The following is a 72,089-nucleotide window of genomic DNA, read 5'->3' as shown; positions in this document are numbered from 1 at the left end:
TCCCTGGGGTTCAAACCAATCTCTCTTGTCTCCAGCCAGTCGCTCTGCTTCAACCTGCAACAGCCATCAAAGCCATTAATCCATCCGCCGAAGATGACTATGACTGATTTGGCCGCCAAACAATCAATTTGTATCTCTTTCAGTCTCTGGATGTACAAAATATCATGAAAAAGTGTCAGTGGTAATAGTTCCACCAGAGTGAAATAATAGAGTAATAAGGCAATCAGCGTTTGACCTTGGAGGACAGCTAATTCATCTGCCCATCTGTCTTAATTATTTCCTCTGAAATGGATACAAAAGACAAACTGAACATTTCATTTGTTCTCAGATGACAATTTCATTTTTTATCTGCTGGTAAATGCCTCCATTTTTGACATGATGCAGCATTTCTTTGCAAAGAATTCTGTGCAGACATTTCAAGGCCAGGACCTGAATACAGTGGAAAATGGATTCTGATTTAACTTGTGTGTGCAGGCATACAATGGTCGGACGAAAAAACGTGTTTTTTTAAATAAAATTGTAAAGCTAAACAAGCTTAAAATCTTGAGCAACTTCTCTTAATCAATCTTCCATTTGTGAGATCTCCCATTTTTCATAGAGTTTTGATTTTTCTGCAAAAAAGCTCAAATTAAAAGAATCCCTTTGTGATCTTAAATAGTTTTAGCCATTCCAATTCAATTGAAGTCAATTGTATTTATAAAATACAAATCACGCATCTCTTAAATCTCACATTTTGCCTCAAAGGTATATACAAAAAATGTGTGTTCAACAATGCAACGGTACTCTTAAAACTACATTCAGGGGGATTAATGTTTTACGGCCTACAACTTCCTGGTTAGTTGGCTGCACAGGCTAGCAGCGCTGACATCGTCCTAACCAAACTTCTAACTCACGTGTTCACTAATGTCTGTAAGTTTGCTGGCACTACATTGCAGCCAATAGGAAGCACGAAGGAGCCCTTAAAGACTAGGCTTTCATTTTTAAGACTAGCTAGCTGCAGGCTTGCAGTTAGCAATATAAACGGCTATTCTGAGATTTTTAAACTGTAAAATAAGTCCAAATATATACTTTTGGTCTAAGTTTGTCCGAAAAGACCATCATCAATCCAAACATTTTGAGACAATCACAATTAAGAATTGACTCATTTAGTGATGAGGGATGTTTGCTCTTTTCTGGATTTATTTTATCCAAGTACTTTTTTATTTTTTAACAAATACCCTTTTATTCTGCACATTAAAATATGTGAAATAAAAATAAAAGTTTGTGAAAAGTTGGAATCGTTACTGTTTTCCATTATTTCCATCTACCTTCTTTGACATTTTTACTTCAAGTGGAAAAACTTCAGAGACTGGGGTGTCCTGCTTTTAACTTTAATGACAACTTTTATAACAACTCTGGCTCAGCCCGTCCTTCACCACTGAATCACTCAAGGCTAAAAACTGTCTGCTGTCAGCTACAAAGTGCTGGTGAGCAGCAGTTGGAGGCACTTGTAGCTTGTCAGTCTCAGTCGGTCTCCGTCGGCGGGAGTTTTTTGAGAGTCTGACAGATGATTCAACATGTAGGTTCAGCGCTGGCTGTCGGTCAGCTGAGGGCAGTCGGTGTGTGACAGCTCTAAATGATGCTGTGGACGGAGAGAGAACAAAGCTTTTCTAGTAAATGACTGATTTGCCTTTATATGTTCCACATCCTCCTATTCATCTCTTGACATGCATGATTCTCTCCTAGTTTTTGAGATACCAATAACTACACGCTGTCTCTCTTGGTGATGGTATTTGATTAGTCAGTTTGTTTCCCCCTCAATGTTGTTATCCACTCACTCGGGAACATGCGATGTAGCCAACTATGGCCTTTACACGATGTTATTGTCTCTCCGATTACTTGCGACAGACTGCAGCCAAGTTGTTGATTCTCAAAGGATAGAACATGTTTTCTCATATTTTAAATTGAATTGACGACAATATTCTTTCTGACTCATGAGAAAACCCAGCTAGACATTTTCTCAAATGCTTTCTTATAATAATGTATTATCAAGGGTTAGATTTATTCCACATCAATATGATTTAAATTACTAAAATAAACATGATGGGAAACAAAAATGGTGCTTAGGTAAATGCCTTTGTTTTTTATGAAAAGAAAATGATATCAGTTGACTTATTTTTCTTTTGTTTGTTCTGCAAATTTTTGTTAAATTTTCCAATTGTTGTTTATTTTTCAGTGTGGAACCCAAGAAGACGAACAAACACTGGAAGTGGAAGACAATGGGGACCCAAATAAACTATACAAAATGAAAGAGAAGACTAACAAACAAGTCATATTTATCAAAATCACAAATTGATTATCTGACAATTTTCTTTGAAAGGATTTTATCAAATGACCCATGTTTGATCAACTTGCATTTGCAATTGGACAAAATTAAGTAGAAGGTAAACAACAACAAATCAATAGAATCAAGTAATCATAGCATGCATTACTGTAATAAGTATGAAATTGATGGAAGTTATATCGATTGCAATGCATTTTTCTCCCTTTCACATTTTCTTCACTCATAGGAAGCCTAATGGCTGAAGTGAGAAAGCAGTAAGCTTTTGCATAATTATTACAGCTGAAAGCCAAAAAGAAAAAAGAAAAAAAGCATTTTGCAGTGTGGATACAGACCATAACTGTGATATAACCCTGTCTAATGCTGAGCTTCCAGCAGCCGAGGAGATAAAGCAGCTCACAGTGAGCCATGCGAGAATGCAAAGCAGGCCATCTGATAGCACCGAGCAGAAGGTAGGAAGGAGGCATGTGTCTGGGAGAGGCAGCCGAGGAGCATTTGTCAGGAGACAGTGACAAAAGGGGGTTGAAGGGGCCTTGCTCGACGCTATTCAGAGACAATTTGTAAGCCCGGCTGTTGAAGCCAGGCCAAAGACTCGCGAACAGCTGGAGCCCTGCCGTGATTGATAAATGTGGGCCTCCAAGAACTTCATTTTGATATGAATGAAGACAAAAGCGTGACAACATTCTGTGAGTGTTTAATATTACCGTCATTAAGTGGCAGCAGTGGACGAACACCCTGTCCTCAGCTGGGGATACACAACGCCAAAAGGGAGGTCAGCACCCCCTGGTAATTAACATTTTTATGACAAAACACACTTTTTGTAGCAGATTTGTAATTAATTCAGGTTTCAAGCCGAGTGATTAAAAGAACATTTAATCAGGATTTGAAGGTTCTGAATTTCACCAAGGGAATAATTAACGAAAAACTCAATCTCATCCCTTTGTAGATAAAACACTATTGTGGGCTGAGATAGTGTCTTAACTTTCTGTTATATGTGTCCAGAATGACAATATAAAGGGAAAGCGTCATATTTTACTATCCAACAACAACAACAAAATTCTTTCTACATCTTTAGAAAGTAAGATAATTTTGGGATGCTCGCAACCCCCAAAATAAAGAAAGGCCTCTCTTTTCTCTTATATGTATGAACACTAATCTAATAAGCAGTTTGTCATGCTAATCAGGCAATAACCAAATTTCAGCACGTATTGACAGCGCGCCATGAAAAGAGTTTCGCTGCTTCTCTGTCACAGGCTTTTGCAGATGTTGTGACCTATGCTGACATGGGTCATTAAGAGCGAGGGTGACCAGCTATGATCCGTTCGCTTACGGGGTTCACTGACTTTTAAACCTACAAGAAACATCTTCATCAACAGCCGATTTTTATTTCTCCATATTGCTGATGAGACTTTTCATTTAAAGTGAAGTTTCAAAACAGAAGATGCAGGCAGGCGAGGTGAAACTCAGCGAGGTAATCCGTTTCTCTTATTGATTATGCTTTTTAAAATAAGCTGTTTTATCAACACAACACAGGATTTCCCATCTCTTTTTTAGAATTGAGAGTAAACTATGCACATTCATCCCTGACCTATTTAATGGCTGGATTGTGCCAAAGACCTAGGCAGGAAAATTGAAAAGTTTTCCATCATTAAGTGATATATATGGCTGTGACCGGAGTCCATAAAAATTGGGAATTGTTCTATTCTAATTTAAAATTCCATTTCAGACACTCCTCGCGGTGACAAAGGAGAACATCCATCCAGTAATACAGTCGAGAATTTGCTGCCAGGATTCACGATGAATGAGTGAATATTGATGAAGTTGAAAACTCCGCCGGGTCCCTTTTTCTATATCACTCCAGCGGAGGATGGGATGGGGGGGGGGGGGGCTTGAACTGGGTTTCCATGGAGAGAGAGCCACCTTTCTCAATATTCAGAATCCCAGTGTTCTGCGCCGAGTCTCAAAAGGAGATCAATCTCACTTTGAAGCACTGGAGGCTTCATTTGTTTGTGAAGGATGTGAGGTGCTGCCTAAATGACTATGCCAATTCTTCAAAACCCACTTGCAGTTGACACTCGGTGCCTCTGCATTCATTGTTTTTTGGGGGGCTCAAGTTCACAGACACATGATTGAATCCGGCCCATTTTGGAAAGGATTTCTCAGGATAAGCATCTGAGCACTTGGAAGTCGTATTTGTTACTCAACCGAATCCCCAATACTACTGAAAGACACTGAACAAAGAGTAGAGGGGAACAAAATCTCCATTATTATAAACTTTTTTGGAGTTGAATCAAATACAAAATGAATGGACAATGTAACAAGTATATTGGCTATATTGACCTGAATAGGATTTTTCGATAGCATTTTATAGCAGCAAAGACTTATTACTGATATAAACTTCTTCAGAGTTTAAAAAAGCTTTAACATTATATTATCTCATTTATTGCTTGTGGAGTATCTGGATGTATACAGCTATCCAAATAGAATAAATAAGCATGTGTGCAAGTGTTTTTGACCCCTGCAACTGTGGAAATAATTAGTGACTTTGAACTCAAGTTTAAGTCCTCCGAATACATCAAATACCTTAAAAATATTTGCAAAGGAGATCAAAGGAAAGCGTTGTCTACTCTGTGCACTTTTAAACGTGTGGGATGAAACTAAGCATCATTTGTTTATGCAGTTTATCCTGCCTGCAAAACGATCCTTGGATAAAAAATACAAAAAGACTTTGACCTTGACCTTGATGTACAATACATCTTTGACATAAATTCATAATATACATTTTATTTTATTTTTCCAGTGGGATCAGCACATTGTCTGCTGCTAGGTTTTTGGGTAAATGTTGCAACAATGTGAGTGTGCCAGTGGAGCCCCACATAAATAAGTCCTCCCTCTGTCGCCGGTGCTTAAGTAGCAGCACGTCAAGCCATTCTTCTCACAGTTTTAGCAGTGCAATGGCCCATGCGGTTCCCTCACAGTGTGTTTAGAAGAGGACCCTCCATGTCTGCTCAGTTGTGCCTGGTTTACCAACACTATTGATTGCAGGTGATGTTCTGGACAGAGTCCATCTGACCTCTGGAGGGGCTTAAATACATCATTGTCCAGAGAGGGACCTCCTGAGACTCTGGTTATACGGTATGTGCAGCCTTGTGCCTCACTCCCAGACACACTGATAAAGTGGCAACAAAAAAAGTCAACAGGACACATGGATAAGCACTTCTTACTCCTTTACAGTACTCTGCAAAATCTAAAAATACAGCTGGACGACAGATAATAAGTTCTCCTCAATGACGCAGTTAACACGTCTTGCATTTGTCCGCAACCTTTCGACGTTAGAAATGTGATATGAGACGCTCTACGGCCAAGCCGGTTTAAGTATGTTGCGATTCTTCAGTCAGTGCACTTCAGACAATCCTGCTTGCTCTTGTCATAATAATGCTGATCTGCTCTTCTCGTTGCTTTGCTGTGAACCCTAATTGGCGTTATTAATCAGCAATCATGTTAACACTCTCCCTAATCTGTGTGGCAAGCTTTTGTTCCATACACACCTCAGAGCCATTGATGGAAATCCAATGAGACATAGGTTTACCTGCCATGAAAGTACCTCAGTAGCAGTCATCAACGCATTGTGGGGAGTGAGGGGGGAAGTACACTTTAAATTAATTAACATCAGACCTCTTGTAGCACTCCATTTCTGTAAACAAACATCGTAATATGCTGTAATTAATTAGATATGCCAAGCTTCCTTTCTCTTCCTCTTGTTGGTCTTTCTTCTCGTAGTTCATTTTATTTTGGTCACATTTTAGGGTTTATCTCTGGTTGTGATGGGAAACTAAACAACATGTTGGTCCTCACAAAGGAGATAATCCTTATTCTCATTTTTAGCTTAACTAATAGTCAAATATACTGTACCAGAGGACATGCAGAGCTCCTCCTCACTTGTCAATTCTAATATAGATATTACATGATATATTATAAAAAATACCAGTCCAACATAAACATTTGAAATTTGGAAATAAACATCAAAATATCATTATTATATTTTTTTATTGAAGATATTAGATTAGAAAGCTATTAAAGGCCTACTCCTTTTTAAAAAAGATATACAAACACACACACTTAAGTTCAGTTCATACACAGTAAAATACAACTTTGTCCAAATAATAATGAAAAAAAACATTTTATTTGTTTTCTGTTGATCATACATTATTAAATAATTTACATTTATGTAAATGTGTTAAACAAACCTTTAAAATCATCGCAAAGCATGAATCATTTATAATGTATTATGTTTAATTAGTTTTGTTGTGGTAGGCCCTTATTTGAATATTAATACCCCTTTTATTTAGTGTCATATCATAGATTCCATACTTTTTGTGCAGAACAAAACTTATTTGAGAGTTTATTTCTCAGTGACACCTTGAATAGGGGCCCCACTTTCTGTTTTTCCTGATTTCCATTTCATATCTGCAACACTCACGCGCCCAGCTCTGCATGAGAGACGCTCATGGCTGATGATTTTCGAATCGATTTGCCATTCTCACAAACGAAGGGCACAAAAGGCTGAGCAATCAGTCCAAGGCTGGCTGCTTTTGGCCCAGAGAGAGGAGAGATACTCTGTGAGCGGAGGGCAAGCATGGCTGATCTGAATCATGAAGAATAATGTTTAGCCTGGCAGATGATTAGGGATGTTAATTTTTTTGGAGAGGGGTGGGGGCAAAGGGGGCTGGCACTTGGTGATGTCACTTTGGCTATCTGAACAATCTGGCAGGGCCGATGCTGGCGAAACGCTGCTCAATTTGCTGGGGCTCCTGCTCCATTTGCCTGTTAATGAGCACTGTTGTTGGAGGTACCCATGTGTACCATGTCATGAGGCTAGCAGGCAGCACCTTCACCTGACGCTCTGACCACAGAGGAAAATGGCAGCCGCTGTGACAGATGTTTTCACAGTGCTGGGGAGAGAGCCATGGGAGACCTGTACAGTCAGAGGGCCCGGATATATCGACGGCAACAACTGCTACAACATGTGTCTACCTCAGAGTACATCGAGTATGCACCGAAAACAGGTAGTCAGCTCTTTTCTTTAAAAACAACATAAAAATGACAAGAGCGGGTCCCTCCGCATGCCTAAATAAAGACAGCAGTCAAAAAATCTTCATAGGAGGTACAAAAGCTCATTTTTCTGCTTAATACAGGAGTGAAAAGGCAGTGTCGGCACAAATATTTAGATGTTTATGTGTATCTGTTTGAATAGATAATTTGCTGTTTCCTGGTGAGTGATTCAGTGGGAGGAGCCCTCAGTGTCACAGGATGGATGACCGGGGTAAACTCATCACGTCACAGCATGGCAACAGCACTTAATTACTAGTGAAAGGGTGAGCTCTCCACAGTCCACTCGTGTTGAATGAATCCAGGATTAAAGGAGCATACCAGTGACATTAATGTTTTTTTGCCATTTTACTTCCATTCATGAATGGTTGGACTATTTTCAAAACAGTATTTTCTGTAAATGTTTTGAAGCCTTGAGTTTGGCAATTTGGCTTTAACCATCTTGGTTTTTAGCAACCAGAAGTGACATGAGAGAGTGAAGCCAAGTACAACCGAACGCTGAATACGATATTTTCAGGCGAACAAAAATGTACTATTAACTTCCATTAACTGAAAACACACTGTGAAAGGGTTAAAGTTGAAAAATAAAAAACACAGACAACTCCCAGACTGGACAATCCCTGGTCAATCAAGGTAGCCTGCCTGCCATACCCTGCTCTATGTTCAATTTCATTCTAAATAGGACCATAATTGAAGAAATGAACATCATGCTGTATTGAAGAAGACTTGAAACTAGCAATTGAGACCATAAAGTCATGTTTACAATGTTTACTGAGGTAATAGATCAAGACTTCTGTGCAATCTGACTTCTTTTTGCAAAGAAGTCAAGAAGAATGCAAGGCTAAGGCATTGGCTTCACTTTTCAGAGCCAGAAATAAGTGTCATCTTGTGACCTCTCAGACTTGGACCGTCTTGACCCCCAGGTTGGGACCCACTGCTGTAGACAGCCATTGGTTTCCATTCATTTCCATATGGCATGAAAATCAATTGGTAGACTCTTGAAACTAGCTTGTACTTGATTTGCGTAATTCATCACTGTGAACACTGGCAAGTCTAATATAATGCAACGAAAGATTCAAAAAACCTGCCGAATGATTTTCATACAATTTAGAAATTAATGGAAATCAATGGTCGTCTGGAAAGGAAAACAAATAAAAACGTTCAGATTTTACATACAAAACACATGATCTTCTTCTAAAGCATAAGACATTGTTATAGTTCAAACTACCCAACGATATATATAACAGAGATAACATTTTGCCACGAATAAAGCGGCTAGAATAAAATGTGGTTTGAAAGTAATCAGTAATAATCAAAAATATAATATCATAATATACATATTGATATAACAGTATGACTGGGACCATTCTGCATAACGAGTACTTTTGAACTTTTTGTACCGTTTGTACGGATAGGTGCAGTCAGTACTTTTACAAACTCTGGATATAGGACTTCCACTTGTAATGGATAGTTACACATTTACTCTAGTAAAGGAGCTGAGTGCTTCTTTCAACATGAATAAAGTGCAGAATTTGTCAGCGGTGAGCTAAAACTTGCAAACTGCAGGCAGACAGACTCAACAAAGACACCGAGGATTGTGGGATACATGAAGCCTCTGAGTTGAGATGAAAGTTGAAGGCTGCTGTGCTTTTTTATTGATGCCGCTGAGTGAAACGTGCCAATAGCCGGGCTATACATTGCAACACTATTACACAGTGCATCATTAAACAGATCCATAAAACAGACCACATTTTAATGACAAATGCGCTGATCTGAGATAAGTATAAATACTGTGTAATTCAGCTAGGTTTCATGCCTGGTTAAGCATGTACATCTTTTGGCGGCCCACTAACTGATAGTACTTTGGTGCAATATTTCAGAGCACATCAACATTCCAGTGAAATTAACTCTGATGTGTGAGCAGACCCGGGTCCAGCACTCCAAACTGTCTCATGATTATATCGAGATAGATAGAGCGAGTCGTGCACAAAACTCCCCACAATCTACAAGCTGTCCTGGCAAATTTAAATACGCCTGGGCACGGAAAAAAAAGGGGGAATCATTCTCTAATGTTTGTGCGGCTGGAAAAAAGGTAATAGATGCAACGTGCCGAGTGTTTTTGGAGGCAGTTGGTGTTTCCTCTGTCTGATTACTAAATCCAGGCTTGATATACAGATGTAAATATGCTGCTTAGAAGCCCCCTCCTCTTGCTCTACAACGCCTCCCTCCCTCTTCTCTTCCATCTGGCAGACAATAGTTTAAAATTCTTAATCCATGAGCAACCATTGAACATTAGTGAATTGCAAATTACAGATGTTTTACTGTCTCTCCCTCTTCTTTTTTTCTGTTTTGATCTGTGCATCCCACTGTCACTCAGTGTCGCGTACGCATCCCTCGCTCCTCTGCATTCATTAGACACCCTGTGCCATCATGGCACCATATGACACTGTCATCATTTGGTAATTAAACCTTTGCTCGTTTAAATATGAAAAGCTGGCAAGGGTGTGATCATAAACAATGTTGCTCAAACCAAATTTTCCAGACTAAATGAGAATTCGAGCAACATTATGCCAGAGATGAATTATTTTTCTTTCTATCTTCACTTGGAGCAAAACAGAAATGAAAAACAAACATTGGAAAAAAAAAAAAAGTTGCTCTCGTGCCAAACATATCAGACTGTCACACATTCACATTCATAGAAGCAGATACTTTATTTAAAGCACAAAACAATGCACTTTAGAAAACAAACTCCAGCTTTGTGTCTAATGTGACACCAAAAAAGTATGTATTTTTACGGTCATGGTCACAGATTACAGCTCTCTTCTTTCAGTCCAGAAGTAAACAATGAAAACCAGAAGCTGACAACTTCCAACAGCATATAACATCATGGTGGCAGAGGGATCTTTAAATTCTACATTTAAATGATGAGCACAGGACATAACATCAGCACTCTTCTATCCCCTAAACACATATGTGCTTGATCATGTTGGACCACCGGACAATAAAATCTCGCTTGAGGACAAGCGTCAACATCTCCCAGATTCTCATCTAAATTCACACAGGCCTCCATCACTGGAGATTTAGCCAAATGGCTGTGGAGAGGAGGAATGCCCGAACCATTACAAGCCAAACTACTGGCTTTTTATTGCCACTAAACAATCTTCCTTGGAGCCGTCCTTTAGCATATACCTCTGAGAACGAAGCTGGGGAGAAAGTGCGTGGGAGGAGGCCATTCAGTCACATTATGGCTTTCCATAGATCAAGGTCACAATTTTCATGATCATTACACCACTGAAGGTGACAGGAAGCATTTACAGAAGTGATCAGGAGCTTATGTGGGAGTTGCTCATCCGTAGATTTCTGGGGAGAGGAATATATGTGCACACACTCAGCCTCAAACACCCGCACACACACACACACACACACACACACACACACAAACTAATCAGCAAATGTGCAGCTGACATTGCTCATATTATCATATCATCATTAAAATGAAGACAACCAGCAAAGACAAAGAGGGGAAATTAAAGAAATCAACTTGTGTGTAGAAAAAAGACAACAACGCCACATTTGTGAGTTCAAAGCCTGCCACCAGGAGGTGACTGCTACATTATGCATTCACATGCCATAGGCTAACACATGTCAGCGGCCCACTGGACAGAAGCTCTGTTTCCCATATTGCTGACATGTGATTGGAAGCTGTTGGCTGTCTGGTTGGGACAGAGGCAGCTGGCGGGACACCTCCGAGCCGCCTCGGGCTGCGCGCACACACACACACACACGCACACACACACACACACACTGGAGGATCCAGACGTGGGATCAGCTTCTCCCACGGTGATGAACCCAGGGCCTTAAGGGAGGACTGGTGTGTGCTGCCTTTATCCACTGGAGGAGAGGCTTCTCTGGTGGTTGTTGTAAATTGATTTTTGTTTGTTTAGTGACTTGTTTTATTAATTATTAATATAGAAAAATGAAGGAAATGTCATAGTTGGATATCAGGATGAACTTTTGTGGAAAAAGTGAAGATATACCTCTCATAATATTCCTGACTTTAGTTTCCAATGCCCTAAAAATGTTTTACTGTAACGCCTCTCCAGCCTTTGTTAAGTTCCAACCAGAGGGGAACACATTTAACTATTCATGTGGAAAGTTTGATGGGGGAAGAGAAGGGATTTAGCCCTTGTTCCCAGTACAATAAATGCAACACGGAGAATACTTTTGAAAATGACAGGAAACAGTCCTATTTTTAATCCAGCACTGCAGGGCATATTTAACAATTACATGGAAATCTGCATAATGAATGAGGAGCAAGTGTGTATTGTAGGTCTTTGGGTCTTTATTCCCCAACTTAGTGTGTTAAAGCATGGGAGGTGGAAAGACAACGTGTGTGAAATATTCTGAATATTTATGGTAATTTTGATTTTTTTTTTTTGTTGGCTATAAAGAAAAAGAGAAAATAAGATGCTGAAAATAGCTTTCGTACAGTAGATATAACAGCTCTTAATCATGATAATAATAACAATGATTACAATATTAATATGTGATGTTACTTTGTTTAAATTTTGCCTTTCTTTCACGTTTAAATGCAAATGAGATGTTAATTTTTCTTAATGATTTGCTGTACCTGAGGCATGGAAAAGCTCAGAAACTCAACTGTCTGACTGCTTTTGTGCTCAGGGTATGAAAAGTAATTTAACAAAGTGTTTTCTAATCAAAGTAATGTAACCTGATCTCACTTGCTTTTGGATCTTTAATACAATACAAAATCACTGAAACCACTCAGTACACGTGTGTGTGTGTGTGTGTGTGGGCGCGTGCGTGCGTGTGTGTGTTGAGGACTAATGACGGGACAGATCATCAGCTGAACAGCCAACCTGCCAACATGCAGATATCAGAAGAATTGAATTGGAGTTACCAGTTTTAAAGGGTGCGAGCAGCTCAAAGTCCTTCCTGTGTGTGTTTTATCATCTGAAATGCGACCCTGACTACTGTGAACTTCCGCATCGACGTTTCCGTCTATTCTTAATTTTTGATGATTCCCCATCAAAGACAGTAAACGGTTAAATTGGCTGCATTAAACTGACATGTTTATTTATAAGTGCACTTCAAAAATAGTTTTAAATATCTGGTGGCAGCAAATTGGCAATCGAACCACCGATAGAAACGAAAATGTGACTTTTGTTTTATATTGTTTGAATTCACCCTTTAAAAATGTATGTCAGCTTTTACAAACAAAAAACAACATTTTCAGATAAAAGTAATTGGGTTTACTCACCAACACATTCATGAGCTCAGATAATACGACTAAAATAAATAAATAAATGTGTTGTTATTGTGTGGGATGAACTGGTCGATCATCTCAATTGTGATCAATCCTGCCTGTCACGTGAACTATACGTGAAAGTTGAAAATGTATGTGTGGACTTATCTGACGAGTTAAAGTCGACAAAAGCACGGTTTTGACAAAATGCATGATTCATTAATTTACAGAAAATATGTTTGTTTGAAAAATGTTTAGATGTATCGCAGCCTGACGACTGATGACAAAATATCGATTGATTACAAAAATCATCATAATAATCCTAAAATCAGAATTTGTATATATTACTGGAAAATTACAGGGACATTCAATTATAGCATGCAACTAGAAAAATACAGAAGAGTGATGTTTCGTTCTGAGATGCTGAAAAGGACCAGAATGTGTTTGAATCAATAGGCCACATTCTGGGGTTATAATAAGTTTATACCTCTGCAAAATTAACATACAATCTGTTTTTACTGCATTGTACAGGAAACAGACGCTCAAATCACTGACGATAAACAATGGAAAATATTTTTAAGAAGAGCATTTTCTTGCTGTAGCTCTACAGAACAAATACACATATAAATACATAAATAAAACTAATGATAAGAAACATAGATCACGTTCTAATTTTACATTTAAACGAGGGGATCAATGGAAAACAGTTGTAATGATCCAATTAATTATGGGCAAAATTAAAAGCAAGTGCAAAATCAATCTTTCACGGTGTCGAGGATGGAATCAAATTGATGCTCCATCTGTTCACGCCAGCAAAGATTTGCAGCCCGGGAGTATTTGTAGCTGCTTGCTGCTGGAGCACATGGACACAGAGAGGAAATCCAATATACAGTAACAGTGTCGAGAGATATGTTTGTTAGTGTTACAGGATTAAATGTATGTGGAGGCTGCAGATGGACTTCTGACTCCTCCTGTTTCATTCAAAAATAAAAGACCTAAAAATAATATAATTATTACTCATTTGCATGCATTTTAGGAGCAGTAGATGATATTTAATGTAGATTTTTTTTGACACATTTAAGTCAAATAAAGAGCCTGAAAAGACTTGAGATATATTGTTTATTTCAGCATGCAGAATTCTTTACATTTTTGACATTATTCTCAGATTTACCGAATGTGCAAATAGTCCAAAATCGGCCTTGATGTCGCCGCAAATCACAATAACTCTCCTGACAAGACCCCTCCCTTCAATCGAAAAGGATTAATATTCAACTTACAACCAGTAGTGTCAGCTCCCCTCTGCAGGGAAACTCAGATCGATTGGTGACGTTGGAATAACGCGAGACAACCGGCAGAGTCTAAACGGGAGGAGGAAAAAAACAACAACCCATAAATGAGACCTAGCCTCTCCCACCTCTAGAAATAAAAGTTCTTTACCACCATCACCACACAGACGCCTCCGTCATGCTCCCCACAGTTGCCTGAAAGTGTGATCTGATGTTCGGCGGGTGGAGCTGGACCCTCGGTGCTGCTTCTTCCCTCTCCTCCCTCCTCCTCCTCCTCCTCCTCCTCCATGCCACCTCTCCTCTCTCCTCTCTGCACAGGCCATTAGGAAGCGGGGCAAAAGATAAATTGCTCTCTGTCAATACATTACACCTCTCCTAATGGGTGCAGCCGGGCTCCAAAAACATTTTCCAAACTCTTGACATGCAGTGGAATCGTCTTAAATACAGCAGTTGTGTGTCACAGAGGAAATGAGTCAATCATTTATTCAAATTCTTTCAAATTTCATTTTTATTATGAAACTGGTAAATTTGGGCTGTTTTCTGGCTTCAGTGGTAAGATGAATAAAGGTAGATCGTCAATGTTTAATTATTAAAGGTAAAACTGCATTGCTGCATTGTTTAAATGGCTTTTAGGGGTCTCTGACCCCGTGTTAGCAGCTGAATGGAGCGGGCCCCTTCCTAAAGAGAGAGGGGTTATAAGCCATCTGACCACATAGTCAAACACCCCACACCGCACGTGCTGCTCAAACACAAACCAAACAAAATAAAAACGAGAAAAGTGTGTTTTCGTTTGGATATGGGGTTAAAAAAACAACAAAAAAACAATTTCAGCATTTTGTTTTCCACCCCCCTCAAATTGTGGGGAGCAGGAGGGCACCAGAGAGAAAACTGAGGGAGGGGGTGATGGTGGTGGTGGTGGGGGTCTTATGGGGGGGAGAGAAAAAAAATGTAGCTTTAAGGGAAATGTGCAGCCGGGTGTGAAATTACAGCCTATAGTGCTACATATTGTACCAGAAGCTCACTCCAAAAACAGTAACAAAAAGAGAAATCATCCCCTAACCTGACCAGGAGGCAGAGCGCGAGATGTGGCCGTCTGCCCCTAAGAGATGCCCCCCCCCCCCCCCAACAACACCCACAACCCGATAAAATGGTCAAATATGTGGCATGAGCGCGTGCTAATAGCAAGGAAATCTAGACAGTCAGCTGAAATCACGAATTTCTATTTTTAAATGAGTTGCCTATTACTGTGGTTTGATTAGGGTTTATAATTATAATATAATTTCTTAAATGATCACTATCATTGTCCCTTCAGGTATGCAGAACAATTCAGTGACTATTTGACTGAAATGTTGATCCAGATTTGAAGTTATTACTTATTCATTTTGATGTATTTGTATTTTTACAAAAATATTTGAATGTGTCTTTGCTTGTATTGCTTCCTTTTTTGCTTCCTCTTTAAAAAACACTGTAACTTTACTGTTAAAATTGCTTCACAAATTTAATTTATTGATATTTAAATGTATTCTATAATTTAGTATCTATAGTTATATTTACACGGTGAATTAAAATTGTCATTTGAGATATTACAAAATGCTTGTGTAAAATAGGATATTAATAGGATCCAAAACGAAGCATCTTGACTTTCACATGCCTCCATCATGCTTTGTTTAGTTTAAAGTCCCAGTCAGATGACTTCATCCTGCAGGTGTAGACCGAGTCTTATCTGCTGTTTAGCTCTTTGAAACACCTTACATGGATCTATGGCTCGTGGATTATTGTTCCAGAACAATATTTCGTCTTCTCAGTTTGATCACAAGCACTCAAGTGCAGCCCAAGTTTTACTTTATTGGACTACTTTTGGCAGCGCCTTTACATTTGAGAAACTATACAGCGCCATCTACAGAAGCTAAGCTGCACTGCTGCGTGCAGATCAGTTTCACCTCCAACCTCGAACCACCACCACTGCTTCTAGTTTGGACCACTGCAATCATCGCGCCATCAACCGACTGTAAAAAGGTCAATACGTCTCCATTTAACAAACACGAGCCAACATTTTTAACATTTCATATCGAATTAGAGCCAGAAATAAAGCTAGACACACATTAGTTTAGGCCCACTTGGGTTCCAGAGCGAAATAAAGAGAGATGAGCAAAACAATTAAATTAAACGATTAAATTAAAAACAAGATTAAGAAGAAGGATGGAGCTAAATCCGGATTGTGAGGACACATAGAGATCCCGTATATTCCCAGTTAGTCCGTGCAATAAAGGGAAAAAGATCAGAAAGAAACACAAATAAAAAAAAAAGCTTCTTTCATTGATTCAAAATTTCCAGTAAACGAGCATATAATTCACAGCTGTTTTAATGTCTAATAAACTGTTATTTCTAACTCCGAATCCATTCCTTATTTATCGCCCTCCCCTTCCTGCCGGAGTGTCAGACCCAGAGACCTCCTCATTTGGACCCCCGATTTTTTTTTTCCTTTTTTTTTTTGCGTTAGCGAATCACAAAGTGTTGGCATCTATTGCCTTTGTCTGACAAGTCATCCATATAAGCAAAAGGGGGGTCTGCAGAGGGGAGGGAGGGGGGTGCGGGGGGAGGAGGGGAGGGTTGCAGCTTTTAGAACCACAGACACAGAGAGAGGCTTCATTCCCAGCCCAAAGATCCAGCCTAACGCATCCAGCGCTGAGGAGAAACCCGATGTGTGTGCGCGCATGTGTCCTCCGCCGGTTTGACGCGTGAAATCAAGGCCACCAGGATTGAGGAGATACCGGGCCCTGCACGCTGGACCTCAAAACGTTTCGTTTTCAAGAAACTGCTCGCCGGCACGCCGTGAGACTTACCTCTGCTCGCCCAAGGCTTTTGAAAAACAATACCGATAAACTAACCACAGGTCGTGTTACTGAAACAACCCTTCGGTCATGCTGCGCACCTGCCAGACCTCCGCTCCCGGACCGGACTGTTGAAGAAAAAAGACAAGGCAACTTTTGGGGGAAGAAGTTGCCATCAGATCGGTCGTCGAAGCGAGGGTGGAGGGGCAAACTAAGTCCCTCCATCGAGTAGATCCACCTTTTTTTCTTCACATCTTCACCCTTGACAGGAAGGCGAAACGGCGACTTCAGTTGATTATCACTCTTTCCTTTGCTATCCAATGGATATTCACTGCAAAGCAGACCCCTTCACGGCGATGCACTGTAAGTAGCACAAGCCGAGTTTCTCTGCAGCTTTGACACGTTCATGCGGATATAAATAATATTAGGAATGTGTCATTTTTGCATGTTACAAAGGCTTGCAGCAGAAAGCATTGGGACTTGTATGCGCTAACAACATTTTGAAACATAAAAGCAGTATATTAAACTGAGAAACATGAGGATACTAGTGGATTAAATAGTCCTATGTGAGCAAATGTCAGCCAATATTCTGCACAAATCTTTAAAAATATAATACATGACAACAATACTTCTGTACACAGAGCAGCGTTGTGCAGAAATTAAACTTGTCATAGTAAACAAAGAACATGCGTTGGCAGGTACTCTGTAATTTACACGTGTATCACTCTCCAGCTTCCCGCGCAGTATGTGTATGTGTGTGTGTGTGTGTGTAGGTGTGTGTGTGTGTGTGTGTGTGTATGTGTGTGTGTGTAGTCCTGATAAGTCAGTTACACATCTATTATTCAAATTATTCAAATAATTCCCAGCGAGGTCTTTGAGTCCAACACAAGTCCGCATACAGTACCTGTAATTTGGTGAATGTGTGTGAATAATTGATGACCTCTTCGTTTACTAAATAATATGTAATGTGAGTAATCAAACTCGTTCAATTATTTAAAATTACCGTGCTGGGAAAATGAGGGAGCTTGTAACGTAATAGCCATGACATGAGCCGTGGAGCTGCTGAGAAAATATTAGGTATTTTAGAAACTTTAAAGTACTGGAGACTCAAATATATTAATATTTAAAAAAACAGAATTAAAATAGCAGTTATGACACAGACCTACATAATAGTGGGTCAATGCAGGTTGGATTTATTGTAACTAGATGTACAATCTGCACGATAACAGTGTGACTGATGAAAAATAATATGCTGATTGAGTCGGTGTTCAGCACTTGCATGTAATTTTGTGTTTTATTTTATTTTAAAAACATTATTATAAAGACACTATTATAATTAATCGTAATTTTAAATGTCAGATAAATTGGTTCAACACAAAATAAGGTACAAATTCATACCAACAAGCATGGACAAACACGTACAGATAAATAGGTCACATTTTCAGCTGCATTGTTCATAATTGCTTCATTCAAAAAAAATGAAAACATGTACATTCATTATGGACACTTTGTTTACAGTGCTGTGACCATCTACTCTAAAATCACCAACACATCCGAATCAAGTTTTTACCATTCATTATGTATAATTATTAAGAATAATGGCTGATGAATAACAACGTATGTGGTCATTGTGCTGTATTTATAAAACGTTTCAAACAGAAAGATAAGGCACCTGCATGATGGCTGCAAACAACTTTCTGATTCCATACTAATTAAAAATAATAATAATGTCTGTTTTTTTTAAAAGTGCAGCATTTCGTGCATCCTTAAAGGCTTCTTAATAATACCACAAATACACGTAAATCCACCTGCTCCATAAAGGACACTGGCCTTCAGTTTAGATTGGTAACCTATCCCCTGCTATAATTACAAAACAAACTCACCATGCGCCTTCCTCTCCGAAACGACTTTATGTAATGTTACGGTTGTGTGCGTGCTGCTGTTGTATCCCACGTAGGGCATGGAGGTGTGAACCAGCTCGGCGGGGTGTTTGTGAACGGCAGACCCCTCCCGGACGTCGTGAGGCAGCGGATAGTGGAGCTGGCCCACCAAGGCGTCCGGCCCTGCGACATCTCCAGACAGCTGCGGGTCAGCCACGGCTGCGTCAGCAAGATCCTGGGCAGGTGGGTGAACACTCTCCGGACAAGCCCTGCAGCCAGGTACACTCTGCTGGGTGCGGGGAGGTGGATGAATATGCACGATGTACAAGTGGTGGAGGTGGAGGAGAGAGCTCAACCTACAAAACTCAGCTCAGTTCTTTTTTAATTCTTAAATGCATTCAATTATATTTTAGTCGTCCTAAATTTATAGAAGATCTCAGTAGAAGGTTAGTAGAGTTCAGGTGGGCTTCTCCTCCATTTTGGTGTTTATACTGAAAAGATTCAATAATTTTACAGACATACATCCTTGCCGTGTATTCATGCATGCATGCGCTCATGCGTTTTTCTTGCATTTTTAAGCAAATATGTGTTTGTTTTGAGACGTCATGGACATTTGAAAACGCATATTAGACTCATAAAACCACCAAATTTGATGTTTTGTTGAAGAAAAAGTTGACTTTTGGAGACTTTCTTGTAAAAAAAAAAAAAAAGGTAGTTCTCAGAATCAATAACTCTCCAGCTTATGTGTGTATCAATGCGTTTACAATGATATTATACGCCTATCTTAGGAGGGCATAGGTACAATTGCGTCTCAAAAATGGTAAGCTATCATTGGAGAATGTTATCATTATTATTATTGCAGATACTACGAGACTGGCAGCATCAAACCAGGGGTGATTGGTGGGTCTAAACCTAAAGTGGCCACGCCAAAGGTGGTGGACAAAATCGCAGACTACAAGAGACAAAACCCAACCATGTTTGCTTGGGAGATCAGAGACAGACTTCTGGCAGAGGGCGTCTGCGACAACGACACTGTTCCCAGCGTCTCATCCATTAACAGGTAGGACGCGACAATTCAAATATAACCTAAACAAATACATGCAACATTTCTTTTTTTTTTGTTGCTTTTTACACATTTAGTTGGTTTAAACACCGGGCTGTTTGGAAACACGTTCATGAATAAATCAGTTATAACAGTGTATCCGTGCTAAACGCACCACCCACAACAGAATATTGTTTGACCAACTTTGTGCTGGCCGGCACGCCGATCGTGCACGAGGCTGCCTGCGGTCTCAGAGGTGCAATTCAATCTTTCAGACCAAACTCCCTCAACAATCAGCAGTACATCCAGGACTGAGTGAATCTGTCGAGATGAAAACCGATCAATATTCGGTGACCAGATCCCGTGGCGCTATAAAGCAGGCCAATTTTCTTTAGCACATCTAATGTGCTGGAGCTGCTACACAGAGAGAGAGAGAGAGAGAGCAACACCAATGCATTCTCTGCAGGATTTTATTTTGAAGAAAACGGAATTAAGGGGAAACAGATTGGCCGCAATTTCGTGAAATATTGCATCATGTGAAAATAAAGTGATAAATAAAAATAAAAACATATTGTAGCAGGAATAAAAAAAAACACTTCCAGTTTATAAATAAAGCTCCTAATTTAAATCCTTGCATTAAAACCAGAGGTGGTATCTTGCTGTAAATAATATTGATGTAACATTTTGATGAAGCATGAAAGTGTAGCATCAATTTTGCTTTGATTGAGGTAAAATATATATATTTAACATCTCAAGAATCATTATTTATGCTACAATTCTTGAGTTTTCTTAAAAGGAATTTGTAAACAGCGCCATAGTGGCAGCTACAGGAGGACCCAGGACACCCTCACCCCTCCTCACCCCCCCATCATTCCCCCCCCCCCCCCCCCCCCCACACCAGAGATCCCTGGTGATGAACTTTGGTTAAGAGGCACTGTTCCATAGAGCCAGCATCAGCATTACATTTTAATGAGCTGATGGGAGAGCATGGACAGCTCCACACAAGACATCTTTTAAATAGAGAAAAGGCTGAAGAAAATTCATTTCATGCTTCGTGGCTGCTTAAAAAGCCCTATTTAAGGAGGCTCAGACACATGTATGTGATAAATTCAAAATGTACATTAATATCATTAAAAGAGCCCTATAAAGTTTTTTTTTTTCAATTCCAATTAAAGCTTTCTATTTTGAACCCGTGGTGGTGGTGGGAGGGGGAGGGGGCTTATGTGTCTTTGTTTATGTGGGAAATTAAATTCTGAATACAAAGAACTGTAATTCTATCAGCCAAATATGAGAGCTACTTTGAATTTCTATTACGGCTTAATGCTGAATATTTTCTCTTTTTTTTAAGCAGAAGATTTCAATGTGTTACTCTGTGCCACACACACACACACGAACACACACAATGGAGCACACACTCAAATGAGACGCATTTGTTTAGATTTATCCGGAGGTTAATATTTCGATAAATTTCAATGAATTTCTAAAGGAGCAGTCTGCAAAGAAGAAGAAAAAATCAATGAAAACGTCGTCAGTGCTTCAATCACTATAGACTGCTCCAGATCAACTGATGCTACTAAAAGTTGTTTGGAAATCACACAAAAAGGCGTCTTCAAATAAATGGCGAGAAGTTTTTACTCCAAGTGTTAAATTGTGGGTTTCCCCCAGTTAAGACAATACAGAGAGAAAAAAGGAAGGACTGGAGCCAAAGTCTTTTCCAGTTGGATGATTCTGACTGGGGCCAGTCGTGGGTTTCTGTGGCAGACAGTCTGACCTCAGGACTGTTGACAAAAGAGGATGCTCAATTTAAACACCTTTCGGCTGCATGCATTATTAAATGCTACAGAGATAGTGTTGTACTACGAGTCAGGGCTACCACAACCAACAAGTAACGCTACCCTGTTGGTAGACATAAAAAAAAAAAAGGCCCTCAATGGCGCTCGATATTATTGATTTAGAAGGAAAGCAATTTTAATATTTCTTCAGGGGATTTTCAGCAACAGCCAGGTCATTAATTCATTCTCCCAAATTGCTTATTCAATATCAAGAACATGGATACCAAATAAAGCCTTTGAATTTATGTAGCACACACAAGTCAAGGGGTCGAATAACTGTTATGGAGAGAAGTGAAAAAAATTAAAACGTCAATATGCGTTCTCTGAAAAAGGCTTGTTGTTAGGTAGCTTTGTCTCGAAGGGGAGTTTTCTTTCTTTTCTCTTTTTTGCTATTTGTGACAGTGTTGGATTTCTTTTCCTCTGAAGCCTCCTGGCACCTACAGTTACATCAATAACCAAATCATCGGATGCATTTCCGGATAATATGTAGAAAATATACAAGGAGTATTTCGTTTCAAAAATATATTGTCTGAGCGGGTGAATATTTTCCTTCCACTGAAATAAGACATGCAAAGAAATAAGAACAAAGAAACTAAATCTAAATTGTGCAAAGAAATCCCCCCGAAAAAGGCTCCACAGTTCTCATCCCAACTCTTTGTGCTCTAAAATAGCTCTCGTGGCATACATGATGAATAGTTTTAAAGTTTACAAATTATCGTGACAGCTCCCTTTCTTCCCAAGTGCCATTCAGATTAAAGGAATCTAATGCTGGCGTAAGCTTGTGCAAGGCAATAAGGAACTATTGCTTTCCTGTCACATATAATTTATAGCTTTCTATTTGCATCTGTTTGCCCGTGTGACTAATCCCCAACTTTTTCTCCCCAAGCCCCGATCAATACAACCTCATCCGCATTGGCACATGGGGGCCGCTGGCTCTACAGAGATGTTTGATCTGGGAAGCAAAGGGCTACTATAGGGCTGCGATCGGCCCCAGTGAAACTCCCTCCTCAGTGGGGGAGAGAGAGAGAGAGAGATGGAGAGAGTGGGGGGGGGAGAGCTGATTAGTGTGGGCCAGGTAGAGTCAGTGAAGCTGATCATTGAGGTGAATTGATGTGATTTCATGCTTTGTTTGCAAGATCACTCAGACCAAAAGTGCAATGAAGACTTTTCTCCAGACCTCACCTTTAAAAAGGTAGAACCACTGATCCCTTCTTGCGTCGGAGTAACAGCTGATATCTTAATCACACAATATCTCCATAGTTAGGGGCAGTTTGGAATCTCCAGGAAGGAGAGTTGGTCGCGGAAAAGCAGCAGTGACATCTACCTTTCCTTTGTTCCCCAGGATCATCCGAACTAAAGTCCAGCAGCCTTTCCATCCGTCTCCTGATGGGTCGTCCCTGTCGACACCAGGCCATACTATAGGTACTAATGCAGCTCAGCAGGAGCATCTTATGGTATCACAGCACAAACTGTACATGCATGTTTTTCATTGGGAATTCAACCTCATTTTTGTCTTTTTTCCAACCCCCCAGTACCAAATGCAATATCTCCGCCTGTAACCAGCGCTTCCAACGACCCTGCAGGATCCTACTCCATCAATGGGATTCTGGGTATTCCCCGATCCAATGGTGAAAAGAGGAAAAGAGATGAAGGTAAGATAAATCTTCTGTCTTGAGGAGAAAAATATCACTTAAGCTCAGCTCAGGATTAGCATGCAGAAACTAAACTAAAATCCTACAACAAAAAAACAACCTAAAAAAAGGAGTAGAATTCTGTGCAGCTTTATGCTATAAAATCCACTTTGCTGAACGTGCAATTACTGCATTAAAACCTGCTTCAGTTCCAGTAGATGACCCTTATAAAACACCTAAGTCTGAACCCTCTTACACCGCTGTGTCAATCTGCCAAGGAGTCTTTTGATTTGAAGACACGACCTCCGCTGTTGTCTCCTGCAATTAATCTTTATGGAAGTGATTAAAGGGCTTTAGATAATTACATGTCAAGATGATGTAGCCAACCACCCAGGTCAGTCAAGAAAGCCGATGTAGCTCTGTGAAGGGCTTTTTCTTTTTCTCCCTTTAACAAAAGTGGCTCCACTTCTGCTGCTGAAGTAGTAGGTTAGTGGATATGAGGGGGCCTGAGGCGATATAGATTATTGGTTCTGTAAGCAATAGGCTTTCTTAATGTCACTACATAAGTCTGATGAGAATAGCTAAACAGATGCACTCATGTTACAAAGCATGCATGTGCAGAAGGGATGATGTGGCTGCTGAAAAGGGGCAGTTATCTCAAACAGGGTGGGGAATGAGTGCCTTATTTCTGCAGTGCTCTGGAATGAGAGCTAATCAGAGCACGGCAGCAGTTTACATAGCGTCTCCTTTGTTATGGCGTTTGTTGAGAAGCACAGGGGTTTGCGGGATATTGGGTGGAATTGATGTTTTATGTGCGTGCAGGGAGGGAGGGATGACTAATGGCCTGTCAGAGGTAGATTTCCTGGCAAAGATATAAAAACCAGCATGACGTGGACATGGCAAATGACATAATCAAGTCTTCCCCTGTAAGAGATGCAATCGCGGAGGCATAATGCAAACGTCTGGTATTTTCAAGGGTTCATTTTCAGTCGTTCGAGGACCTCTCATATTAACCAGGGTGTAATGTCTAGTCCCTGAATGATAGAATGCACACATTTCTATGCAGATTGCTACTGAAGGGCAAAGAGGTATTAAAGGGCATGGGGAGGAATAAGGTATGTGTGTGTGAGGAGGAGAGCCGGCCTGTTTTGTGGAGGTCTTCCAGGTGACAGCGCCATGTTTCTATGGCTATTCAGTCTCAAATGATTCCCCTGATGTGCTGCCATTTCTGTGATTTAGGTGCTCGGCAAGCATTACGATGAAAGAGAAGAAAGCTGTGTGTGTGTGTGTGCGCTTGTGTGTGCGTGTATGCATCAGGGTAGGACTTGCACTGAGGGTGACGGAGGGTGCTGTGGTTCTTATATACTCTCTCAACGGCCAGCTGGTGCCTACCTGGAACCACGAGGTCAGGGATACTTTATCTTTCCAAAACATAAACCCCGGGCCTTGGCTGCACACACACGGTTGCAAAAGCAATGTCTCGCCCCGAGCCACAGTTTGTAAAAATAGTATATTACGTACGATGTTACCCTGTAGACACTATTGTCCTGTTGCTGTCTTCTCTTAAAGTGCACCTTACCCCCCCCCCCCCCCACACCAAAAAAAAAGACTAGGAGACCAACTGAATTCAAGATTTTGCAGCTGGTAGACCGAAGTGTCCTCAGAAAAAGGCCCGTAGTCATTTAGGACAGATTATGTCAGTATTTTAGATGTTGGGTTTTCACAACCAGTATCTTCCAATTTTGAGTGTTCATGAGATATATTGTTGAAAGAAAATATGCCATCTACTGTTTTAAGGATCCTTCTTTCTTTGCTTCCATCCATGCATGCATTTTTAGTCACTTTTAAAGATATATGTCTGGATATGATCAAATGCTGTATAGTGTGCTGGCTAGTCTTTTTTTCTAACAAGCAAGGAAAACATTTAAAAAAATCAGATATAATATTAAGTATGCCTTAATATTTTGATAATCCTGGCAGTAAAATCAGACAAATAGAAGTCAGAAGCAGGTTTGTGCCGCTTTCAAGGTGTTTCATGGTCATTGTGGGGTTAAAGCAGTGTTTTTTTTTAGCTGAGGTCTGTGTTTACGTGTTGCCTTGTTTGCTATTCAGATGTATTTTGCTTCCCTCAGACAGAAGTCTATAGTCAGTTAATGCTTGGATTAAATTTCCTCACAGCACAGTAGCTTGCCTGAGCCCTATTTAACTTGGTAAGCCTCATGATGATTGTGGCACAAGCAGTCATTATCAAGGGTTGGAAACATGAACAAAAATGAGCGTAGGAGAGGAGGGGAAGGGTTGCAGAGGGGAGGGCGGTGTGCAACACAAGCCCCGCTGAAATGGATTGGCTGTGTAGCCCAGAGTATTTGTTTTAGGCTGTAGCTGTGGCTCTCTGCCAAGCAGGCAGACAGCTCCTAAGTTTCCAAGTCAGCAGTGCCCTTAAAAAAAGGTCCCCCATTACAGGAGGGATGTAGAGATAATGTAGTGTGACACACGTTATGTACACTGGGTCTCGGCAAGAGGAGCTTCAGGGACACAGGTGTCATAAGAGCCATTAATCTGCTATTGTCACGTGTTATTGCAAATTAAAAGTAGCATGTTACACTTGGCAGCCATTGTTGCGGACGGATTGAGTGGGGGAGAGCGAGAGGGGGGAGAGACCCCTGGAGATGGTGTCTTTGGTGACCACGGCTGTCCGCACCTTTTACAAAGTGACATATATTAGAATTTGCAATTCTGCAGAGAAAAGCTATTACCTCACAGATTAACATCCCAGCTCCTCCACCCACCCCCACTGCTTCTGACACTGTAGGCTCCAGAAAAGACAAAGGAGAAGCTGCTTCTCTCAGGGTCAAATACAAAACCTGTCATACAGTATCCGATGTTTAAGTACAAATCTGCCTTCATGGATGTTTTTGTCCTCTGTCTTGTTAAGAGTGAGCTGAATTGACCCGGGCAGATAGCTCGGAGGTCTGTTGAGAACATGTAGCGTCCATGAAGTGCGTCCGGTCTTTCAAAGTCACATCACACGTCCTTTCAGAGCCGACCCACAATTTGCACAATCAGACCTGTAGATGATTCTTAATTTCAGCCATTCTGGTCGCTTTCTTGCTTTGTGTCGGGCTTTCTTCTTGATTTATGAGAGAAATGCCGAGAGAGAAATTTCATGATAAGATGATCATCATATCTTTCAAAAGCCAACAACAATAGCCAGTGGCAGTCAGAATGGATGTGATTCTGTGCTTCAGTAGCTGTTGAATTAATTATTTCTCATCTGTGAGCGTCATGAGGACTGAACCCATGTGTGTGGATGTAGATGAGTGATGGAGCGGGCCGCCGTCACACCCTGCTCTGTGTATCAGCATCTGTTATGGGGGGAGAGGGAGAATCAACACAGGAACTCAGAGCGCAGCAAAATGTCAGCACCTAAGTGCAACCTCCAAATTAGATTAATGAAGCCTTTAAAAGCTCAGGAACATCACGGCAAATTGATGGCCGACAGTAAGTAAGGCCTCCAAAATGCTCCCGTCTGAATATCAGACCTGCAAATAAGGAATATCTTAATTATGTTAATTCAGAGTTTGGCTTTTTGAAAATACTGAAAAATGCCCATCGCAGTTTCCCAGAGTCCAAAGTGGTGTCTTTCAATTTCCTTGTTTAGTTTGATCAACAGCCTCAAACCCCGAAAATTTTAATTTACAATGATATACATCTGAAAAAATGCAGCACATTGTCACATTTGAGAAACTGCAAACAGAGACTGTTTGGGCAACTTGCAATTAATCGATTATCAAATTATTTTGTTGATTGATTTTCCATCAATTTATCGTCGAGCTCCTATCAAACACTAATAACAGACCTTTTGTGATGCAGAACAAACATATCACAGTATTTCATTGATGTTTACATAATCAAAACATTCAATTAGACAAAACAAAATGCAGCTGAGTTCATCCAATTTGTTTTAATTTAATTAAGCAGAGAACTGAGTCAGGCGGGAAATTATAGAGGTGTATTATTGTGAAATACATAACAATGTGTTAAGGGAATGAGAGAGTATGTATGTTGACATGTTATTTAAACAAGGAGCAGACTCAGAAGGGGGGGGTAAGCTCATTTATCTGAGGGGGTGCTTTCATGACCTCAAGGTGCCAGCTCACCTCTCTGTGCCTCTGACAGGAGCTTACAAATGATTTTCATCAGGTGAAAAAGTTTAAAACTTTGATTGTGAAATCATTCTTTTCCTCTATTAGAGTCAGACTTCTTATTAAAACTACTATTCATACTCGACCAGCACTTCATTCATGGGCAATTGTTCTGTTTCTGTCTGGCGGGGCAGTCACTCAGACTCACCCCGAGTCCCACAGTTGCCTTGGCTAAAGCCTCCTGCTAGGGGCCGTGACCTCTGGGTGCCAAACCCGCAGAGAGGAGTCTGCTTTATAGAGCCGGTTATCTGATCTGATGGAGGCTGCTCCCTCGTTACCAGAGTGTTAATACAGACTGATGTCAAGATGAATACACTCAACACCAGCGATGATCAATAAAGGACCACAGAGCGGGACAAGCGTGTAACGCACCGACAAAGCCACTGTGGTCAAAGATTAGTATCACTGCCGCATAATGGGCAGATTTGGAAATGTCCAAATAAAGGATCTGATTTCTTGTAGTGACGATAAGTGCTTGAAGATACTTAGAAGGCACTTAAAAATGTTTACAAAGTGTAAATATTTATTTTTAACATTCATTATGTGTGACCCCAAAACTCCATCCTATCCTGATTTGTGCAATGGCGTCACATTTGTTTCCTAGTTTGAGCACAGACAAAACAGAAGTACAGAAATCTCTGATGTGAAATATTCTTCTGACTTTGGAAAGAAAAGTATTGTTTTCGTGTATTTTTGTAAGAAAAGAGGTCCTTCAAATTAAACACAAAAGACATTGTTTGTAATTTCCCCTCAGGCCGACTCAGAAGCGTTCTCAGGAGACAAGTATAAAAAACAGATTTTGTAAGATTTAGGCACAAAAACGACTTGGTTAAGGTTAGGGGACCTTCATTGTCATTGTTGCAACAATAACCACATGGTTAAAGCTGTAAAGAACGATCGTGTTCATGTTTGAAAGACACCACCGTTGACGGACGGTAGGAAACAGAGACTTGTGTTGTTGACACTTTGCAGCTCTATAACAACATCCCACTACTTCCTCCGTTACTCCAGACGGACAAGAGTCATCATTTCTACGACCGCTAGAGGGCTTCGTCACTTGAACTGAAACGAATGGCGTTTTTTCGATGCTATAGTTTTTTTCCTGGGGAGGACAGTATCGAAAATGATTAAGGATGCATAAACTTGATTTACGCTTGAGGATGCTTAATTGCGGGCTACACAACCAGTCTGAATGTCACCAGAATCATCTTCATCACGGAAACACAGTCGTCGCCGATTTGTCAAATGGGATCTGCAGTAGCTGGGAGGGCACATGGGACTGTCCTCAGTCTGAGTGGGAGGAAGAGTATGTAGGTTGACCCAGGATGGTTTGTCTTGTGTGTGGGAAGTGTATTCCACGGTGGTGAATGACAAATATAGAGTGTGGGGGGGTGTATTGATCAGGTGTTGTGGCTCGGGCCGGCTGATAGAAAGTAATTAATGACTCTATTTGCTATGGCAGCAAAGAGAACAATCAAGTTTGATAAAGTGACAAGCAGTAGCTTTAGTTGGTGAGGGCCTTCACTGAGTCTGTGCAGAAAACATGCTGAATATTCACCGAAATGGATCCTAAAGTTCAGATGAGCAACAGATCAGAAAGAAAATCAGAGCTGTTTTATTTATCCTCATGAGGCAGTTGTAATAACCTCTTAAAGGAATAATTCAACCTGTTCTTCTGAATAGCTGGATGACTCATATGTGCATTAAATGTGAACAGTACAGTCAGGAGAGGGTTAGCTTAGCTTAGCATAAAGACTGGAAGCAGTGGGGGGGGAAGGAAGATTGTGTTACCTTTGCACAGCGCCAGGCTAGCTGTTTCGCCTTGTTGCTAGTCTTTATGCTAAGCTAAGCTAATCATCTCCTGACTGTAGCTCAATGTTTAACAGACAAACATGAGAGTGGGATTGATCTTCTCATCAAACTCTCGCCAAGAAAACAAATAAGTGTCAAACTATTTGTTTACATTCAACTGCGCCCACAAGTGTCCATTTAAAAAAAAAAAAAAAATGTGTTAAAGCGAGATGACAAAGTGTTTTTTAGATATTAGGGTGATTTTAATTGGGAACACCAAAAAGTCAAAACATTTGGAGTTACATGTTTTTCACTGTAGTGTGACATACTGTCATACAGTGTAGAAAATGTTTTTGACCCCTATGTTTAGGGAGGAGGAAATTCTGGGGTAAAACCAAACTAAACAAGATAACAGATGATACTGTGAGGGATAAATTATTGTGATGCACCAATGCAACTTTTTACCGATACCTCAACTGAGGGTATCTGCTGATACAGAGTGCCAGTTATCTCTTTTTCCTGTATTTCAAATCTGTGTACCTCAGCTGTTTATCTTACCTCTACCCTTATGCAAGGTACCATGAGGACAGGGATTACTGTGCCACTAAAAACTGATTTGGTGACCGGCTTCGACTGAATGAACCGATAGCAAAAGCCTTTAAAGTGTATAACGACAGTGACAAAGTTACGAAATCTGTCACATCATGGCCGACATCTGCACGGATAACGATCCAACATATCGGATCGGTGCTTCGCTTGTAAATAAGTCCTGTATTCATTACCGCAGCAAAAATAGAACAAATAGTTAACCAGAAATTGTTAGCAAACGCGTGATATTTATTGCTTGACATTTTCGCAGCTATCAGCACAATTTCAGGCTGCACACACCCGCACGTGCTCAGACACACACACACACACTCACTCACTCACTCACTCACACACTCACTCTCTCTTTTATAGCTCCTTCATGGGAGAGTCGGGTTCATCCTCTGGCCTCAGCCGGTGAAAAAAGGTCAAGCAGCAGAATAGAATGGCAATAACCCTCCCAAATGGTACTATCACACAGACATGATTGATCAATTGAATTCCATGGCAGAGAAAAATGTGGGATTAAGTAGAGTATTATACGCACAATGAGTTGAGGCATGATGTTCATTTCAAGTTCATTTCAGCTCCCTCTTGCCACCAGATCAGGCAATCAATAGGGGCCTTGCATATCATATATCACCACTCTCCCGCTGAGGGGAGAACATAATCTGCCGCAAATTTAGAATGACAGATTTGTAAGGGAGCTGAAGCTTTCGGGGATCCGGGGAGGAGACCTACACAGACACAGCCACTGCAGAGGAGAAGGGGAAGGGAGGGAGGTGTGGTAGGATGGTCTGTAAAGGCTTTAAAAGCGTTGCACGCAAGTGACAACGGGAGAAGCGAAGGCATCCTTCTCCCAACAGTCGGGTAATCAGGTCAGGAGTCAGGAGAAAATGCCTGTGTTTGGAGAGCAGGATGATTGAACCAGACTGTACAATTTTATTCAGCCTCTTGTCCTCCGCCGCTGTTTCCAAATAGAACCACCGCACTCACAGAGAATGAAGGCAGTATTGGATTGTGAAAGGGAAATTGTGCTTGAAAAGAAAAAAGAGAAAAAACTGCTCTTGATATCAACGAGCACCGAGAGGGTTTTGGGGAGGAAAGAAGGAGGAAAAAAAGGTACTATAGCTTCATTACTATACATGCTTGTGTATTATATATATATATATATATATATATATATTTGCAAGTGATGGTAATCCATCAATTACCAGAGGGCTTTCAGATCATGATGGTGTTACTACTGGGGGGCGGGGGGGTTGCAGGGGAAAAATCTGTGTGATGTAGCCAGTGGCTCACTACAGCCATTAAGGAGTGGAAAAAGCTGCACTCCATCCCTTTCTGTCCTCCTCAAATCCCCCACAGAGGTGGTGCAGAAAACACATGAGGAGAATATAAAGTGCATAGCTTGAAGTAAAGGCCAGCTTTCCGGGGTCAGTATCTCGATTGTTGCTCTTTCTTCTTGTAGATGGTTCAGATGGTTCTGGCCCAAACAGTGATTCTCAGGGTAGTGTGGAGAGTTTACGGAAACACCTTAGGGCAGATGCCTTCACCCAGCAGCAGCTGGAAGCGCTGGACCGGGTGTTTGAACGCCCCTCGTACCCTGACGTCTTCCCTACATCGGAGCACATCAAACCTGAACAGGTTAGTAGCGCTGCAACTCACCACTCTCTTCTGTCTTCACATACAAGTAAATACACCCACAAATGTGCATGTGATGCCGAGTCAAGCATAAAAAAAACAAACGTTGTCACAAATATTCCCAAACCATACCCAGAAAGCTAATTAAACAAACGTCCGAGATGTCCAAGCACTGGATTACAACCAGAAATGTATAATACTAGAGGGATCACCAGAAAAACTCCCACACATTATTGATTTTGTGATGAGAAACACATTTCTTGTATCCCCTATAATTGAGAATAACAGTAAGGCAACATTAAATGAATCAATACCTAGATTTTTCTCCATTTTTGCTGTGTTATTCAACTGCTGCTTCTTGCCTTTTGTTGTTTATTTTCCAATTCTGTGTCACATCTTGATGTTTAATGGCTGACGCGGTCTCAAAGGCTGCCTTCATTTCCATGCATCCACTTCATGTATTCATGAAGTGGATGTATGAAAGCATGTATTCCTTCTCATATTAAAACCACGCTCGCCATCCATCCTCATTTCAAAAATTAAGAGGCATTTGGGGACCAGCCACCCCCCACGCCAAAACGACAGCCAGGAACCACCGCTTATTAAAAGCTCTGGGCTTATTACAATGGATAACCTTTATTTACTTTCATTATACTATTAAACAACAAGAGGCTATTAATTTCTCCCACCGAACTACAAGTCGGACCCATAAAGCAAAAGCAGTCGCCTAATTGAGTTCATTTTAATTTCTCTCCAATCGGGGCGAATTACGCAGGTGATAAATCAGTGGGACAGGCCTCACCTCCAGAAGAGGGCCTAATTTGCAGCTAATTACAAAACTGATTTCTACTGGAAGATCAATACCAAAACGAATTGGAAATGACTTGCAATCACAAAGAGCGTCAGGGAGAGTATTAAAAGGCAGAGTGAAAAGGGTTGGACTAAAAAAGAGGGCAAGTAATGGGGGGGGGGAGAAAAAAGAAGGCCGGGAACAGTCTAGAAAAATCAGGTTTAATTTAATGCAATATTAATCAGAGCACTTTCCCCTTCATGGGTGCCTCACAGTTTTTTTTTTTCTGGCCCTATTAGCCAGTGTCTGGGTTCTGTAGCGAGGCATTAAAAACCCATTCTGGAGATGCAAAACTCAATGGATTCACCCCTCCCACACTTCTGCTAGCCATTTGGTCATCCCTTTCAGACCCATCTTTTCAGTTTTCCCCCTTCTGCCCTTTATCTGCATGATAAAACGTCTGTTTGGCGTCTGAAGCCTCCGAGAATAGAGGAAAACATCCGACATTGTGCCAGTGAACAGTTGTAGCAGACAATTAGAGTTTATCGGTGATAGTGGCAGACAAGAGCGGGGTCACGGGCGTCCCCCTGTGGGAGCGCGGCCCACTGAGCCACTCAGGCTCACACTGGGCTTTGGACAAACATCGTCAACACTCAGACTCCGGAAGTCTCATCTCATTAAAAAAAAAAAAAAAAAAAAATACTGCTAACATCTGCCACGAGTGTCTTTTAGTGGATTTAAAAACAAAAAGAAACATGACATAAGAGACAAGCTGGGAAGAGATTCGTTTTAGATTGAGTAAAATATGTACGTTTGTTTATTTATTAAAAGGGTCACTTCACCCAAATTACAAAAAAAAAAAATCTATTTCTTTTATTTATAAGACTTGGCTGTTAATGTTTTTTTCTGTATTAAAACTGATTTTTGTTGATTACCCAGAGGAACATAGGACATTGATTCTGGAAAGACTTTTTGGCACAAACTGGCCAAAGATATCCGAAATCTAAACTCCTGAAAGCCGGCATCAAATGCCTGGTCTGATTCATAGTTCTGTTTACGTATTTGTCAATCAGATATCTTCTGATTTAAATCCTAATTTTGCAGATTTTCGACCATTTAGGGTTTCAGCTGTGTTTAGAAAATCACACATTTGAGATGTTTAACTTCATTTGTTAAATGCAAAAGAAGGGTTCAAACATTTTTTAAGTATTGTTTAGGCATTGGTAATTGTGTGATTTGGGTATCATATTGGCACTAGTATAGAACATTTTCATATGATACAAAGCAGCACAAACACACTTATCCCACTCACCAACCTTAAGGAGGGGTTGAGATGGATGTTTCAGAGAAGGACATCTCAAAACCTGAGCACATAAAATCATTTGCATCGCTAGATACTGCTCGCGTTACAAATCTTGTTTTGGAGTGATTTGGGTGAAGTAGCTGAATGCACACAAGGAGAAAAATCTCAAACAGCTAAATGTAACAAAAAGGGCAAGTTGTACAAGTGATTCCATTCAGAGATAAGAGGTAATGAAATTTAAAGGTGGTTTAGACTCCAAATAAAAAGCAAAAAGCAAAAAAAAAAAAAAAAAAAGGTGAATGGTGTCTCTCAAGCAGGGCCACATGGTGAGCCTGTAACAAAGCAGAACTGCTTTCTCCCTTGGCTGATCAGGAGTAGGACTGCAGTCAAGCACAAAGGGCCAGCTGACGCCTTGGCTTTTCACTCATCTCAAAATCCCACTTCCTCTCAGACAATACCAAAATACATTCATGATATGCTTGAACTGCCACCCTGCAGCTTGAACACACACACACACACACACTCACACACACACACACAATGCTCTCATACAAATTTATACTCGCACAGGCCTGTGTGGAGCGCTTAATGGAGGAGGAGAGGGAGGATTTCCATCTTGGTATTGTTTGGTTGTGTAATGATTCAACTGTCCTTTTCCCAGGCTAATGAGTACTCGCTCCCTGCCCTGAATTCCAGCCTGGACGAAGTCAAGCCCAGTTTATCCTCTAGCGTCAACCCAGACCTGGGCCCCAGCGTGTCGCAAAGCTACCCTGTAGGTAAGATCATACAGTATGCCTTTATGCTGCCGAGCCACAGCTTCAGCTGAGGGGGTTTGAACAATGTAAAAGAACGAGTACAACAACTAAGAATGCTTGTGCAATTGACGAAAAAAAGAAAAAAAATGAAATGTGTGAAAATAAAAGCCAACCAAAAAGTTAAGTGTGAAGACTTTTTTAATACCATTTCACTCTGAGCTGAAAAGGTGGTACAGCGATGCGATAAAAGCTTAGCAGCTGTCCTCCGTCTGGGTCTTTGCTGAGCAAGCAGGGTGATAAGAGAGATTGTGGGTGAGGGCGGAGTGTGTGTGTGTGTGTGGGGGGGGGGGGGGGAGCTGTTCAGTCACCGCTGGACAAGGACCTTTGGGTGTCAGCACATCAGAACTATGACTGTGTATCAGGGCAAGGTCTCGCTAAAAAAAAAAAAAAGAAAAAGAAAGGCCACCATGCAGGACTGACTGCTTGTTGGCTGCTGCTGTGTTGCTCCTGTGATTTGTTCGCCGAGAGACAGTTTGTGTGTCTCAAAGCACGAGTAATGTGCCTCGGTAAATACGCTCTGGCATTTCTGCCGCCTAACTCTAACACCATGATCATTTATTTCACCCTCCTATCTCTCTCTCTCTCTCTCTCTCTCTTTCTCTCCCCCCTCATCGTCTCCTCTCCTTGTCACAGTTAATGACTGCCTGGCTAATTGAAATATTGTTTCGTTGTTGCCGTGTTATTACCAAGAAGAAGGTTAAGTTTACTGAAAGTTTACGAGGACTGTCGGGGGCCTGAGATTAATACACAGAGCTTTTATTAAAATTCATATAATTATGCAGCAGCCATCAAAGGCAGCGAGTTCTGCGTGGGGGAGGACAGGGTGATTGAAAATTGCTGCAGCCCCCCCTTTTCTCAAGTGATAGCCAAGCAGTCTTATGAGAAAAGAAAGGGCCCTTTTCTCATTAATATGTGGGAGGTAGATTTCCCCTGTAAGGCAGGCCTCCTGAGAAGAAAGGTGTGTGTTTGTCCTTTGTGCACTGATGGCCCCGTAGAATGCAGGCGGCTTTGTTTGCACCTGGGATATTTTAGATGGTCTCTGCAGAGAGGGTCTCCTTACTGCTTTACAGGTGCAAAGAGACATGTAGGGGAAGAAAGATGGGATTGTATGCAGTGTGTATGTGTGTGTCTGCATGTGTGTGTGTCTGTATATGAAAAAAAAAAGCACATTACTTGTATTTGTGTTAGTAAATAAGTTTATTTCATGCCCTTTGCTGGTGGCAGATCTCACTGGAGGCAGAGAAATAAAGCACTCAGAGGTCAAACTAATGGAACAAACATCACTCTGACTTCCACTTTGTAATTAGTATTTGGTTAGTGGCTCCTCTGCTTGGTTTTCCCTCAGTGGCTGCCTGTGTGCATATTAGGTGATATTCAGGTGTGTGGTCTCTCTAATGGCTGAGTATTACAGTTTACTTGCCAGCGATAAGCCTACCAGAGGAATTTTAAGCCATGCAAAAAGTAGTAAATTATCTGCAGCATTTAGGCTCAGATCCAATTTGAAATTAATTGTGTCTTTACGGGGGAAAGAACTGGAGATTATGTTCATCCTTAAAATGTTTTCCAACACCAATTAAAGCGCCTGCAGTTATTGATCTTGTTGATTTTATGTCCTGGAATTTGCATAATCTATTAAAAATGAATGATTCATGAAGTGCTCATTGCCAGAGATCGGGATTCTCAGTGAAGTGAGAGACTTGAGAGATAGAAATCTTTTGTGTCCTCTGCTTATCCTATTAAGGCTCAAAAGTACCTGCAAAGCAGGCTCAAATAAGAAAGGGATTTAAGGGCATTGTGCACATCATCGAAATTGAGAGGCAAGAAGCCACTTCCATTAAAACAGTTTTTCTCTCTCTCCCTCTCCTCCACATTAATGCTGCATTACCTGCTAAATAGTCCCTCTTACCCCATAAAAACACCAAAGGGTCCCATGAATATGTGGATAGGACAATTGCATATTGTGAGGTAATTTCTATTGTTGATATGGGAAGTAATTTCTTTGATGAATTCCCTCCGAGAGATGGATTTCATCTCAAGTGATTCTTATTCTTGTTCATTCCAACTGCTTAAAATTCAAATGGTGTGAGCCATGAGTGGATTTGTGAATAGCAGAAGGAGGAGCTCTGAACTTTTTTTTGTGTATTTTGAGAAATAAATGGGGAGATGGCCTTGATACGGCCAATTGTCCACTATTTCTATAGAGAATTTCTGTATTTCCTGAAATTAGTCGGAGCCCACCTGTTTTCTTGATGGAGCTTTAGGCTAAAGTGCCATCTTCGAGCGCTCGGCGGATTCCCTTGAGGACTCAGTGGGAGTTTTACACATCTCCACTCAGTGACTGCATACTGAAGACTCTTTAAAGATATTCCCTGCTGGGCCTGTTAATGGAGGCTCCAAAGCTCCCGTGTCAATGACACTTCTCCTCCTCGAGCAGCTGCCTCTGCACACCCCTGTTAATTCTCTAAACAAAACTTCCTCCAGCAAACATAACCGTCCACACTTTACGTTCAATTAGGGTGAGTGAGTGCTCTCAGGGTGAACTACACAGAAAGTATCAGGACCTGCCGTTGCCCAGTGAGCAGCGAGCAAAGATCAGACAGCGAACCTGCCGTAAGTGATGTGTGGCCTCGTGACAAAGCGCTCGCCCGTCTCCCCACAGGGGGAAACGCAGGCCCGAGCTCCGGAATTAATGCTTATTTCGTCTTCACAAAAGCAAACTAACCTTTGAGCACACATTTGATAATGAATGACTTTCAGTCGGTGTTTGGGGAATTAAAGCAATTTGGCTCTCCAAACATTCTTTACTTAGTTGTAATTAATTAGGGTGCTGCGATTTTTTGGCTTGTGATAAATTGCCCCATTCTGCATATAGCCTAGAAAAACGGAGGTCAAAGATTTTTGGTTGTTGTTGTAGCAAACATGAAGGTGTCCCTGTCATGCTAAATTTAATACTCTTGCAAGCAAAAGAGTCATTCTCAAATGACTTTGTTCCCGTGCCAAATAAAGAGAAGGTTATCTTGCTTTCCCATTTGAAGACACCGAGTTAATTTGAAGGCAAAAAAAAAAAACAACGCGCATAATAGTTTCTTGTCACGTTGTTTTGGGTTGAGAACAACTCACAAATCTTTGTCTTCTCACAGTATCAAGTATTGACAAAATAGTTTAGACTGTATACTCTGTGTAGTTTGAATTAATGAAATAACCAGCAGTGCTGTCAGTATGCTGTCATTTGTTCTCCGTTTTTCAAATAACTTCAAAATACTCAATCTTGTCTGTAAAAATCTGATATTTCAAGGCCCACTAAAAGCAAGAAATACTCATATTACGTATTCCCAGCTCAGCAGCGACTACTACAAGCCACTTCTCAAATTAAGACAGGAATCAACAAGATGTTGTAACAGCAAACCAAAAGAAATCTTTGAATTGATTTTCGCAGGGAAGGAAAAAGAGGGCAGAGGAAAAATAAATAGCTTGATTTGCTGGCATTCAATCTAAGGGGACTGTCAGAGGAAGCAGACAATATACAGAAACCTGTCTTTTAATGAGAATCTGCACACACATCTCTGTTGTAAAAACAACAAAGGCTAGGAAGCAGCTAATGAGGCTATCATTGCTGTACAGAGAGTTCTCCGAACTGGCGCCTCTCAGAAAGAGGGCTTTAAAGGGGACATAAAGCAACAGTCACAGAGCTGCTGGCAGCCACTGCCAACTGTATCCTGGAATACACAAAAACAGGATTCAACAGAGGCTGCGATGATTATTATTATTATCGTCAACAGAGTCAATATGTGATGGGAAAAGACTGGAGTTGATGGCAATAGACTGACATTCACTGATTTCTTATTAGGAAATATAAACCTTTGACATACTCTTCACATCTCCAATCTTTTGTATATTTGCAAATTCAAATATTAACTCATGCTTTCACCGAAATACAAGCTGATGTTCAACTTGTCTCCAAAATTGAAACAAAAAAACCTAACAAAATGTGTGTTTTATTGTTGCAATTTAAGGCTAGAATGAAAATTGAAGCCTCCAATGAGGGTAAAGTTAAAGTATTGATGCCCTGATCAGATACACTGGATCGGTATCAGGGGTCATATTGATCAGGTATCGGCTAGAAGTGACCGACCCACACTAAGTACAATTCCTTTGCCATTAACTGATGTTACAAAAAGGTAAAAAAGCAATTTTATGAACCAATCTAGAACAATATTGTGGAATTTGGATGTATGGGAGTCTCAGAATCAATATCTGAAATGGGAAAAGTTGAGTAAAAAAACCGATTGGCATCTCTAGTAACAAGAAAAGAAACTTTCCATTGCAGTTCAGCCATTTTTTTAAAGAGATTAAACTTGGCAGAGATCCGTTTCTCATTATGTATTTCTTCTCTTTGACGCGAGGTAATGAAGAGATAGCCGTATTTATTTTCATTAAAACATGTACGACTGCTGTAGCTGCTGCAATAGTAATGAAGAAAAGATTGGCTCGGTGTTTGCCGAGACAGTTAGACAATAGTTACCAATGTCTACACGCACACACAATGGCCTCACCCCTGCTGGACCCCCCACCTACAGTACTCCCACGGCTCCCTTTGACTTATGTGCACTGGCTTGTGGCTAACTAATTCTTATTATAAATGAAAAGTCCAGCATGACCTCACTCTTCTCTGCAAAGCTCTTTAACTCCGCAGCCCTCCAGTCTCTCCGCTTTAACCAAAAGTCACATCTCAGCAGGCCTCATACAATACAGCGATGCTGAGATTTGCAAATAATAGAGAGCAGTAAGACCGAATCGTTTCTTTATCGTTTGTGTTTATATATACATATATATATATATATATATATATATATATATATATATATATATATATATATATATATATATATATATATCTGCAGCAGCCTTATGAGCCTTCGAATGTCACCCATGATGCAGAGTATATTATTATATTATATATACAAGGTATAGATTGTTATTGGTGTGAATTCCAGCAGCTTTTTAATAAAGTTGCATGCAAGGGTGGAGCTCATTTTAAACACTTTAAATACTGTTTAGTAGTGTAATCTACAGCAAAGCGTTACATTCTACTAGCAGATCATATATGTCAAATCTTTATCTGCAAAGTAACAAGTAACTGTATCTGTAACATAGAGTAAAAAGTGCAATTTCTCAGAAATGTATTGGAAAAGGCATTACAAGTAAAAACTAGTACTGTACTTGAATAAATGCACTTCATTGCTTTCTGCCACGAAATGTCTAAAGATAACTGCTAAAAGTGTTCAACAGTCATGTTGCTAACAATGCGAGTATTTTAGCACACATTTTTAGATCATTTTATCGTCCAAGATTAGCCATACAAGGCTTTTATGGTTCCTTCCATCCCCCCTCTCCTCCTCCTCCTCCTCCTTATCCTCAGCAGGCCTGAGTCTGTTGGACCTCCAGGCCTGCAACCCCGCCTCTTCACCAGCCGTTTCACTCCTCTAGCCCCCCGTCAGCACCCACTGTAGCCAGTATGCCTGCCAGCCTGTAGTAGCAGGTACTTCAATACCCAGAGGGCCCGTTCGCTCAGCCTCAATTAAACAAATAAGTTGCTCATGATATTGCACATGAATGAATTGGATTTATTTGTGGATCATTTTTGCAGATTTATTTTGTTGTATCATGCATTATCTTTCTTTGCACTGAGTAAAACCTTTCAGTTGTGGTGCAGTGTCCAAAACCAAACAACTTGGGGTTCTCTGCCAGATGCATAAATGTACATCTCCATTTTTTATTCAACTAGGTCAAATGTAAAATTAAATTAAAATGTAATTTTCAAGAGATACTTGGCCGATAAGACAGCATAAAAGCGTTACACAAAATAATATACACAATGTCCATGATTTTCCAATGCTATCTAAAATAAAGTAGCAATCATGACTTAGTGACGCACTTTTCCATAAAGAACAAGAGAAATGCAAAATGAATTTGGATTATCAAAATAAAAAGTTTTCCTTTAGATCGTCAAACATTTGTAAACAACATGGAGAACATTTTTCTTGTGGTGCTCTCGTATACTAGTTCCTCATTAAAGCTCCATTTGGAGATGATTGTTTTTTTTTCCCCCCTTTGAGTCCAAGTGGCCCTCACAGCTGACAATATAACGGGGGCCTCTCCTTCCCTGGCCCCAGTGCAGATTGGGGTTACGTGCTACGTTTTGTCCAAATGTCCCCGTGGCCAGTGAGGACAACCCAACCGTCACTCTCAATTACGGAGCTGAATATCTGCAGCCGGACGGGTGACGCTCTGCAGAGGGGCCACTGTGCTCGGACTCACAGAGGAAGAGAGGGGCTGCCATATTTAGACGAGTTAGAACTGTGTAATGAGGACACATATTTATGTGACCAGTATTCAGTTGGCTCGAAACAGCAGCTGCTGTCTTGTTTTTAGTTCTACTGTTAGGGAGGTGGACCGATGCTATTAAAACAGGTTTAATAAATGACACTACGCTCTTTGAAAGTATCTCTAAACCAAAAGGGAAAATGGAGTTGTTGTGCTGACTGACTTGCGGTGGTTGATGAGTCATGATGTCTAAAGTAACGTGTTAGCCGCTGTGTCACGTAACTGCAGTATCTGGTTTCCATTTTGAAATTGAACACTAAAAAGCAGAGATAAAAAAGTGACGAAGCACATTTACTCAAGTAGTGTATTTAAGTACAGTTTTCAGGGAGTTGTACTTATTCTTCATCTCCATGACATTTCAGAGGCAAACATTGTACTTGACTACAGCCATTTTAAATATAAAATCAGTAAAATATAACAAATGTATATGGATTAAACTAACCAACAGTGTATATGTAGGTACAATTAGTTCCATCTCTGCATGCTACATCATTAAATGTATCAGTAATAATATCCCAGTATATTTAATATATCTAATAATACTCTCAAAGGGGCAAATCAGAGGGATGAATAATTTTGCCTGTACATTTTCATGATGATACTTAACTTTTACAATATCATGTCGCTGATCTGAAGTCTTCTTCCACTTTTTTAATGCTAGTCACAGGTTAAAACTAGAAAGCTCTGATGAAGTGTTGTTTTGTTTTGTTGTGTTTCCTTTTGTCTCTTCAGGTCGGGACATGGCCAACACAACTTTACCTGGATACCCCCCACACGTTCCCCCCACAGGTCAGGGCAGCTACCCAACTTCAACGCTCGCTGGAATGGTTCCTGGTAAGTGAGAGACCACGTCAGCGCTTCATATTGTCTTTAAGGGGTCTATTTAACCGGTTACACTGACCTCAAAAAGGAGAGTGAAGAGAGTTTAGTGCCAAGTTACGCAGCGGAGATACATATTGACCTGCAGAGCAAGACGCACATTCTCATATTAGCTCTGTGTGTATGATTGGATAAGAATACGTGATCAGAGACAGGGGAGAGGACAGTCGCTCTCCCTTCCTTCAGATTTCCTCTCAGCCTTTTTAGCTCATTATCTTCCCGCGTTGCCATTCGCACCGGCCGTCGATAAACAGCACTACCGGCCCTCCCCAGCCTCTGTGCTCCAGAGCATATCCCTTTCCCCCTCCTCTACTTAACCTGCAGTTCAGGTTCACAGCAAACAGTTAAGGGTCAAAAGGCAGAGGCATGGGAGCCCAGTAAATATTTAAAACGCTCTCTCTCTCTCTCTGAGGAGGTCAGGCTTGTGTTTCACTGCCAGGGATGCAGTTTTGGTGCTGAGCTTCTATGCTTATTCAGCTCCAGCATCACCACACACATTTCAGCCAAACCACAGCCGGCATTTTGCTTTGATGTGATTAAACCACATGGATGGGGAAACCAGTGGAGTGTGTCCTGTGTTTGCATATCATTTAGCAATCACACAGCCCATCACAGGCTCTGGCTGTTCCTCTGTTCTCTTTTATGAAGGGCTGCGGTGACGAGTTTGGTTATCACCTCTGCCAGGAGGGTTTTAACAACTGTGCCATTTGTTTTAGTCTGTTAGTTAGCAGGTAATCTTCACAAAACTTTATTTTACATCATGGAAACTTGAAAATTAGGTCATGGAGCAAGGATTTCTTTGTGTCAGTTAACCAAAATTACAAAGAAATATATTTCTTTTTACCTCTGGTGGCATCTTCCAGGACAGGTTATATATATATATTTTGAATGATAGCTTGTTTTCCTGCCACTTCAATACAAAAAGGTGAATGGAATTTTGTTTCTGGTGTTCAAAGCATTTAAAAAACTAAATAATCTGCCACATGTATCCCATGATGCTTTATTCCTAGGTGTATTTTGATGCAGATATGTTTTCTAGATATTTTGTATTACTACATTATTCATTTAGATTGGCCTTTCAGTTTAAATAAACTGTGGCACACAATAGGCTTGTGCTCTTTGAGTGCTCTCTAGTTTTGTTTTCTGCCTCTGTTATGAAAGGCTATTTTAAAAATAGAGACTTTACATTCTTTGAAATGCTTCTGTAAACAGTTGAGTCCATTTAACAGCTTCCAGTAAAAACACAGAGGGAGACGTGGTAGCACCCTGTGGCAGTGCAGTCTGAATTCACTTTTGACTAATAAAACTGTTAAATCATGTCGGTTTGAAAAGTGTGAAGTCAAACATACTTTTACTTTCCATTTGTTGTTATGTGGCCCAAAGCAAAAGATGAGGAACTCCATCCCATGGCTTGTGGTTTTGTGTTACTACCCATTCATCCTATACACAACCACTAAGATTTAGTGACAGGCACAAAACACTGTTAAAGTAAAGCCATTTCTCACCAGCTTCATATAAAATCTAGCCTTTATTGTCTCGTAAAAGAAAGAAACATGTTGAACCAACAGCAGTGCTCACTGACATGCTCCAAGTTAGTTCCCCTGCAATGAAATTCTGTCGCACCAAACACCAGAGCTCAGACTGGAGGGGGTTCAGATTGGAGATGTTAAAAAATCCTCCAAGAAAGGCTGCAGGATTTATTGCAGCATATCAAAAATGTATGCATGAAACTGTTTATTACCACTCTGTATTTATTGGACTGGTTTGGAATATAGTGGAGGAAGAAGAATGGGTAGATATCCATAAATGGGACAGGGAAAGCCGCCTTCAGTGTCGCATCCTGTATTGTTCAGTGTTGCATAACTTAAGTGAAATGAAAAAGAAATAAATTACTTGCTTGACTGGTCGCACATCGATGACTATCATTTTCCCCCTCAAATTGCATCCTGTTTTGAATGACGAGAAATGACTGCATGTGAACGGGGTAATGGTTTGATGCATTGAAATGCTAATTGATTTGTTGTTTTGTTTCGCAGGGAGTGAGTTTTCGGGGAACCCATACAGTCACCCGCAGTACACGACCTACAATGACGCCTGGCGATTCAGCAACCCAGCATTACTAAGTGAGTAAAGAGAGAGAAAGTGGATTAATTGACCGTTTGCTAAACAGCGATTGTGGCCGGATTTCCACCATAGAAATAGAACGAGAGTAGAACGGATTTTGAACGGTTTGCTGGGGGATTTGACTAGTTTAGAAGAACACTGCGCTCAGCACGGTGCGTTGACCATAGAAATAGAATGCATATGCCCGTAATGGCAGAGGTACACATAAAAATGGTCGCCACTCTGACCATCCTGCTATGTTGATTTGAATGGGAATATCTGTTCTACTGTCATTCAATTTTTATGATTTCTCCACGTGCCAAAACGGTGTGCATGGGGCTATAAGAAGAGCGATACTGAAACTAGATTTATCTGCTCTATTCTGAGCCGCAATCATTAGCATGCCCCGCAAACTAGCTTACTATTTACCCTGATTTTTAAACCCCAAATGATGAAATTTCAAAATCTGATCATGTATACACATATTTAATAGAAATGGGCTAGTGTCACTGTTGTTTGTGATTGTGGTTTTTAATTTACATAGACTACTTATAGTCCACACACTTGTCAGTCATGTCTAAACACAAGCAGACAGACAGAGACAGAGTTTAACTCTAGAAAAAAAAAGAGCAGAGGCGCAGAATCGCTTGTTGACCGGAGCAGGAAAATGCGCTTCTGGTGTGAACAGCTAGGCTGCTCGTGCGACAACTACCTTAGCGTGAACTTGGCGTTACCACAACTCTTAAATACAGGAGCCCTTCACTAACTAAATACATTATTACGTGAGGTTACATGTCATGATTAGCAGACCTACTGAATGAAAGCTGGTCCTGAATGCAATCAGGGTTGAGGCTAAAGTAAAAACATGCTCTTTGAAAAAATGTATGTAAGCTAAGCAACCAAACAGATTTGTGTTAGAACTAAATAACAGACTGATCTTACATTTTTACTCATCATACTTAAAATACTAGGCTAACTCTAGAACAAGACCGTTTCTTTATTTCCATGTATTCTACATGGATCATCAACAATGAGAATGAGAATGATGACTTATTATTTGGGACATGCAGCTTTAGTTTCAGTCTTCTTCTCGTCTTTAAACCAGTTAGCTGGAAACATTTAAATCAGGAAGAGATGACGTTATTAGCCAAGTCGTGGACTTAACGTTAGCTTAATTAACTTGATAGCTACAGTGGATAAAAAAAGGTTATATTATACTTTTCCACGCTGGCTAGAAATTAGAAACCTGCTTTTGTCTACATCAGTTTGAAATCAAGGACTCTTCATTGTAAACATTTTTTTAATCGTCATTGTAAACTACATTATGTCCCCCTGAAACGGTCAATTAACTATTATCATGTACAGTAAAAGAACAATGTGTAAAACAGCTTGTTAACAATTAATTGTGATTGTACATTTGGAAAATGTCATTTTGTTGTTGTTTTAAGTCGTTCTTCTGTTAACTTTCCAGGTTCCCCTTATTATTATAGTGCAGCATCGAGAGGCTCCGCCCCTCCCACTGCTGCCACTGCCTATGACCGTCACTAGTTACCATGGAAACCAAATCAACCTGCAGGACCATGGCCTTAGCCTCCATATTGCCCCGGTGTGAGCGGCATGGTCCACTGGACACTGAGCAACTGCGCATAAAAATGTTCCCGGCTCACACAATGAGAAACGTTTTTTTGGTCTCCACACTCCAGACGACTTTTCTCCTCGCAGCTTTTTTGGACACACGAAACCCCCCCCCCCCAAAAAAAAAAAAAAAAAAAACTATAAGAAGATCATCAGAGACACTGAAAGTCACTACGCACACACACAAACACACACACGAACACCACACAATGAAAACTGCTAATTGCAGTTAAAAAATGAAAAAGAAAAAGACTACAAACAAAAACTGAATTTATTTTCCCCCTGTGACAGTGTCGCAGTCTCATCCCATCACGGATCAATACTGTACATTCCTTTTCTTGACGGCTCTCAGCAGGGACGCTGTCCGGAGCTTAAAAATGTAGCAGCAGCAGCCTCCCCCCCCCCCCCCCCCCCCACCCCACCCACAGTTTCCATTCGTCTCCCACTCCGATTCAGATGGCGGCGCAGTGAGATCAGAGGAGATTAGCAGCCGGCTCATGCAGGCTGTGGCAGGCTAACGTTGTTTTTATCCATCCGAACAGTCAACGACCAAACATCCAGCATGAGTAAATCGATCGCTTTTGATGCCATGAGAAGATTAGGACATGTTCTCTGTGATACACAATCAAGATGTAAAAATGAAAAATGAAATAAATAAAGAAACATCCGTTTGAAAAAATAGAGGGAGCCATGACAATATATCACCATGGTCCGCTATTTGCAAGATTTCAAGAAACTAGTAAATATATTCTTAAAATGATTTTTTTATTTCATTTTTATAATTCGTAACGACTGCAGACTGCTTGGCTAGTGTTTTACTGTTTCTTATTTGTCAGGATACAAGAAGTCATCAGGCAAAACCTTTTTGTTGTGTTTTTTGTTGATTTTGCACTATGTTGGAGGTTTGCAACACTGGAGCGTTATTATGCAGAAAAAAAATGATGCATATTTGCTTTATTTCATGAAACTGACTGTAAGTCTATTGAGTCTCAGTCTGAAAAGGCACTTACAGTTTCACAGTTTTTTCCTGTAATCCAAGGCCCATCATGTCACTGCCTTGACGTGCACTACTATATTCTCACAGCTTACATTTCTATTTAAGTTGATTAAGTCTTTGGCATTCAACCACAGACAAGGATATAACAGCCATCCCAAGTCAAACCAGTATCATTTGTCTAGTTTGATGCCAGAAGCATCGGATTCTGACAACTCCAATAACGTCAAAAACCAGGGCGACGATTTCAGCTAAATGCCTTAAACATGTTCCCTCCGAACGTCAGCTCCATCACATGTTTCAGGCCAAGTTGTTTCTCTGAATCCAGCTGGAATGATGGTTTCTTTATCTGTCAAGTGAATGTATTTGCATTTGCCAAAGACTTAGTTCTTGTTCATGTTTATTTACAGGCCGCCTATATGCATCGTGAGTGCAGTATTATTATTATTGTTATTATTATTATTAGGAAAAATCCACGTTGTTCATGAGGAAAAGTATATGTATAAATTCTATGCAGTGCAGAGATGGTCATCATATGCATATTCAGCTGTAAACCTAAAGGTAGGTGGAGTTTATTTAATTGTTATGTTATTTACAAATTGTTCATTTTGTAGAAGGATTTTGTGTGTGTGATGTGAAGACACTTCTCTGTAAATACAGTAAGAAAAAATGTCTTTCATGTTCATGGGTATTATCACTTTCATTATGCTGGTCTCACTTGTACAATAATAAAAGTGTCTGAAATCTTTTACGCAAAAAAGGGGCTGCATGGTGTTTCTGACCATCTGGAGTAGAACTGAAACAGTTGATTGACAACATTTCTGATCATTGATTAATTTCACAAGTTTTAGTTTCAGCTTCTCACGTGTGAGGATTTGTTGCTTCTGATTGGAAGTTGAATATCTTTGGGTTTTGGCGAGACCAGATAGCAACTTGAAGATGTCAGCTTGGAAATTGTGATCATCAACAGATGCAAATAATTAATCAAATCTAATTTGGTCTGAACATTTTAAATGCGTCAAGCATAAGATTGATTTTCATTCATCCATCAATATGGCAAGTTAGGTTAAGGGAAATATTGTATTCAAACCCCTAGTGTATAAACACTTAATACATGTTTTTTAACACCAATTGGGGAAAGTAACCAAGTATATTCGTGAGGGAAAGAATGTACTTTTTACTCAATTCATTTAACAATTTAAGTTACTTTGCAGTTCAACATTTCACATAAAAAAACAGTTAATAAAATATGATGCATTGGTGCATGATGCAACGTCAAAGTGCTGCTTACCCCAAAAAAAGCATCATACAAACAATATTAACAATAATGAAATGATTCCAGCTGCTTTAAATGATTATTGTCATTCACTAACTGTTCATGCACCCGGTTACAAACGCTTGATAAGAGACGTTTTCAGGGTGAGGTACTATTACAAAAATACAAACACAACAAAATGAAAAGTAAACATGTTACAGAAGACCTTCATAGTGATCTTTATAAAAAGGTCCAAAAAAAGAAGTCCCATCTTCCAAACTGCCTTTTAATCTATTGAGCATAGACACACAGGATGCTATCTCTACCATTCAAACAATCTTTCAAATCTGGAGCTTCAGCTGTTTTCCAAGGCCTCAAAATGTTTCTCACAATAACTGAAAATGCACATTTTTATATGTTTTGTATTTAAGATCTTTTTTTCTCCAATAAACAGGAATCTAAAAGAACCCAGAATGGTCTCACTGATGTCCATCCCATACACAAGGAAATATCCTTCTTTCTGCAGAAGATATAATTGTAGACAAACACTTGAAATATGTCCTTATTAGTGCTTACTTCTACATTACAGTGTGCAGCTTGTAAATGCTAAACAATGGGTTAAAATCAAGTGTCTTGATGTCAAATACACGTTTGATGTCTACAAATGCTTGAGAGGACATAGCTTCAAAATAACTAAAGAAAAGTTGAAATAAACAATGGCGGAATGAATTCTGGATCTTAATGAGACTATTTTGAGATAAATGTATTTATTTTTCGAGTATAAAGATCACACGGTGCACAGAGGGGGCTACAGTGAGAATGCCTCTAAATGTTTTCTCCATGATTCGGATCACTGAGCAGCACATAAAGTGTTTAACCTCTCCTCGCGTTGTAAAGCTGAATTAATTTTTCTAGCAGTGTGCCTGAATTCAATTTGTGCTAAGTTGCAGGGAGAGATTTATGCATGAAATCCCTCTTAGAGCTTATTTCACTCTTTCTTCGCTCCGTAATCCCTCCGCCGCCGCTGCTGCCGCCTTGTATGACTTAGTTATATCATTATTGATTTACAACAAGTGGACACTGTCCTGATTAGCGCCGTGCGATTTGCAAAGGATTTGGGCTGCGGAAGCACGAGATAGAGCAGCATGTACGAATGATGTCAGACAGAATGGGAATACATAATACAGTTGCTGAGCTTTTCGGTTTTTAATTCAGACATGGTCCAAACACTATTTTCAATTTTGTTTTAATGGAAAAAAAAAAGTGAGTTTTACTTTGTGGTCCTGCATGGATAGCAGTGATATGATATTGAATGAGAATATTATGAAGTTTCCATCATTCTATCGCGTATCTTCCTCCAAATTTCAACAATGTACAAAATAAAAAATAAGCCCCTCTAAAACCTCCTACGCCAAGCTGTTTTTTGGTGCACTCTGGTGCCTCTGGGTCCACAAGGAGAGACCCTCTTTTTGCTTTGTAATTCAATTTCTCTGCCTGTTGTTTATTTCATAGCTCCCCTGTGAAGCATCAAAAGCGGATGTTCTGTCAGGCCCTAACTGTCGTATATGTATGTCATTCACAGCCCTTGTTATAGGAGGAGGGGCGGAAAAGGGAGCTTGACTCTTTCCTCTCCCCAGCTGAGAATTCCCAGAAGCAGAATTATTTTATTTAGATGGAAACTTTTTTGTCACTTTCCTGTCTAAATTGGCATATCTGGCTCTCTCCTCTGAAACCAATAAACTGTGAACCTGGATGTATCTGTCAATCAAGCTCAAATTGAATGCAGCACACCAGATGACAACAGCATCCTCTGGAATATAAATATATATTATTCACTATATGAATATAAGAGTGTTGGGATGATCCGATTGGGTCTAATCAGCACCTATCACCGTCTTCGCTCATCAAACATTCCGTTTTAAAAAATCAACAGTGAAATCACCGAAAAAGACATTGATTGTCTCAGATTGACTGAATTTAAGTGTGAGCTCACAAACTGTAAATAAACTTAGAGTATTACGTAAAGACATTTTAATTCAGATGAAAAACCTGTTCAGCAATCAAGTTAATGCACAAGTGCTGAAATCTTGATTTACTGCACATTTTATACATGGAAAAACCGGCGCTCTGCAGCTTTGATTTTTCAACTTTCTGCTCCATATCAAACTGTGACATTAATGTTATTACTCCTCATTGGATAAGCAGTAATTACCTTAATGTCTGGACCTCATTCTGTAGATTGCTCATGGGGAAGTTGAATAATGATGCCTCAAAAGTTGCACAAAACTATTAATGTTTATCATGATTTCTTAGTTTTTTTTTAAAGAAACAGAAAAGAAAACATGAAGATCCACATGTGGTAGGATGTGTATTGAATTGCAATAGGAAACCACTCCTCTTTCAGGTCTAACAGTGAACCTCATCATGCATAACTTCAAACCACAGTGTCAGATCCAACTGTTGACCTTTGGAACCGCTCCGCACTAATACATGCTGACTGAACACTCTCTGTGCGATTTGTACAGTGGTTCTATGAATATGCCGCAGCAACTGAATTATAATTTGGTTACTGGTGTGTCAAATGTACAATAAATCCTCAGGATGTTATCATTTGCAGTGACACAACCAAGACGAGGGGAGGGGGTGTGGAGAAAATATGAAAATGCATTTCACGTCTTTATATCCGAGTGGTGGTTTGGACGTTATGAAAAGAGGGAATGGATCTGCTGCTTTATGTGCTGTATCTAATTGGATATGGCAATATATAATACGATTCTCCAGTATCCATCAATTCCTGCGTTAGACCTGTTTGTATGGCCGTGTCACTGGGGCAGCCTAGCTTGTTATGATGCCTGAGCAGCAATTATGAGGTAATTTTTGACTCTTGCTGTGTGAGGCCATCCAGAGGATACTTGAGGGGAGGTTCCTAATGAGTGAGCATTGATTGATTGGACCTAATAAGTGCGCCGCTTGACTGAAAGTGAGTGTGAGAATAAGAGGAGGGGGGGGTGTGGTGGGGTGACAGTGGGGTTTGGATGACATGATATTTCCAAATGAAGCAAATGACCGGCGATTAGATTTGTTAGCGTATAGGTGAGCGCAACACCTCTGCCAAAACGAGGCATAGCTGCCTCGCTGGCTCAGCCCAGCGCCAAACCTCATTTACCCTTCACCAGTAAATAATTACCCTAATGGCTATTGTGTGATACATGATGCAATTAAAGCCTAATGCAATGCACCTCTCTTAGTGAACGTGTCAGGTCCCAAATAACAGGCGCTGGTGGTCCTGGGCTAAACGGGGCTTGCTACCTGACTGGCCAGTAATGAGGATATCCTCCAAAGCAGACAGAAGAGCTCCCTAATCAGCTGGATCTGTCAGCCAGGCGTGTTTGTTTGCAACCGGGGGGAGCTGGGAAATATTCAGAGAGACGTGAGGAGGGAAAGCAGAATTTGATGCAGGCTATTCCTGTTAGCAGAAGAGGGAATAATACAAGCGGGTAGAAGAGAGGGCAGAATCATCAACCCCCATCTCCCCCCCCCCATATAACCCCAGCTTCTCCTGCAGCTCCCCTCACCCTTCGCCTCCCCCATCACCACCACCACCACACTCCCAACACCCCAGTCACTGTCAGGCCAAACACATGATGAATTGCCCTGTCAACAGAATTCATTCAGGGACCAATTAATTCAGCAGAAATGAACTAGAGCCATCAGTCGCTGAAAAACTCGGAGCAAAGAGAGCAAAGTAGCTCTCTTTGGAAGAAAGAGAGACAGTGTGTGTGCGTGAGGGAGAGAGAGAGAGAGAGAGGGAGAGGGAGAACGAGAGAGAGAGGGTGCCAAGGGAGTGCAGTGGAAGTTAGCCTGACAGGAATTGGTCATTTAATGCTTTAGCGCACTGGAGACAGCCCCTGTCATAGAGGAAGCCATGACAGGACTCCCCTGGTACTTTATTTATTAATTATCCAGAGCAGCAAGGGGCATTTAACTGTCTCACTCCAGGCCTGTCAACTCGACTTCTTGTCACTTCCTCTCCATAAACAGGTCTTTTGGAAACAAACCCGAATCAAAGCAGGAGAAAATGTAATTATTCGCAGAGCAGACAAATATTTGTGTTGTGACGGCTGTTGCATTTTGAAAAATAAATAATAAATAAATAGAAATCAATTGTCAGGCTCAGGGTTGTTCAGAGGTGTGATCCCACTGTGAAAATTCAAACACTACTTGATTGCCTTCGAGGAAACAATATCTGGCCTTGTGTTACGTCAGCTGATCTGCTGTCAGCAGTGAAAGGGGATTCAGGTAACTTCCACGATCTCTTGACACAAAAACAACACAAACACCCCTCTGAGAACACATTCTCCCGTTAGAAATAATGCGTCTAACACAGCGTTTTTTATATATTCTTGTGAGTCATGCATCAGTATAGGTTGCGGGCAGTTCAGTCAAAGGATGAGGCCTGGAGAGATAAGTAGTGCACAGTATTTCACAATAAAACAAAAGATAGGTTGTATGTAGCGGAATTTAGTTACTTTCTTATTTTCTGCCAGGGTGATCCTTTAGTCCACTGGGTCTCTGTCCCGTGATAAACAGTCCACTGGGCCTCTGAGGTGCAACTCTTCAAAGTGTTCAAACATGTTGGATGAAGCTCTGCAGTCACTGTGGCAGAGACACAGAAAGTCCTCCACACACAATTAAGGTAAAAGTTCCTAAATCACCTGAATCAATCAACAATTGGCAAGTTAGCATGTTTGCTACACCCAGCACGCACCTGTGCACGCAACGTAATGGGTGTGTTTGATTTAGGTCACCTAGCGTGCTGGCAGGGTGGTGCACTTTAACTATTCCGAGGTGCAACGTTGCTAACCTTAATGACTAATTCCTCATTTTATTGCATTGTTGTACTTTTAACTCTGTAACGGGTGTGACTTGAAATGTAGCAGTACTTTTTTATCAAAATACTTCTAATGTACAAGTAGAAAGACTAAAAACTAAATCACACAAAAATGTAAAAGTGTGAAAGAAAATGATTTTGTTAGAGTGACAAGAGTAAATGTAATTTGTCACTTCCACCCCTACCTTCCAGTAAAGGGACATTACTCCCTGTAACGTAACAACCCAACAATGCAGTGAGGGCTAACTGTTGTAAAGTAGACTGAGAAAATAAGAAAAAAAATCACATCATTGTCCAGCATGTAGAGTATGCATCTAGTACTTTATTTATTCCAATATTCTCAACAAAGGGACACATTGAAACTCTCCTATTCATTTTCAGCTTTACTTCTCTGATCTCCTTCTTTTGTTTTTTTTACATTATCTGCTTCAGAGTCACAAACCATTGACTTCTTAACGACAAGCCGATTCTAATGATCTGTGAACTGTGGCTTATTCTTGCATCAAATGTAAGTCTTTGTATGAAAGATAATCTGTGAAAAGACCGACCGACCAAGCTGTTACCGGACAGTGTTTCCTTTCTAAACGTGGAGCGCAGGGTTAGTCTGAAAGAAAGCTGCTTTAAGGGATGATGTCAGCTCAAGGTACACACAGGTGATTAAACAAGAAAGCCAGCGAGATCTTTCGGGATACAAAAACACACTTTTGCAAAAGAATAAAAAAGTAACAGCACAATAAGGATTTCCACAGAAGGTAACAGTGTAACTGTTGTCTTTCTCCAGCTGATACGGTTCCGTTAGCTCTGCTGGAAACTTAATGAGTCTGTGGTTGACCTATTCAGTCGAAGGTTTGATCTTTTCCCATTGTGTCGCGTCGAACAGGTGGTAAATATTTGATGGAACCTTTTCTTTAGCACGTCATGCATCCCGGTGTAACAGGAGGAAGAAGTGGCAGCTGGGAAGCTGCTTATGCTATCAGGTATTCCTTACCAAGAAAACACAACAACCCACAGCAGAACACCAACTTCACCTGCCCTAACACCATCACGAAGAAACATAGGAACTGAAATGTACAAAGAAACTTAATGTCAAATGATTTCTTCACCCAGTCGTGGGAGTCACAATACTTTTTAAAGTTGATCGTCACAAAGGTAGTCACAACCCCAAACTGAGCAGTAGCACCCCTCTGAGAGCTGATCTTCTCTGCAGGTTTGAAACAAAGGCGATGAAATCCAGAAGAAGCCAGAAAATAAGGAGAAGTGCTGCCGTATATAATTAATTAAATGAGACTAATTAGGAACATGAGAGCAGGTGCCAGGCTATGGGCTGACAGCACAGACAGCCAGACAACAGGAAGGGGAAAAAAACTACGGGTAAGGGGTGTAACGTGACAAGAGGAGGGACAAAGCAACTTTCTGTGTTTTGTCACATGAAACCTCCAAGGAATATATATGTGACAGAAACTGTAGACCCAGACGCCATGGGGGTCTTTCCCTTTGTTTAAGACAGATTTTCATTTCGCCAATTTGAGGTTGATGTAAGCAAGAAATTTTCCTCCTCATTATTTCTGTCCGTGGAATGAAAAAAAACGAAACAAAATTTGTACGACTGAGGGACTAGTATGTGAACATGTGCAGTAGCTCATCGGAGACAGTAAGAGATGTCGTGCATTTAGAAATACTATGCATATAAATGGAAGTGCAAGGCTTCTATCACACACTGCACAGCCTCTGTATTGAAGTATTCCAGCACTATGGATCCCACAGAACTCAATGTTATCTTACGGTGTAGCAAGTAATTTCAGCTCACTATAGTTCGTGTTCAAGAGGGCTATCAAGCCCCCTAACATCACATCTATTGATTGATACGAAGCATTATGTAACATTAACGGTGCACAAGATAGAAGAAAGCCTGAATTTCTGCCACAAAAAGCACCTCTCGTCCTCTTTTTTCTGCCTCACCAATGTGGTTTTCCAACGTTATGGAAAGTCCAGCTTGTGCAGCCAGAGACGCTCAGAAGGGGCATCAGCCTATTTTATCACAATTTGCTCGCTAACCAGTTACAAATGTGGCATGTGATGACAATAATGAGGCTTGATGTCACTTAGCCTTTGGGCCGTGTGTGTGTGGAATAGCAAAGCAGGATGTCAGGGTGCTGCAGGTCCTCCACTCTGGCACTGAGAGGCCTCCTGCACGCGAGGTGACAGACACCACGGTTAGAGAGAGAGAGCCGCCTCTCTAACAGCATTATAAATTACTGTAGATCCTATTTGTGTCAGTGGAGGCAAGTGAGGGGAAAATTCAACATCAGCCTATTTATTCATTTACTTATTCCCTGGCTCGGTCAGGCTCAGTGCTGCCGGAGAGGAGCTCTGCAGAGCCACTCTGCCTCAGAACAAATGCTGTGTGTTTACTGGGACACATGGGCATTTTATTTTATAGGCACTGCTGGTATCAGAGTCAATCAGGCCAGAAAAAGGAAAGCATTACACTACAGCGGATTTGTCTTCTCCCTATCTGGATGAAACCTGAATTTCTTAACAACCATGAAGTGTAAAAAAAAACCTGCAAGTGTAGACAACATGTCCACCATGGGCCAAATAAAAAAGGCCTTCCTGAGATGTGGCAGAAATGTTGAGAATAATTCTCTCACAGATCTTTTGAAAAAATGTATTTATGTAACAGTCTGCATCCCTAAATGATGAAATGTATGTGGAGATATGTGTTATTTTATGACCCCCCTGTTCTTAGGTTATGTTTTAGTTTGGTCTGTTAAAGTTTAGGCAACTAAACTTGGTTAAGAATAGTGAAAGATCATGATGATCATGATAATCATAATAGTAATTGATTGGTAGTAGAAGGCAGAATGCGAATGACGATAATTTATCACAAGGTGAACCTTAAGAGCAGTTTAAAACCAACAAATAAGATCAATAAGAACCAGCATATCAGTTACTAATATTTCCCAAAACATTGACAGACAAAACTTGGTAAATGAAAGTCTTCGTAAGTGAGAGATTTTTTTGAGCTGATGCTGCGCGCTCAATAAACAGGCTCACCTGACTAAGTGTTCAAAACAAGAATGTTAACAGTTCTTACTTTGCGTAATCAATAACAAGTGACAGAGAATGGATTCAGAAAAAAAAGTCATTTCCCAGCTAACAATGCCACAAGTGATTTAAAGGGACAAAGTGACCGCAGCTCGATATGTTTTTTCGTGCACCTGTTAATTCACCCCCCCCCCCCCCCCCAAAAAAAAGAAGCTAATACAGAAAAAGAGATGGAGCTTTTTTTTAATTATCAAGGGATGGCTTGGACTGTGCATCATCATTAGTTTGACTAAATAGCGTCGGTCAGTGACTCAAGTAGTGGTAAATGGCACAATTAGCAGGCTGAGCAGGGAGAGGTATATTCAATTTGAAAACCTTCTTTCTTAATCCATCTCCTGTGATCATGAGAAATGCTGAGCTATGGGCTTTTACGCTCAATGACATTAATCAGGGTAATTCCAAGTAAAATGTCAACATTGTAATCAAGAACTAGCACACTCCAGCAAAACGTTAATGTCTATGGATGCTGAATGCAACTGTCCAACAGCTTTTATCTCTCCCAACTCCATCTCAGTGTCTTTCTGCAGAGATTCCTCCGTTAGCAAGTTGGCACATTCCCTCTTCAGTCGGGCATATTTGATTTACAGCTAAGAAATAACGAAGCAGAGATTAGTTTGAAACCTACATAGCAACCGGCAACAATGAATAGCTTAAGTACAGACACCAGGGAGGTGTTGACATGCTTCCCTAACATGAATCTGTTGTTCCTTGTTCTACTCCCAGTGCCCCAGTGCTTAATCCCTCAGTGCACTTGCTCCGTAACCCCAGCAGGTGCAGTGGGAATCTATAAACACAGCTGGTGCATCTCAGCGTCGAAAACTCTCAGATCTACCCTCACCTCGCACCTCACCCCACCGAAAAACCCACAGTTTACCCTGAATACCATGCATAACCCAGATTCATGATGCTGGCTGATTCTTTTATCAGGGCTGCAGGCAAGACAAGAGTTCATGTCAACTAATTACAAGTACTCAGTGTTTCAGTCAGGAGTTTTAGAAATCTGTCAGGGTGGAAAAGCCACTCAAACAGCTTATAGACCACTATGGGACACTATAATTAGTGAAATTCCTCTCTGGTTTGCACCTTTTAAAGCAATGTTACCTACAGATTCACTGTGTGAGGGAACTGATATATTAGGATTTTAAGCAACAACATTTACAAAAGCACAAACAAGCAGTTGGAGAAATAATTCCAATAAGCAACAAATGCTAAGACAGAAATGTTATACTGCTATTGTGTGTCATGTGTTTAGAGACAAACCTACATGTTATTGGCACTGACTTACACTGATAAGGCTGATGTCAGTGTTTAATGAAAGGGACATTTCATATTTAGTCATACCATGAAGGAATGTTGGTCTAAATGAAGATTGCAAAAGTCAAGTCCAAGACAGGTTGATTAAAACTTGAGCTCCGTGTGAAAGAGCTGTTTCAAGACCACCATCAAAACCATGTGTCTCTCCCAAGATGAAGCTATAGAGAATTCATTATGCATAAAAATAAATATGGATCTAACTGCATGAGTTCTGCTGTAATCTTCAACAATCAAACAGGTCAAACAGGTCAGCAGGTCCTAATACCTAAATGTCAATTGTTTGTCAAAATGATCCATTTGAGAGTTAGAAAAATGCTTCATATGAGTCTTCTGGATCCACCTCCAGAAGGTTGGTGAAGTTAAGGCAATTCAAGTTCTGATGCTTGAAATTAAAGTTCTGATTTAGCAACACGTGTGGTTCAGAATATCTTCATAATACAATGGATTCTGTTCGAAATTACACATTTTTTAAAACTGACCATGATGAGAAGTTTTCTTTATGTACTTTATTACTTTTTTAATATACTTTTACATGTTTCCTCTTCAAAATGTTCTGCTCTTTCGAATTAAGGCATTTATTGAATAAACTATATATATGCACATACGCACAAAATACATGCGTTACATGCACACTATGGCAAAGTTTGTTCAGTTCTTGCATGCATCGTTTCCTGTGAATTCTCTTGTGCACGGGAATGGCAGACCCCGCCACTGACAATAACTAGAGAGTGTGACTACATTTAACGGCGGTAGCAGCATGAATTGCATCAAGAAATTGGGTTTGATGTGAGAAATTATGTTTATATCATAACTTTGAACTTGTAAGATTAGGAAATGATCATGTTCAGTAAAAAACTATTCTGTTAATTCATCAACCTCGGCCTTCTTCCTGAGAGATTTGTGGGACTGTAACAACATCACACTACCTTCTGCTCAAGAAAACCATCAAAATATATTGGAAAAGTCTGGAAAATAAAATGTTTATAATGTGTGCATGTATAATGTAATACTGTCCACTGCATCTGCTTTGTATCTATGTACAGACATGTCACCCACTGACTCTTGTTTTTTCTAGAAGCCTGATGACTCTGGGCATTGCTTGTCTCATTCACTCTGATTTAATGTTCTACTTGGCTTTGCATTTTAACTCGTTAAAGTGTCGTAGTCTATACCTGCCTGGGAACGTTAGTCCTGATTGCTTAGGAAATTCACCGCTGCCTGGCTGTAATGAGAGTGGACAGAGGTTAGAACAGCTCAATAGAAGAGATAACTAGTCTTTGATCCAAACAGCCATGCAGAACATACAGGCAATAGCATCAGAAAATGTACTGTCAGGAATTTTGGATTTTAAATTACACCTGATTAACCTGAAGGGAAGTGGAGGAAGAGTTTGGTTGACTTGGACATGCTGTAAAGAAACATGAGGACACACACACCGGTCAATTTTTCCTGAGGACTAAAAGCGCTAAAGGTTTGGACAAACAAAGAATTCATGCTAAAACGCACACAGTTGCCACGTTTGAAAACGAAATGCAAGCTCTCGGTGGGGGGATTTTATTTCATGCACCTGTCATTCACTTCCATCTCAAGCGCTGCAGAAGTCTGAGAACAGCCCTTGCTGATCAAGATCAGTGAACAGTCTCATGTCTGCAGATGTCTGCTGTGTTATAATCCGAAAACATCTACACATCAGACTGCTGCCATGAAACATCCATCCTAGAGAGGTTTGATTCAGTCAAACTGAAATTTGAAATATACTCACACTACTTTACTTTTTAAGTATTTACTTCTGTAAGGGAATATAAACTATATCGACACTTGCCGCTGTTGTGCATGTTTTCTCATGGTTGACTGAGTGCCAGTGTTGGAAAGCAATATTTTTAAAGAAAGCCTTTCCGCCTTTTTCAACCATCACACATAACATTATCCATCAACCAACAGTGATTTAGGACATCCCTTTAAAACAGTCAACATTTGACAATTTTGTATCCCACTCAGAAAGGGGAAGCTAGCAGGCTAGGCTAACTAGTTCCAGTCTAAATGTGGAAGCTATTTATGTTATTCCTACTGTAACAACGAATCCACTTCATTACTTGTTTTATTGAAGATTCAATTTATTGTTAGTCACTTCTCTATTTTTAACATGTTTTAACATTTACTATTCTATTTTAGCCAGCTGTAATTAGCGCATTAAAATACCTTTTTTTTGTTTGTGAAACCGTATTTTCTAGAATTTTAAAATAAATTTGTTGAGACACAATATCAATTCAACTTGATTATAACGTTAGCTTTATATCAAATCTTCAACCAGCGCTGTTTAACTGAATTATTAATTTCTTTGTTTTAGTATTTTCTGGTGCTTGTTGCCATGATAAACTTTGCTGCGGGAGCCAAATAACAATATGTTGTTACCAGGTACATGTGCTGCCATTTTGTTGTGTTTACATGTAAAAGGAATTAGCTATTCAAACTGTTTCATATCATCATGAACTGCTACACTACTAGACATTCCTTTTTTTGTTCATATGAAATTCACTCATTTAGCAATAAACCTGTAAAAACTCTCAGTATAATAGGGCAATGAGGATAATTAAAAAGAGGAAAGTGTTTTTTCTTCTCGATAAGAACAAATTGTATTTCCCAGTAGACTGGCATGAAAAACACAACTGTTGATGAGATACCTCCTTTAATTAATATTTTTTCTTTAATCAAGATTATGTTTTGACAAATCCTCCTTGTTTTTTTTAATAAAACTGTAAATTAATACTAAAACATCGTCTCAAATCCCTCGGCTCTAGAATATTCAACAGGGTCAACTGAAAAGATTCGGATCACCCAGAGTTGCCACCGTAGCCACGGTGTGACTATGCCATCCAAAACACCTGAGGGGGGGAAAATGATTTCCTCATCGCAAGGCTAATGGTGTTCATTTCTGTTAATCTATGGTCCAGTGTTTTCCAATTTGGAGGGTGTACCCGCACTCTCCACTGTCTATTATGCTCCAGGGCCAGGGAGAGACCACTTTCTCCCCATCTTGGTGGCACTTGAATTAAATGGAAGCCACTTGATTGCTGGGAAGCACACGGCTAAGCGATGAAGCAATTAAGGCGGTTCAATTCTTAGCCAAAGGACGGGGCAGCTACAGCTCAGGAATAGAATTAATTTGTGTATAATGATATCCTCTAGTCTTTTTATTCACATTTTTGTTTCATTGCTCTTTTGGGCTCTTTTGTGTGGTAAGCACACCCCTCTCTTGGCTTGTCAGAGAGATGAAAACAAATCTGTGGTTAATAGGTTCACCGTGGATAGAAGAGGTCTATTAGAGAGTTGTTTGGGAACGAATGGGAGGGCTGGCTGAAGAGATCAGAAGAAAGGATGTAGGCACTGACACAAGAGGGGACAAACTGCTGCTCCTCTGCAGGTTGATTCCTACTTCGATTCAAATTACATCATTACAAGTGTGATATGAGAGTATTTTGAAGGAGATGTTTGAATGCCACAAATGAAATCCCATTCATCTCCGTTGTGTTGGGGTGGAGGTAATCTAAGAGGTATCTCAAAACCACAGAAAATAAAACTTAAGCTATATGTACATGGATAAATACCACTGTTATTTTTGTAATGTGGGTTAATTTAACTTAATTCAGTTGGTTGTAACCAATTATATGCACACGAATGTAACTATATTCCAGAGAAGAAAAAAGAACGCAAATAGGAGATCAAAGAGTGATAATAATTTTCTAATCAAGAGTGTGATGGCTCATAGACACTAAATGTTTGAAAGCAAACAATTTTCTCTCCAGCTGGCCTCTTTATAGATCATGAAAATATACTACTTAAATCAATGGGAGACATCCCACACACAATGGCAGCCCTGCTGTTCAATGATGGCTTTTGTATTGGGGATAATCTGCTCAGGTCATCAATCATGTCATGCATCCTCCACACTGAGGAAAAAAAAAAAAAACACTGGCTGATGTAATGGATTGAAACATACGTATTATAAAGCTCTCCCTTCTTCTATTGTTCACAAAAAAGAAGATGTGAAATATCTGTAAAGAATATATATATTTAGCACCATACAAGGGGGAATACTTCACACTTAACACTAAGGGAGTCAATAAGGCAAATTGTTCCAAATTCACTGTCAGGCATGTGGTGAGACAGACATTTACACAGTAAAAGACTCCCTGGTTGAGCTTGAAATGTACAATTGACCCTGTCTGCCTTTTCAAAATGGTGCAACATTATAACCTGGGGGAATGTGTTGTCATCCAAATGAGATAAGTTTATTTTCTGCGATGTACCATTTGTTCCATCAGGCAGGGAGGCTATAAAGCTAGAAGGATCAGCAGGGAGTCGAGCTCGGCACATGTGGTGCGAACGAGGAGCCTGACGAAAAGGCTTGGCCACCGCCCAAATCTCTGCCTCTGCCGTCTGTGCGGGCCCAGTCTTGGAAAGCAGGAGGCCACAATATTGTGGAACAAATTTCCTCTAATCTGAGCGTGCTGGTCCGGGGCTCCGGTGGGAAGGCTGCTCTCTTGTGCCCTCCCCGCCTGTCCCACAGATCAGCCCAGTTTACCCTTCACAGTGCCAACACACCGCAAGACGGATGAGATGTCGGCGGGGGGGGTGGGGGGGTTAGAGCTGTCGGGATCCCGGCCCTTTCCGTGGACCGCTCATGTGTGCTCTCAGCAGGCCCGCGCTTTGCCCCGGAGAAAGGAGCTGAGTGGAGAAGAGCTGGCAAGGGATTGGTCGGCTCCCACCTGCATCCTCACAGCCAACACAACTTCAACTTTAAGGCATGTCATTATTAGTCTGAGAAGTGATGTTTTCTTTTCTTCCTCCCTGGATGCTCAAATTAAACCATTTTAACCAAGGTGACAGAAAACAGATGGTGTAAACTGTCAATTTTCAGACTAAAAACCACAAGTACGAACTCCCTATATAAAACATTTCCAACTCAAAAGATCCCACACAGCCAACTGAGGATCCTCCTGTTGTCAAGGACTAGATTTAGATTAAATGTGGTGCCATAAGCGCCGATGGAGACAGGTCACGTGTTCTGCTGGGGACTGTATCCATCAGCTTCCAGTCATTTTACAACAGCATGCAAGGCGCCGCGGCTCAGGATTGATCGAGACAGGAAAGGAGTGGGAGTGATGAAATGTATAGCACATAAGTATTTATGGCGGTGATGCTACGGAGCTCCTCCAGCACTTTTTTCAGGCAGCTTCAAGGGGAATAAACAGTGTTTATACCACAAGTTTGAGTGTTAGAACTTTAAATGAAAGAGACTGTTTGTATCTCATCCATGTCATCCTGTTGGTATAGCCTGGTGCATTAACAAAAATCGTTCTCCTCGTAAACTTCTTATAACTGACTCTTTTTTTTTTTTTTATTAGACTTCATGCTATGTTTACAACATCTGAAGAAAAAGTTCCTGACACCATGCAGGTGCAAGATGTCATAATTATATATATCCCTCCTGCAGCTACCAACGGGAGTTGGATGAAGATTTCTTTCCCAGTCAGCAGTTCATATTTACAGAACAAGAGACATGGTGTGAAGGCAGCAACTGAGTACCAATAACCTCATGATAGTTCAAATTATATATCTAATACTCTTGAGGTGAAATCAGTGTGACTGTCACTGGCACGTGATTAAGGACATTTTGTCCTAGCCCCATAGAGTGCAGCTCCCTTCAAAACAAAAGGTACTGACACTTGAGACAATCTGATATCAGCATGGGGGCAATGCATCCCAGTTGGCAACCAGTGATGATCTATTTAGAAAAGATGGACGCATACAGGTTTGTTTGGTTGGTCTTTTGTGTTTGGTTGGTTTCTATGATTGTATGAATATACCCTATAAATATGTGTTTTCTTTAAACTAAAATCAAATGTGCCATGTCAGCTAGCTCAAGCTTTTGTCTTCTGCATTATGTGAAATCAGCTTTTGTCTTAAGCATCCTGTGTAAAATGTGGAAATGCCTTTGTTACCTGTGATTCAGGCTTTGAATCCTTCACTGGAAAGACGGATTCCAACAGAAACAATGCAACCTACCAGTAAGGCCACCATTACTTTAACATACAGATACATTGAATGACTATTGCTGAACATAAATATCATTAAAAGAAAGGCCAATGGAAATCATGAGGATTATTACTTTCGATATAACTTCCACTATTCGTCACGTTAATGATCGAGAATCCGTCTTAACAATAAACAGTGCTTGCATTACATTCCTATCAGGGTTATTTAAAATTGAGGAAGACTGTTGTTAAGCAAGCAATTTCTCAGTCTCTATCTCTACTCAGCTAGCTGGAGCCCATTCTAGGAAATTTTCCAGCTGCAAAGCCGAGCTGAGCACCGTTAAGCACCCGAGTGCACCCCGAGCCATTTTCCATTTGCAATAAACCCCGTTTGAAACAGGGCAGAACAACAGAAAAGTTGACTTGTTAACACAGGGAGAAGGAGGAGGACTTGTATGGTCTCAAATGAGCAGTCTGGGGCATTTTCATGCACCCGTGGGGGTGGACAGGCAGGGAGGAGGAGGGTTGGATTTCCATAGCAACAGTCAAGTCCCCAGCTGTCATGTTTGGGCTGAGATAGGTGCTGTGAGCATAGGGACCACTTAACCCCAGCCACACTTCAACTTAGGAAGTTAAGATGCTGCTCCGTGTCTGTGCTGTGCCTCACTTAAAATGCAAACTCTATACCCCTGGGAAGACAAGGGAATGCTTCTGAATTAACCCGGGGATACAGGAGCTATGCAAAAAGCCTCCTCAGAAATAATTAACCATCAAGGTTTTTGGATTGTCATTGAATGAAGTGTAACGCAAAAAGACAGACAGTGAGAGCATCGAGCCAGGCACATCAAGCACAATGGATCCCCAGTTTAGCGTCATTTGTCACTTGAAACCTATTTGTCGTTCCACAATTATAGCTGTAGTAATACCATGAGGTGAATTTTTCAGAGTATTTATATAGATTTTTATCTCCCAAAATCAATTATTTGTAAAAAATCCAATTTACATACACCCATGTCGTTCAAAATGCACCATTCTCTGTAAAAAATATATATATATATATATATATATATATATATATATGCCCACCTTACTTCTTATTCTGTGCCCTGCCATTGTCCAGATCACAGAGTTCATCTCTCCAATTACAAGCGTCTGAGAGCCCTTGATGTTCAAATGAGCAAAAATGAATTCATATTATGTCTGAGGCTTAGACAGAGAACATGGTATTAATACAGTGTGAAATACGCTGCAGACCACTGTTAGAGCACCAGCATGAAAAGCAATGAAGAGGAGGGTGAAATGTGGAGGAAGCGTGGAATGAGTGAATTTCAACTGGTACTTTTTCAATAAACAGCAGTTGCTGACAGGACATTTATTTTGACTATCTCAACCAATACGTTAACTCAGTTAAAATGTGTGCAGTGCATTCGATCTGGTTTCAGATATTAGGATTTCAAATAAGTTTGGCGATTGTGTTCTTAAATAAGTTCTGCTGTAATTTAAAGCAAAACATCATTCCAAAGACCTTTTGGACGATGGGAGGATTAGTTCAACAATTTGTGAGATATGCTTTATCACTTTCTTGTCCAGAGATAGATAATAAGAGTTATCGATGGCAGAGGCAGCTTTCCCGTCTTTATGCTTAGCTAAGTTAGCTGCCTGCTATAGGTCGCTTTATACTTAGTGCACAAACATGAGAGTGGTGTAAATCTTCTCATCTAACTTTCCGCATGACAAAGAGGAGTGTATTCCTCAAAAACATTTTATTTGAAAATTGGGATTATTGTTACACTATAGTAGAGAAGAGAGTTAATTGGATCCAGTTTATAATCAGTTTCGTAACGGACTGTACATCCATGTTTATTTCCATGTTATCTATGGCATGTTCTTCCCAGATCCATACTGCAGTACTATATCGATCTACCGATATCCATCAGTATATAAAATGATATTATAACTAAACTTCTTCCAAACCCACAGGATACATGGTCACGTGATCACTCGGTGTCCTCCTTCAAACAGCTTTCCACACCATAACAGACATTGCCCGAGACAGGCCAGACAAAATGTCCCCGTTGTTTTGCAAGAGAAAATGTGGCATTGTCCCTCCACTGCGGTCCCCTTCTGGGTGTGAATGGCCATCTAATCAAGCTCTCCCTTTCACTGCAGCTGGTTTACAGCGAGCAGCGGGGCTGACCTCTGAGGGGCCCGCCTCCCCCCTCCCCGTCCTCTGGGACCCTTCAACAAGCTTTAGAGGCCAAATGAGGTGTAAGTCTATTAAAAGGGAGTTTGTGTGTAGATCACAGTCCCTCTGGGGGTGGGAGCCTTTGCCTTGTCATTCAGGTGCGGCTAATTTCCTTCTGCTCCACACGCAGACATGAGGCCTGCCCATGGTCCTCATCGCAACTCAGACAAGACCTGCTGCTAGAATTTCAAATGACAGCTTCTTGCAGAGGCAGCAGGTGATATATTATAACAGAACTGTGAAACAAAGGGACGTCGCCTTCATGTTGTGGATTATATTCAGAATGAATACAGTGTGTGATGTGCACAAACCATGATCTGATTCATTCATGAGGTTTATGACTACAGTGCAAATACCCCTGAATGCAAATTATATGGAAAAACACACAAAAAGAATTACTCATTTGGGTGGATTTGTGTGAGGATGTGGCAAATAATTGCTGGTTATTGAGCTGACGGGGAAAGAGAGAGAGACTGGAGAAGCCGACGAGGGAAAAGGAAATGGAGGAACAAGGACACAGTCAATGCTTGAGTGAACGTGAGTCTGAATTTGTGGCATAAATTGATTGGAAGCGAGGGTTGTCAGAATAACATGATGTTCCACCAATCAGAGTCCTATCCAGAGATCTGTGTATCACAGCAGCACCAAGTGAAGCACCTTAAACCTCACATCCCCAAACACAGACTCAATCACAGCAGAGTGTAGTCCCGTAGTACCTGACAGGTACAGTGCAGTCTGGACAGGGATGTGGTTTCCCTTGTGTTGGCTCTGTACTCCAGCACATTGGATTGAAGTGAAGCAATGACTGTGAGGTTAAACTGCAGATATTTAGCTTTAAATTGGGTCTGTTTACATCCATATCAGGTAAAATGTGTATTATTTTCTGTATCTATATTATTCTATAATGTATATTTGTCATGATCACATTGCACTCAAACAGTTTAGTAGCCAGATTATCTCAGCCACTATATTTGAAGGTAAAACCAAAGTCAGTGAACACTTTAGAGTCCAGCTTTGTTTTGTCTTCTAATCAAGCCAACCGTTTGTTTCATGCCCTAATCTGACTTCTTTTTAGTGCTGCATTCAGGCACCATTCAGGCATTTTTCACTCCAAAAATACGTTTGGTACCAGTAATGAACTACCCTTTGTAAAGGGCTTTTAAAGTTGGTTTTAACTCATTTATTTATTCACGGTTGATACATAATTTTGTTCCGCTTTATAAAACAGTTTAAGTCATTGCAACAACATTTGCATTGCCAGGTTGTAAAAAATGTCTTTGTTGAGCCAATTATAAAGTCATTGATGAAGGGTCCAGTTTTTTTCCCTGTCTAATTAGTCAGCAGCAAATGTGACAAAGCATCTATAAGGTTCTTAAAGTAATCCATAAAGTCTGATAAAAGGTCAGAGGTCAGATGGTCCATTGGAGGACTCATCATGAAAGTTAAGAGCTAAACAGAAAAATCAAGTGTCACGCCGGAGGAAACACCAGCCCCGACCTGGCAACACAAAAGTAGTTTTCTTAATAGCTTCAATCTGTTCTATGAGTAAAAGATTTGTTGACTTTTAATGAAGCTGTTTGTTTGAAAGTGGTGCCTAAAAGCCATTGAATGTTCGTCCGAAAAATGTGCACAGAAATTTATAAAAACAGATATTTGGGGGGGTTCTTAAAAGTGCTTGATTAGTTTGTGTATAATGTTTTTGCCCCATTAGGCATTCACTGTCTGTATAGGATTTTGTTGTGTGGAGTTCACACGGGCACTGTTTAGGAGGAAACTCATTGGGCCTCATTGACAAAAATGGAACATGACAACGCGGATAATAAGCAGCGGAACCGGTGTGCGTGGCTTCGAATCGCGCTGGTGAGAAATGGCTTCAACTTGTTTATCTTGTACAGAATTAAAGTATCTGTTGTGCACTTTAAGGGACTATTACGAATTATGAATTCATCTGGACTCGGCAATTAGGTGCACTGACATTTAACTGGACTTTTGTGAATCCCTGAACACCCCTCAAGCAACCTACAGAGTGGATCGTCCTCACATTTGGCTGAGGAAGAGCTTTTCCGAATCAAGCATTGACAGTGTTTGTCAGAGGGGACCGGGGTCAGCCGAGCCGCATTAACCTCTGGGAGACCATCTCTGTGCAGTGCATTAGTCACATGGAGGAGGAGGAGGGATGTCCTGTAATAGATTATTGACCAGCGGGCAGCGGCCTGCACCACACCATGTGGTCCTAGCCAGCTACTGACCTCTTCATCATAGATCGAGAAGCCCACCTGCAGTCCACACACCGACTTATTCTCCCACAGCAGCATAACGCCAATGACTAATGAGAGCGAAACGAGTAATATTCTCTGTTTGGTTGCAAGACAGTTAGCAGGACAAGGAACCTGAGGGGTTTGAAACCATATTCATTCACAGCTATAAAATGGGAGTCCTTGGCTCATCAAATTGGAAGTGCTGGGGAAACAACAATTGCTTCCATGAACTTAGACTACCTAATTAAAGGCAGGCAATTTCTCTCCGAGAGTCACACTCAGGATCTTTAATTGAAATCAAAATGAATATCGCTGGAACACAGAGAGCAGGATGGAGCGAGAGTGGGGGTGGGGATGGACACATCCTTTGCCGTTTCAACAGTCTCACTGACGGCTCATATGACTTCGTATTTGATTTGTTGATTGCTGGGAAATAGATTTTGAAATAAACCATTTTTACTACTGTTTGGGCCTTGAACAACTCATGACACGCTGCATTACAGTGGTGAAACGCATGAAAACAAGGGAATAAAACAAATTAGAAGACAGACTGGCTTAACCCAGAAAGACAAGAGCATCACCAAGACCATTGCCAATATCATCTGTGCTCTGTTTCCTTTTGGCTCAGCCTCGCTTTTTTATTTTTTTATTTAATTGTTTGATAATTCATCTCCGAGCTCTAATTTACCCCCCGTCGTCAGCCCTGTATGTTCGACCATTGTGTGAGACATTCAGCTGAATTTCAAATGAGCTTGTAGCATATAAAGTCTTTCTTCCAGGGAGAGCACCTATTTATGGACATGTTTGTTTGTTTTTCATCAACATTAACCCTTTGGGCGAGGAACGTCCGTATGCCGTCTTTTCAAGAACGGTCCCGGGAACGTCCTTGGGCAGGAAGTCACGCTGTTTTAGTTAGTCTGGTTTCTCTGTGACTCCTGGGGTGAAAATACGATAATTAATTTAGTTTTTTCAGCATCAGAACATGTTACCTATCAGATCTTGAAGTAGTTATCTTAAAGCTCCTTAAAACCTATCCCTAAAACCCATCATACATAGTTTTCTTTTTTAATAGATATTATTCAAAAGTGTAAAATTATGAAATATTATTTTCACATGTTTGAAGTCATGTGTCCAAAGGTAACAACAGGATATAACCCTTATTTGGGAGCTTTGAAGGTGCTGGAAGGAAGGCTAGCTGTTTCCCACTGTTACCAGTCTTTGTGCTAAGCTAAGCTAACCTCCCTGCAGGCTGTAGCCTTATACGAGAGTGGTGATGTGGCGATATAGCGAATAAAGATATTTACCCGAATGTCAAACTGCTCCTTTAAGGGTTAGCATGGGCTAGCCAAATGCTGCATAAACCGCTACAGCATGTAAAGGTAAAAGGATTTTGCAATAATTATTAAATTTGTTTAGGACATGGGAATTTAACTTGCAAAAGCATTTCTTTATTTAAGGGAAACTTCACACGTGATTGTTAAGCAGTAAATTCTCCCTAACAAAATGAAACCTTGTTGGTGTCTGATTCTTCTTAGTTGTGGTTAAATATGAAAAAACCTAAAAAAGAAATCACATCAAGCGTTACAAAAACATGTGTTCCTCAAAACACAACAGACCTTTCAGTGTGCTGCACTTTGCTACAAACACCCACACACTCAAACAGGATTGAGAATATGAGGCTATCAGAGCCTTGCACATTACATTGACTGGTGGAGGTCTTCACTGTTTAAGTGGAGCTGCCTGCTGAGGTTTTCCTCCCCGGCAGCAGGCCTATAAGAGTGGTAAGTGGCGGTGATGAGACACTGTCCCCTGTGCCTCCTTCAGCTGCCATTCCCTTTAAATTGAAACAGAGTCCTGCAAATAAATGCCACATTCTGAACAGGGAGAACGCCTGAAAGTTGAATTTCTTATAAGCACCCTTTGGGGAATTGGCCCCGGCACAGTCTGCTTTATTCGCTCTGCTTTTTGTTATTTATATGATGAAGGAACAGGGCTACGTCAGGGTCATTCAGTGTTCATTTATCTTTTTATGTTGTGTTCTGAGGCAAGCTACTATTGCCAGGCTGCCTATAGCGACGAATTCTGCAACACATCTCTCCTCCCGTGCCTCTGAATATTACAGACAATCTCATTCTGATGCTTTCACCTCTTGGTATCAATATGCATTAGTTTTACCCCCTGTTCATTAGCTTTAAATGGTATCTCTCTTTAAGATTAATTGAAGCTGAGATAAAAGAAGATGGCTCCCAAGAGTGGCCCACTGTTTGTTATTCATGTTGGACTGAAAACGGCAACAGTAAATCCTCTAAGTTGTTGTTAAGCTGGCTGTATTACCATATATGTGCCATTTCCAAGGAGTGACAGACCCCCCCTGGATCAAATGGGGACTATTGATCCTGCAGCACTCCATTTCAAGTTAATTGTGCTTGAAATGAGGTGCAAACACTCAAGCATACCTGCATTGGGAAGGCTTTATTTATTTATATTTGTCAGGGAACCCTTGTCAGATAAACAGAAAATATTCAATTCACGTCTTATTCAATTTTGCTCAAAAAGACAGTTCTGCTGACGTATGCTCTGAAAGTGGTTGAACCAGATTGAATCAGACTTTGATCCTCAGTAAGGCCGGTGCTACATGAGACTACAGGCTACAAGGGAACAACACTATGCAGGCTACTGACTGAAATTATACTTGTAGAGCAATGATTTAACCTCATCAGTGGGAAAAACCCTCATCAGATTGTGACAATATTCTCACTAACCGCCGCCTGATTCCTCCCAGGGTCTCCCAGCTCCTTCCCCAGCTGGAGACGAAAGTAAACCCGGCTGTAATATTTCAGGAGGGGTCAGGTGAAATCTGGCCTCTCCCTGACCCCTATTCCCTCCGACACTAACAAAGCAGCCTCTAAGGTAACCAGGCATGAAGAGCCTGGCAGAAGTGAAGAGGCTGGAAGCGCCGGAGTTCCTCAGCAGACGTCCTGCTCAGCCTTCAGCGTGATCATGGGCCAGATTATGACTCCGAATACTCTCCGCACACAAATCATTTATCTCCCCGCAGCACGGTGGGGAATCTGGAGTGAAAAAGACATTTATTAATGTTTCAAATACAATCAGATCAAATCTCAACACATTCTCATGATGCATTATTTAACCTCACTAAAGAAAGCTCCATTCCCCGCAATGTAAAACACAGAAAACTATAGCGTAAAGAACACGTTTGTAGGAACACTGTAAGGTGAAATTGAATAAATTGAGTGACTGTCAGTGAATATCACTCCAGCTCCACCGGCCCCGGGGCCTCTACACAGGGAAACAAGCCAGCACAGCACCATTTGTAGAACAAACCCCTCCCTCTGTTTGTTTATAAGCCTATTCTTTTATAATAGTATATATAAATAAGTGAAACTGTGTAATGGATCGCATTAAACAGGCAGGCATATTGAGGCAGGATTTAATTTGCATGCCAGATTAGCTTGCTATTGGCTGGGGCAGTGCCGTAGGGCAGCCTATTCATTAATAGGATCTAGTCTCTTCAAATCCATTAAGTCAATTGAACCCATACATAATCTGATTTCAGAGGCACCATGTAAATGTACTGATACGCCTGTTCTGGGACAGGCCTTTGCACTCCCTTAAGTGCAAGTGGTGTGGTGGTATGTGCAGACGTGAGGGAGCCCCTGTAAGCCAGTGGCTAAATAAAAAAATAATAACAGGATTGTATATAGGAAGTGGGCGTAGTCCATGTCACGTGACGTCACCCATTTGTTAGCGGAAAGTCGTTTCGAAGCATTTTGTGCCGTCGCCGTCTTGGATTTTTGCAACAAGATGTGACACGAGAGGGTGGAACTAAATACAACATTTTTAGACAACCAACATGGTAACAATAAACGTTTCAGAACTGAAAACACACTGTGAAAGGGTTAAAGTTGTAAGACGAAAACTGGATAACTGGATAAGACAGGAGAAATGCCGTGTCAGCGACCTGTCAGTCACAAGGTAGCCACGCCCTAAAGCATGCCCCGCTTTATGGTCTATTTTATTCTAAATGGGACCATCATTTACAAAATGACCATCATGCTGTATTGAAGAAGACGTGAAACTAACGATTGAGACATAAATGTTCACAAAGTTTACTGAGGTAATAAATCAAGTGAGAAGTAGAGTCATTCTCTCATAGACTTCCATATTTTCTTGCATCCAGACGAGGCGCCCCCTAATGGCCATTAGAGAGACTGCAAGGTTAAGACAGTTCAGCAATTTACTTTACTTTTCAGACCCAGAGGTTCCCATCTGCATACAAAGACCTGGCAAAGTACTCAAAACCGCTTTTGTGTTAGTACCATGATGTCACACACACAGACACACAAGGTGAAAGAATACCATATCCCTAACCCTCATACAATTCCTATTCTTCAAACACAATATCACAAGAAAAAGCAGCTGAACTTGAGACACTTCATGAGCTGCCTCTGCCAAGCAGCACAGAGGTAATGAAAAGCAAGAACTTTTTTTATTCTGTTACCTGTCACTGAGGATGGAGGATGGATTGTGTGACTGCACTGCTAACAGCACTACAGCTGGATCAGGAACAGCATATAAAACACCTTGCTTCCTCTTGTCCTTGTTATTTGTGAAAGCCGGACTGACTTTGTTCATCA

General features: G+C 40.7%; 1 protein-coding gene across 4 annotated transcripts; it reads left to right on the top strand.

Annotated features, from left to right (window-relative positions):
* Window positions 1–17,126: 17,126 nt before the first annotated feature.
* On the top strand, window positions 17,127–45,308 carry pax2b (paired box 2b; the record flags this gene model as incomplete). 4 transcript variants are annotated; one of them, XM_079183209.1, is made up of 10 exons in its annotated part: window positions 17,127–17,175; window positions 18,770–18,935; window positions 19,555–19,752; window positions 22,909–22,988; window positions 23,099–23,218; window positions 31,250–31,425; window positions 34,177–34,291; window positions 41,447–41,548; window positions 43,630–43,716; window positions 45,168–45,302. In XM_079183209.1, the coding sequence occupies 10 exons, from the start codon at window positions 17,133–17,135 to the stop codon at window positions 45,242–45,244; spliced, it is 1,164 nt and encodes a 387-aa protein (XP_079039335.1). The 4 variants fall into 4 exon arrangements, with proteins under 4 accessions (XP_079039335.1, XP_079039334.1, XP_079039332.1 ...); XM_079183208.1 differs by having other exon boundaries at window positions 17,133–17,175; window positions 45,187–45,308; XM_079183206.1 differs by having other exon boundaries at window positions 17,133–17,175; window positions 31,196–31,425; window positions 45,187–45,308.
* Window positions 45,309–72,089: the final 26,781 nt, after the last annotated feature.

This window comes from Pholis gunnellus (assembly GCF_910591455.1).
Source record: "Pholis gunnellus genome assembly, chromosome: 21".
Classification (NCBI taxonomy): Eukaryota; Metazoa; Chordata; class Actinopteri; order Perciformes; family Pholidae; genus Pholis; species Pholis gunnellus.
The sequence above is the reverse complement of the archived record's forward strand: the minus strand, read 5'-3'. Positions and strand labels throughout refer to the sequence as shown.